At 33.4% G+C, this 72089-nt stretch overlaps 1 protein-coding gene and 1 pseudogene across 1 annotated transcript; one reads left to right on the forward strand and one right to left on the reverse strand.

Moving 5' to 3' along the window:
* Positions 1 to 12325: 12325 nt before the first annotated feature.
* On the reverse strand, positions 12326 to 14121 carry LOC120187998 (annotated as a pseudogene).
* A 28790-nt stretch (positions 14122 to 42911) lies between these two features.
* On the forward strand, positions 42912 to 45427 carry LOC120187986 (protein Daple-like). Its single transcript, XM_039191558.1, has 4 exons — positions 42912 to 43050; positions 43524 to 43772; positions 44303 to 44521; positions 44756 to 45427. The coding sequence occupies exons 1-4, from the start codon at positions 42997 to 42999 to the stop codon at positions 44966 to 44968; spliced, it is 735 nt and encodes a 244-aa protein (XP_039047489.1). The 5' UTR covers positions 42912 to 42996; the 3' UTR covers positions 44969 to 45427.
* Positions 45428 to 72089: the final 26662 nt, after the last annotated feature.

Genomic DNA, 72089 nt, shown 5'->3' on the forward strand with positions numbered 1-72089 from the left:
TATCGGAGTATTTGACAAATATCTCTTTACTGCCTCAAAAGCCTCTTGAATCCTCACTCCACTCTCGTGTTATTCTTCCGTAAAAGGCGAAATATGGGATCACACTTCTCAGTCAACTGTGAGATAAATCGGGCTATATAATTAATCTCCCCAAAAATCCTCGAACCTCTTTCTGTGTTCTTGGGGCAGGCAATCTTGAATGTTTTTACTTTATCGGGATCTATTTCAATTCCTTTTTGGCTCACTACGAATCCCAGCAGCTTTCCGATGTCACCCCAATATACATTTATTCGGGTTTAGCTTTAGTTGGCACTTCTTTAATCTTTGAAATAACTTCCTCAAATTCTTGAGATATTCCTCCTCTGTTTTGGCTTTGATAATCATATCATCTATATAGACTTCAATTTCTTTATGCATCATACCATGAAATAACATCACCATGGCCCTCTGATATGTTGCTCCTGCATTCTTCAATCCAAACGGCATGACTTTATAACAGAATGTTCCCCACATAGTGAAAAATGTTGTTTTCTCCATATCTTCGGGGTGCATTGTAATTTGATTGTAGCCAGAGAATCCATCCATAAATGAGAATAAGGAATTTCCGGTAGTGTTGTCCACCAACGTATCTATATGCGGTAAAGGAAAGTTATCCTTCGGACTAGCTCTATTAAGATCTCTATAGTCGACACACATTCGCACTTTTCCATAGTTCTTCAGCACTGGGAAAATATTTGCTACCCACTCTGGATATTTGGCCACTGTAAGAAAACCGGCATCAAATTGTTTCTTCACTTCTTCTTAATTTTGAGTAGCATCTCCGGTCTCATTCTTCTCAATCTTTGTTGAACGGGCTTACAATCAGGCTTTATCGGCAGTTTATGGACAACCAACTCTGTATCCAAACCTGGCATATCTTCGTACGACCAAGCAAATACATCCTTGAAATCTTGAAGTAATTCTATCAAACTGTCTTCCCTCAACAGATAAAGATACCAATCTTTACTTCTTTTCTATCCTCATCCGTACCCAAATCAAATCTCTGTATACTCTTCGTGAGGCAGAATCAGTTTATCCTCCTGTTCCACCATCTTTAGCAATTCAGAAGGTAGTTCACATCCCTCATCATCACACTTCGATTTCCCTGACATATGGGCATCTCGAAATCAATCTCCGGGTCAGGGTCATCAGCATTTGCATCATTGATATCTGAGTTCCTGAAAGAATAACGAAAGAGAGGATATATATACATATATGCATATGAGAGAATCTTTTCCCATATAAATGGATAGAAAGAAATAATATATACATATACGACCAAGAATGATATGCATGAAAAATGTTTGCCATTTGGGAATTAACAGAACACATCTTTTATTGAAAGCATGTAAAACACACAGCTTAACCCTTTACATCAGATAACTTATTATCCCAGGGTATGAACAATAGGGAAAGGTTTTTAGCATATTACTCTGCAAAAGATTTGTAAACCACAAGCAATTCCTCCGAAGTCCAGTTGTTCAACACAAAGCCCGGTGGCGCAGGGTAAATGCCCGTAGTCCTCATTTCTTCGAACTCTTCATCGATAATGACATTAATGCTTAAATCCTTCAAGGTATTCTCAACTATCACTTTACTGCTTCCCAAAGTCCCTTGAAACATATGCCCTCCTGATACGAAAGTGCTGCTTAATGGTGGAAAGGTCATGGGTTTCCAGCTTGGGTCTCACCAGTCAACCTTGCCTCCTCAATTCTGACTGACTCTTGATGCCCCCCCAGTTTTTCTTTCAAGGTTGGCTGATACCCTAAACCAAACCTATCTATTTTAGCTATAAGGTAAATCAGACCCACAGGTCCTTTAAAATTATTATAAATATTAATTATATTATTATTATTATTATTATTAATACAAATTACATTATTTATATAGGCCTAAAGTTCAAGCCCTCTACAACAAAAGAAATTCTCGGAGCCCAATGCAAGCCCAATAAAAATCCAACAGCCCGAAAATAAAATAGTTTAAGCACAAGAGGTGTTCCCATCCATGTGTATGAGCAGCAACCAATCACGCCAATATCTCAAGCCATCACCACTGTTGGAGCTAATCTACACAAAGTCAACAATGCACCGAATCAAGAAAAATTAATTAGCCACCAAAAATTGCATCAAAGTCAATACTTGCTCAACCAAGTATCACCAAACGCAGAGAAAATCAACATGCAGACAAAGTATTCGATGAAGAAAATATTGATAAAAAAAAGGAGGAACAAGGAGGTTTTTTCTTTACCCTTCGAAAAACTTAAATTTCGGGTTTCCATCCCCAATTTGGTATTCATAAGCAATGTAACCAACTGTAATTCCAAGATATAAAAGAAATCAATTTTTTTACGAGACCATTCGAAGTAAATTATTAATCATCCACAAGAGTAATAACAGTTTTTTTCGAGATACATATTCATTTGGAATGCATTATCGATTTCCAGTGTATGCATTTTTTTAATAAGCGTAATAAATGAATTTTTTTTAAAACATAAAAATAGAGTTAAAAGAACTTAATATAGGTTGGTTTCTCTTTGTCTGGGTAGTTCGCGTCTCGGTAATAGGTCGACTCCTTTTGTCGTTGGAACCTGCATGTCGTTTATTGGGTTTAACTCTCATCGGTTGGGATTTAAAATAAAAACGGAAATAGACAAGGTTTAAGTTCTTACCTTAGTATTATGAGCTCTCATGGTCGGGGTGGAGGTCCTCGTGGTTGAGAGGTTAAGTGGATGGATAGTTAAGTCCCAAACAATGTCTTGAGTAGATTTAAGAGTCCTCGGTCTGGAAGGATGAAAGACGAGGGTATTAGGTTTTGGCCCCTTACCGGAGCCCTTATCTGGTCGTGGTTGATCTGGCGGCGTTGAATCGAGCCTTTGTGGCTCTCGGTCGAAGCAAGAGAGAAGTGGAGAGGAAGAGAACAACGCAGAAAAGGGGAAATTGTTAGGTTGGCAGAGTGTGGTTGTGTTAAATATTAGGTTTCAGTTAACATCAAAACGGCGGCGTTTTGTGTTAAGTGATTTGTCTCTAGCAGAATTGAGGGTAAACTGTGAGACCACTCCAAGTAGTTTTGATTTGATGATTTTAGTCCTCAAACTATATATATATATTTATATGCCTTTACATTTAACACATCTTTCATTCTGGTCCTTCATTAAATTGTTCTGAATTTATGTTACTTTTTTTTATTTATTATTTAGCCTGAATTTTGTTAATTGCCTTTTAGTCATGTTTTACATATGTTATATTTTGTCAATTTAATTTTGGTTATGACATTTGTAAATTAATTATTTTAGTAATATTCTTTCATTATTTACTTCTTCATGCATTATATATATTATATATATATATATTACATTCACATGTTTGCCCTTTAATTATTTGTATTTTTGGATTTATTTTACAGTTCACAACGCATTTAATTTGAATTTAAATTTGATTGATTGAATGTAAATTACTTGATTGTTTCCTGCTTTGTTTAGCGGTAATTATTGATGTTGATTAATAGTATCGGGTTTTTACCTTAATTTTAAGACGATAATGCATTGGAATAGCATGTTACTGTTTGTTTACCTTAACCTTTCTTTATTCCATTTATTTACGCATGATGTATGTTAATTAATGCTATAGGGATAAAGATTAGTAATAAATATATATAATATATATTACATTCACTGTTTGCCCTTTAATTTATTTGTATTTTTGGATTTATTTTACAGTTCACAACGCATTTAATTTGAATTTAAATTTGATTGATTTGAATGTAAATTACTTGATTGTTTCCTGCTTTTGTTTAGCGGTAAATGATGTTGATTAATAGTCTCGGGTTTTTACCTTAATTTTAAGACGATAATGCATTGGAATAGCATGTTACTGTTTGTTTACCTTAACCTTTTCTTTATCCATTTATTTCGCATGATGTATGTTAATTAATGCTATAGGGATAAAGATTAGTAATAAATAATTTTAGTTGTGTTAGGTATAGTGCTTTATATTTATATTATATTTAATTTATTTGACACCTACGTTGGACTTTATGTTTATGATATTTTATCTATAATAATGCAAGCATATATATATATATATATATATTATATATATATATATATATATATATATATATATATATTAATTGAATGTTAGTTATTAGTATTTGACTTTTATTACATTGTTGTTTGTTTATAAAATTGGATTATTTGGCATTATACAAGTGTGTAGTCGGTGCATATAGGTTTATGATTAAATTTGAATTAATTTGCATGTTAACTTCGTATGTGTAACTTAACTTAATTATATAATTAGATTAAGGGTAATATTTTTTTAATTTAAAATGGTTTTAAGTGGGTTGTCTTAACTGATTAGATATCCGCTTTTGACAATTTTAAATTAAAAGTGTATCTCATTAGTGACACCTAAAAATTGATTCATCACTTTAAAATTCGGAAACGAAAGAAAATGAAATATTCGGTTATTCAAATTTTTCTAGAAAAGGTAGTTAGAACTTATCTAAGATCTTGTCTCGATATTTTTAAATATCGATATTCTTTATTTCTAAACGTAGGTAATTTTAATTTAATCTATTTTGGTGCTTTAAATATTGTAAAACTCGTATGTGTTATTTTGTTGGGGATCATAAATCAAATTAAAATTGAATTTGTAAATTTCATTGCAAAGACGTTAATTAATCAATTAGGTACCGATTTAAGGCGCTGTGGGGGTGCTAATCCTTCCCCACGCGTAATCGACTCTCGAACTCATTTTCTGGTAACGCAGACCTCAATTTGTTATTTTAATTAAAATAATTTTTTTATTTAAAATGACAACATTTGTGGGTGCCCAATCACACTCTAATCAAGTAGTGGTGGCGACTCCTCGAATCGTATTTATTTAAAAAATCTCAAATTTTTTGAAACAAGAGATTTTTTAAAATCGCATTATTTTTTTTAAAAAAAATCGCAAAGAAAAATTAAAAATGACGTTGTTTTAAAAATCTCGCTATTAAGAAAAAGATTTTTAATTTGATCTTAACAAAAATCAAGTATGATTCCAAAGAGTCACCAAGCTGTCGAAACGGTTTTTTTATAGAGGGAAAGATTTTGAAAACCACACCAATTTAAAAAAAATATGTGATTTGAAATCTCTCTCGTTTCGAAAATTTGGAAATTCTTTTAACGAAAAAAACAAATATAGTTCGAGGAGTCGCCACCAATATTTGATTAGGTGTGATTGGACACCCAAAACGTTGTCATTTTAAACAAAATTAATTTAATTATACAAAACCAATAGTGGTCTCATTACCAGAAATTTGATTATTTAAAAATATTGAGACTAATCTTTACGTAAGTTCTAACGATCTTTTCTCAACAAATTTAAATAGTCAAATATTTCTTTTCTTTCATTCCCAAATTTTAAGGTGATGAATCAATTTTTAGGTGTCACTAATGATATACCTCTTAATTTAAAATCGACAAAGCGGATATCTAATCAGTTAAGACAATCCACTTAAAACAATTTTAAATTAAAAGGGTATTACCCTTACTCCAATTATATAATTTCGTTAAGTCATGTACATGAGGAATCATACAAACTCAGCGCTACTAATTAATAAAATGATACAAACATTTCAAAGCAAACTGTAAATAATGAAAAAATTAACGAGGTTAAAACCAATAAAGCTTAGGGTTTAATGAGAAATATATATTCTAATAATGTTCATGATGTTAATTTGTTTTAATAAAAGCAAAATCATATCTATTACTTAGTATAAATATCCTTGGACTACGTCCACGTGAATGCTAATGATACACCGAACTGAACTTTCATCATTTTTTTCTTTCATTTCAAAAGCCACATAATATTTAGTCATGATGCTAACGATATCCACATAATATTTACGTGTTAATATTAAAACAACGAACATAAAACTGCAATACATTTCCATATATATAGATTTATATGGTAAGATTATGTCCAATATGGTAATAAATATCCACTACAAATATAAATGTGCATGAAGAAGATGACAATATAATAATTGAAACAAAATATAAGAAGTTAAAATTATGAACACAACAATATCAAATTCAGGACTGAAATACAAGACTAAAAACAAATTAAAGGACTTGAATGGAATACTACAAAGGTCAAAGGATTAGTCATAGAATTTACCCATCCCTTTGCAAAACACGGGTTGACTTGCAGGATGAAACACTGCCATTTTGTTATCAGCTGAAACGATGACGCATGGTTCATTGCAGATATACAAATTTAGGGTAAAATTCTTAACTTTCACTCTTAACATCCCTCAGCGCCGTTTCTCACTTATCCCTCTCTACTCCTCTTCGGCCAAAACGAGGGCCAACGTTCTTTCTCTCCTTTTACCTTATTTGAAGAGAAGATGGAGACCATGGCCACCAACAACCAAGGCCTTGCTTTGGGTTGTCCGATGAAGACTAAACGCGCGAAGGAAAAAGTTCGAAGCTCTCTTGGTGTCAGGACCTCCACGAACCAGGTTATACTGGTGACTCGCTGCCTTCCCTTTCAATCGAGACCCGAAGTAACCCTCACACCATTTGTTGGATATATACCCCTTCGATCGACACCACAAAAAATCCTTTCCGACAAGGACTCAAACGACAAAGCACCAACGAAACCCGACCCCCTTAGGTAAATAAATCTTCACTTAGACCCTTACTCTCTGTGATGTTTCTTTTGCATGGAATAAAAAGATTGAAAATGGAATATTTTTCTTCAATTAAGACGAAGAACCACTAAGCTTTTCCATTCCGATTGGCTTCGATGAAGATACACGCTTCGGCCAAGAGATAAACTGCTCTCTCTTTTTATTTTCTTGGTTCCAAATGCTTGCTTAGCTTAGTGTGAGTTTTTATGAAATAAATAAAATGGAAATATTTCTGTTACCGAAGAAAAAAAACATAAACTTCTTTGTATTGCTTGGGAAAAATGGGGGGAAGATCCCGATTACATTATTTCTTCAGCTATTGGGAGCAGAACCTCCTTTCTTTTCATGTCATTTTTTTGCTCTCCCTTTTTTTTTCTTGTTTGCCAATGGTCCTCCGATTTTATCTCTATTTTCTTCACCAAATTCCTTGTCATTTGCCTGTTAATTTCTTCTGTTGATAGTATAATGACATGTATAGGTGAAATCATTCCCTGATTTTCGGGATTAGGTGCATTCAGTTTCGATTTTCAGTAGCTTTTCGGTGGGTTATTAATTCTTTGTTGACTTTGTTTGTAGGTTTGGTGATGAAAAAAAGATGGCTTGGCGTGAGCTGGTGTGCGGCGCTGGCAGCTTGCTTCACTGGGTCGGGTCACTAGATCGGGTCGGATCCTGAGTTTTGTAATGGACTCTGGGACTTGTTGTATTTGGCCTGCATGTAAATTAATAATAATTAATAATATAATAATAATATTTATAATATTTTTTAAGTCTGGTTAAAACCGAGTGTCTACAATCTAGTTGGGATCACATCAGGAAGTTTTTCAGACTTGGTTATGGCCGGAGAAATATCGGTCTCATAAAGCAAAGTAAAATTAAAGATGAAGAGGCCAGTAGGAAACATCCTATGGGAGAAAATAGAGAGATTAACAATATCAACCATGTTAGTAAAGTTACAATCTCCAAACCAAAATCAATTGCAGTTGTACCGTCAGGTATTTCTAAACAATATTCTAAAAGGGAATATTTCGATCCTATTCCTATGACATACAAAGAGCTTTACAGCACTTCTTGACACCTTGTAGTATCACCATATCCGATCACCATATCCGTTGGAACCCATAAGCCTCCATCACCCAAGTTTTATGATGAGAATACTCATTGTGAATATCATGGCGGTGTCCCAGGAATACTATTGAGAACTATTACGCATCAAGAGAGTCGTGCAGAGATGTGTAACCAGACTGGATCGACTTCAACAACTTGGGGGCATCCAAGTGAAAAAAATCATTCATCATTTGAGGCATTTTGTTGAATTTGTTTTTTTTTTTTCATTTTTTCCAAGTTTTCTGTAAAGAAATTTGAATAGATTTATGTTACTGTAAAGATGAGCAAACGAATCAAATTTGCAAACTTGCAATTCTTTTTAATATCAGCTATAATAAAAAACTCTGTAAATGATTCAGAGTTACAGATCTTGACAAAGTAACAAAACAAAGACTTACTCCGAAAGGCTCGAGCACCACATATTTCCCCTACAAAACTGATATAGCCTTCTTCTCGTAAAAGAATGAAAAGAGGCTTGGTATTTAGATGTGCATAGTGCGAAAACAGGGGGCATCTTTTGCATATGACATTTATATATTTTTTGTTTAAGACGTTCAGTGATGATAATAATCTTCACAGATAGAATAGTCAAGTAGGTGAATCTAGTTTAGGTTAGTTGTTTGGAAATTAAAGTTTGGAAATTAAACTCTAAAGATGAGATTCCTTGACTTTCAAAACACCTAGACTATAACAGGTTCTTCTTGACAAACTTAAGAAATTGGATCCGTATACCCAAATTATAATTTATATATATACAATAAAGCTTGAGCTGTCCTCTAGAGCAATTGGTTATCTGCCAACAAAGACCTTTGAGTTCAATTACACTCAGTTCAACGGCACAACATTTGCGGTATAGCTCAAGGCTAAAAGGGTTATCTGCCAAAGACCTTCGAGTTCGAGTACAGTCAGCTTTGAGGGCACATCATTTGCAGCATAACTCAAGGTTGGAAGGGTTATCTGTCAACAAAGACCTTTGAGTTCGACGCTCAGCTCAATGGAATCATTTACAGCATAGCTTAAGGCAAGAAGAGCTATATGCCAAAGACCTTCGTTCGATTACATTTAGCTCAAAAGCACATAATTTGCAGCATAACTCAAGGCAAGAAGGGTTATCTGCCAACAAAAGACCTTCGAGTTCGACTACACTCAGCTCAAAAGCGCCATCATTTACAGCATAACTCAAGGCGAGAAGGTTTATCTGTCATCAAAATTGTAGAGTTCGTTTCCATTCAGCTCGATGACACATCAATCACACTATTTTCCAGTTGAGGTCGAGGTTTTCAAGTCGAGAAGAAGACCTGAGTTAGCCGTGAATTAGTGACAAGAAACCGTTTTTCGACAGTATAGCTTAAGTCGAGAAAAGCTATCTGTCAACGAAGACTTTTTGAGTTCGATTTCATTCAGCTCGAAGGCCTACCAACCACATGGTGGAGTCAAGGAACTACTTTCCAGTCGAATTTTTAACCGAAGTCTTTAAACCGAGAAGAAGACCAAAGTTGACTATAATTTGGCAGCGAGAATCCACATTTCAATTCAAATTCTGAATTACGACTTCAGCTCCATTTCAAGATAGACTCGACTTCGCGACGGAGGAGTCATCTACAACTCAATTCGACAGGGAGTTATTCTTTCAGAGTCAATTTCTCAACTCCACCAAGCAAAAATTTGTGTCCTTTTGTCTTTGTCCTATTTTTCGTTCCACGAAAAAGGACAAAGAGGGGCAGCTGTAGACACCTAATTTTCATCTTTTTATGAGTACCACAAATTATATATAATTTTAATTATATTATATATAATTTATTTACTTTCATATGTTTATCTTACATTTGCAGGTCCATTACATTCGGCCCGAACTTACAAACATTTGTATATGTCCCCCAAGACCCAAACAGTGGGTGACCTAGCAATTGCACGTGACCCGCTTAACACCCGAACCAGATCCAGTGGGGGGTCCGAACCCGAATCGGTCCAGCTAGAGTTTGAACCCTAGCATTCTTTTCCCATTCCAGTGTCATTTTTGAAGACCTCTCGGCCAGCCGCGTTTCTCGGTCAGTCCTGAACCATCCGGTGAACGTGACTCCAACAAACGTGCAAACAACAAACAAACATGATTTTAGTGTTCTACTCGGGATTAAACTCTAAAAATAGCCAAATTCGAGGCTAAAATTACTTGTAAACTAGAATACAAATAGAGAATATACCACAAATTTACACGATATTACTACGGGATTACTAGCAAATATAGAGGAGCAATAGAAAAGCTTTGTATCTTTTTCGAAAAGCAGAGAAATAAAAGTTAGTTTCATTTTAGCTTTGTTATGGTAACTTTTTGCTTTGCATGCGTCGACTTTGCTCTCTGTTTTCTTTAATTAAAATCGAACGTCGATGACCAAAATGGGGGTGTTCGAATCTCTTTTTAGATCTACACCCCTATGAGGCATATTTTAAAAAACTATGATGATTTTCGTGACGAGGGTGTTATGGGCTTTCGAAAAAGCAATTTTTTAAGGTTTCACCACCGATGACCGGCGCCTGGCGCCGATCAAAGGCGGTCACCAAGGCGGTATGTGGTTATTTTTTGGGCTTGAGGGCAAGGCAGCAACACGGTTGAATGTTGTAAATTTGGGAGATGTAAGGGCTTCAATCGATTTTAGGGAAGGGAAAATGAGTTAAGTGTTTAAAAGTTGGTATTTATACCAACCCGTGGAGCATTTTGATCCGATCCGTACCACACAAGGATCCGTGTGTTTTTAAAAATAAATGGGGAAATCCCCATTTGGTCCATCCTTTTTATAAAACGTTTAATTTTAACCCTAAATTCATCTTAATTTAGCCTTTAATTTTGATTCTCTTTTAATTCGGCCACTCAATTCGTTGTCCATTTCAATTTAGCCTTTCAGTTCATATTTTAATTTTTATTTTCATTTTATTTATCTTTATTTTTTATATATTACATTTTATTATTATTATATACGTTTTATTATTATTATTATATATTATATTTTATTATATATATATATATTTTATTAACTGTTATTATTATTTTTTCCTTTTTTTGTCTCGGTTTCCTTTTCTAATATTTTATTTTATCTATTTTTCTTTTTTGGTTTTTTTCATTTGTTTTCATTTCATTTTATTTACATGTATATATATATATATTATTTTTCCTACATATTATTTTTCCCTTTATTTATTTAATTTATTTTAATATTTAAATGTATATTATTTTTTCTTTTGGTTCAACCACCCTTGACCAAAGCATAAAAAGGCAAAGTAATTGAGTTGTAAATAACGTGCATGTGTTGACATTGGTGTCATCTTGTCTTGCTTTATTTTAATTTTTTGTATTTTTTTTATATTTTACTATGTTTTTTTGGTTTCTTGTTATTATTATTTTATTATTATTTAATATTACATTCTATTATATATATAAATATTTTTTTACTATTGTTTTCTTTTTTATTATTTTTTTATACTTATTTTATTTTTTCTTTATTTTTGTTTTTATTTATGTTATTTTTCTTTTATTTTAGGTATTTTACTTATTTTTTTTTATCTTACTTTATCCTTTTTTATTATTTTCTTTATCTTTTTTATTTATTTCATTTTTCTCCTTTATTTTAAATTATTTTCATTACCTTTTTTTGACATGTTTCTCGACTTTTTAAGGGTGCATTTTTAATTTTATCAAAGGTAAGCAATTCAAATCAGTTTTCAAAATTTCAATTTAAATTTTAAATTTTCGCAACTATGACAACCGGAAAATTAATTGGTACCGAAAGGGCGGTTCAAATGTGCTAATCCTTCCTTGACTGTAACCGACTCCTGAACCCGACACGTTTCTAGTACAATGCATATCAGGTAAGATGGTGTCCGATCCACCTAAATGTTTTTAAAGTGATCGGTGGCGACTCCAAATCATTTTCCTAAGTCGAAGCCCAATTCCGGGTCCAACCGAAAGACGGCCGCGACAACCTTAAATCCATTAATATTTTAAAATACATTAATTTTAAACCTAAATAAAAAAAATCTAAATCAATTAAAGTAAATATAAATCCTAAAATTATTTGAAAATAAAAAACTATTCTTAAATATAAACCCAATTAATTTTATATTCGTTCGATTATGTTCGCTTGTGTTCGTTTATGTTCGTTTGTTTGTATCCATTTATCATTTTAACGAAAGAACATTAACAAGTTATATTCCTTAATGAACGAACCTGAACAAGTTATATTCCTTAATGAATGAACACAAATAAGAATTTTTGTTCGTTTAGTTATTCGTGTTCGTTTGTTCAATTAAAGTTAAACGAATGAACATGAACATGTCTCATTCGTATTCGTTCAGTTCGTTTATAGGCCTACATTTATTTAAGGTGCAAAATAAAACTAAATATATAAATAGAGAAGAGACCAATAGGATAAAGGAAAATTATTATACTAGCGTATATAAGAGTTTGTAATATGTACTCTAACAAATGCATTCAAAGGTCATCTTTGAGGATTTATGTGTATCCAAGTCTCAGCCCTTGGCCTTTAAATTATTATCAAAACTGTCATAGTTGAACTTCTGCCAATGAGCTGGATATTTAACACCATCCATGTGTTTAGCCCCCATTTCCATGTCAAATTTATCGTCTTTGATTGGAAGGTTGTCTTCTTCTGTGGCCCATGCCCTCAAGTTGATCTGTGATGGTGGAATCCTTGTCAAGAATACTTCTTTAAAGTTCGTTAGTACATCTTTATTGAAGGGATTTTTCTTCTTCTGGTATCGGTATCGAAAGCTCTCGTAGGTTGTCTGGTCAGATTCAAATTTCATGAAAAAATAAATAAAATAAAAGATTTAGTTAATTATAGTATTATAGAATTAAATAAGGTATAATGACAAAACACATCAAACGTTTGATTAAATAGACATTTTAACACATGTTCTTTTTTTAGCATTTTGCCCTAAATGTTTCATTTTTTGGATAAAAAGATCCCTCCGTGGATAAACTATTAGTCAACAAATTATCAACGCTCTAAAATAGGGATATTTTATCCTAAGTGAAATGTTGGGGGTCAAACTACTCCAGAAAAAAGAATATAGACCAAAGTTGTTATTTAGGCAAACGTTAGGGGTCTTTTTACTCTAAAATGAAATGTTACGGTCAAAATGCTCTCCCAAAAAAAGAAAGAAGATATCAAAATGATTATTTAATCAAACATTAGAATATTTGGTTTAACATCATGACTTGTTTTTTAGCAGTTTGGCCTTTCATTTTGGGACAATAAAATCCTTCCATGTATAGAAACTGTTAGTCAACAATGATCAACGCTCTAAAACAGAGGGACTTTTATTCTAAAATGAAAAGTTGGGGGTTAAACTACTCCAGAAAAGAATAAAGACCAAAGTGATTATTTAGACAAACGTTATGGGCTTTTTACTTTAAAATGAAACATTATATTCAAAATGCTAAAAAAAGAAAGAAAAAAAATAGAGATCAAAATAACTATTTAATTATACGTCAGAGATATTTTAACATCATGCCATTAAATAACCAAAAAAACAATATAGTTTGAGAGGATTCGCATATTAAATTAAGAAAGAAGTTAATCACCTGGTTAGTCCAAATTAGATAGAAATGAAACACTGTTAGGCCGCCAACAACAACCAGACGGCTAGGAAGCAATACGCGATGAGAACAACGGATAGTATATCACCGGACATGGCACTCCACAGGCCCGCGGTTGTCGGAGAATGTTGATCCAAAAACACGAGACACATATATACACAATGTAGTGGACGATGATAAACAAATGAAGAAGGGTAGTTGCGCTGCAAATCATATTGTATGGAGTATCTTATTATTTCACCATACAGCTTGTAGTTTATTAGCTTAGTTTTGGCTTTATCTATGCATGCAATATTTAGGGTATAACTTTTTCTTGGTGATTATAAGGTAGTATGTTCTCAAATACTTTTTAATTATTGACAACTTATACACACCTTGAAGATATAGCTGCTCATACTCGGATATTAATGAGTTCGGGTATACTTGGTTGAAAGGAATGATGGAATGGTGGAAAGAAAGAGTAACTTAACAGAGGAAATTGAAAGTAACTTACTAGTCCAATGCATGACCCACCCATGGACAATGGTGATCAAACTTCTGCACACAGTTGTTGCAGATGGACAATGTGATGCACGAGGGGTACGATACAACAGGCATGTTTCACAGAACTTGACTTTAACCGTTTGACCATTCTTCAATGGCACATCCTTCAGCTTTGGGATTTTGAGGTTTGGTTTGTTGTTGGCCCAGACCCATGGTTAGCCGCATCTGACGATGGTTCGGGTGCTTTTGAATTCCTAGGTATATTCCAGGTCTCCACTACTTGTCATAAACAGGAAACACAAATCCTGCATGCAAAAACATATTCATTCATGTGTGTACAAGGCCTAATCTAAGAATGATAATCTGTACTACAATTAATTTAGTACATAATTTACCAACCAAAACAAGGAGGATGAATCCCCCGATCATTATTGAAAGTGAAAGAATCATTGGCCTTCATAGTCATCACATCTTTATGCAGAATGCTATTGTAGGGCATCCAATTAGAAACGAAGTTAAGAAGAGTGAAGATGCATCGGGGCCCATCAACACTCTAGCACCAAAACAAAATTTCTGTCATTCAAAACATCCACTTTTGTTCATTACTCCAAGAAAGTTTGGTATTAGCTTCTGTACTAGTACATAAATAAAACTCATCACATATCCTGTGTTCATTCGAAATGGGCTCCAAGGGAATTCATACAAAGTCCACACCTGATTAAAAAAAAAAAGTCCAAGAAGTTCTCCTAACGATTTTCCCTTAATTTTCTACAGACCGACTCTCAGCTTGAATCTAAAACATTACAATCAACTCTGTTACAATACATCTTGAATTATCATTAGTGAAAAACCTAAATGGTCCTTTCCTACTTAAAGGGCGACATGCCTAAAAATACCCGACATACAACAAAATACCTTGCATTATGGTACCTATGAAGCATAATTGCATAAGATAATTAAGTTCAACTTTGTTACAATATATCTTGAATTATCAATAGTAAAAAACATGAAAGACCATTCCTTCTTAAAGGGCGACATGTCTTAAAATAACCGACATGCAACAGAAATACTTGCATTATGGTACCTATGAAGCATAATTGCATAAGCTTAGGTTTTAACTTTGTTACAATACATCTTGAATTATCATTAGTGAAAGACATCAGATCCATTCCACTTAAAGGGTGACATATCTAAAATTCCGACATACAACAGAAAAGACCTTGCATTATAGTACCTACGAAGCATAATTGCATAAGCTAATTAGGTTTAACTTTGTTACAACACATTTGAATCATCATTAGTGAAAAACATGAAAGATTCATTCCTACTTAAAGGATGACATGTCTAAAAATACCCATACAACAGAAAATACCTTGCATTACGATGCCTGCATATTGCATAAGCTAATTTAGTTCAACTTTGTTAAAATACATCTTGAATTATCATTAGCGACAAACATGAAAGATCCATTCCTACTTAAAGGGTGACATGTCTAAAATATCCGACATACAACAGAAAATACCTTGCATTATGGTGCCTATGAAGCATAATTGCATAAGGTAATTAGGTTGAACTTTGTTACAATCCATCTTGAATTATCATTAGTGAAAAACATGAAAGATCCATTCCAACTTAAAGGGTGGCATGTCTAAAATTACTCGACATACAACATAAATACCTTGCATTAGGGTACCTATGACGCATAATTGCATAAGCTAATTAGGTTCAACTTTGTTACAATACATCTTGAAATATCATTAATGAAAAACATGAAAGATCCATTCCTACTTAAAGGATGACATGCCTAAAAATACCCGACATTCAAAAGAAAATACCTTGCATTATGGTACCTATGAAACATAATTGCATAAGCTAAATAGGTTTCTTTGTTACAACACATTTTGAATTATCATTAGTGCAAACATGAAAGACTCATTACTACTTAAAGGATGACATGTCTAAAAATACCCGACATACAACAAAAAATACCTTGCATTACTGTACCTGCATAATTGCATAAGCTAATTAGGTTCAACTTTGTTACAATACATCTTCAATTATCATTAGCGAAAAACATGATAGATACATTCCTACTTAAAGGGTGACATGTCTAAAAAATCCGACATACAATAGAAAATACCTTGCATTATGTTACCTATGAAGATAATTTCATTAGCTAATTAGGTTGAACTTTGTTACAATCCATCTTGAATTATCCTTAGTAAAAAAACATGAAAGATCCATTCCTACTTAAAGGGAGGCAGGTCTAATTACCCTACATACAACAGAAAATACCTTACATTATGGCACCTATGAAGCATAATTGCATAAGCTAATTAGGTTTAACTTTGTTACAATACATCTTGAATTATTATTAGTGAAAAAATATGAAAGATCCATTCCCACCTAAAGGGTGACATGTCTAAAAATTCCTGACATACAACAGAAAAGACCTTGCATTATGGTACCTATGAAGCATAATTGCATAAGCTAATTAAGTTTAACTTTGTTACAACACATTATGAATTATCGTTAGTGAAAAACATAAAAGATGCATTCCTACTTAAAGGATTACATGTCTAAAAATACCCGACATACAACAGAAAATACCTTGCATTACGGTACCTGCATAATTGCATAAGCTAATTAGGTTCAACTTTGTTACAATACATCTTGAATTATCATTAGAGACAACATGAAGATCCATTCCTACTCAAAGGGTGACGTGTCTAAAAATATCCAACATACAACAGAAAATACCTTGCATTATGGTACCTATGAAGCATAATCGCATAAGCTAATTATGTTGAACTTTGTTACAATCCATCTTGAATTATCATTAGTCAAAAACATGAAAGATCCATTCCTACTTAAAGGGTGGATGTCTAAAATTACCCAACATACAATAGAAAATACCTTCCATTAGTGTACCTATTGTAGACACCCGTTTTTGACCGGGTTTTATATTTATATTATTATTATTATAATTTATTTATTATTATTAATAATTTCTTTATTTTATTTTTTGTAGGAACCTATGTTCAAACCCACTACTCCACCACTACCCACTACCCAAAAATAAGGGAACCTCTATTGTTATCTCCACCATTTCAATACCCCCACAACGTCCATAATCTCACCACCCATCTCTCCATAATTATTGGCCCCATGTTCACCACTTTCATCACTTTTAAAAGGCCTACTCCTAAATAAAAAAAGGGGGTGATTTAGCAGGAAAAGGGGGGTTCTTTACGGGGAGGAAGGTTATAGCTCAAAGATGCAGAAATCCCGACGCCTCCAAAGATTCTAAATAATCGTACTAAAAAGTGGCGGCCGTTTTGCGTTTGACATTCTCTTGCAGTATAGTTGCAAGTACATTTCCAGAGGCGGTTCAACGTTCAAGGTGTCGACCCACCCATTTAGCATCCAACTCCACAATTATTCTTGTACCCGCATCATTTAGATTCTCCGCATCTCGTTTGTGATGAACATTTATCATTGGAGAAGTTGAGATGAAAGCGGTGAAGCCATCGGCTATTACTTCAACAAAGACTAAATGGGTTTGAACGTTATCGAAAGTTCTTCGCCTTCATGTGCTACTGCGAGATTGTCCTGATGATTGAGTTCAGAAAGTTAAGCCAAAAGAAACCAGGGAACGACCAGTAGGTTTCGACATCCAAATGGACTGTGCGTTGTTGGCTTGGCTTCGACTCACTCGACATTAAGGATAAAGCCCAAGGAAAGAGAAAGAAGTTGGAGCTGAGGACATTGTCGCTTCGACAAGAGATAGATAGCAACATGGTCGCTCTAGAGACTCTTTCAAGGGAAGGTTATGGCAGTAACAACAAATGAAACTCTTTGAGGCGTAAAATCAAACATGTAGAGAGCACCGTTGTTAGCTCAGATAATGCAACATTTCCATGAACATTCCAAAAGGATGTGGACAAAGGTGTCATTTGTCAACTGGAACTTGATAAAGCAATGATCAAACAATTCAAGGATGCAATTGAGAACATCTATTGGTTTGAATGCTTCGTAGGTATGTTTTGCTTCTTACTATTTTACATGCATGGTAGGTCTAAAATGATATTAATACTTGATAGAACAATTGAGTACTTAAAATTGCTGGATCTTAAAGCATCTGACGCGTGGATCTCTCGGTAGAAGAATAGGTGTTTTCTGTGTTTGGCAATTTGGACATGTGGTGACCAACAAGAAATCCACTGGATAAAATGTTATACACATTTTTGGGATTACAAGGAAATTCATGGACTTAATAGATGTTTAGTGGATGAGTTACTGCTACATTACATTCTCCTTCTTTGATTTATTTGTTTTATTATTAATTAATTTTCATTTGATATTTCTTTTATTATACCATCTAACATATTTTTAACCTTTTTTAGTAGTACTTTCAACCCATCAACAGTAAGTAATTTGAATCGAATATTTTAAATTATAATTATAATTTTAATTTTCACTATTAAAACAACCGGCGAATTAATTGGTACCGAAAGGGCGGTGCAAGGGTGCTAATCCTTCCTTGACCGTAACCGACTCCCGAACCCGACACGTTTCTGGTACAACGCAGATCAGGAAAGATGGTGTCCGACCCACCTCAATTTGTTTTTAAGTGGTCGGTGGCGACTCTAACCCTATTATTTCAAGTCGAAGCCCAATTCGGGGCCCAAACCGAAAGACAGTTCCGACAGCTTGGCGACTCCGCTGGGGACAGGTAAGTGAGTCAGGCCTGAATTAATTTTTCGGTTGTCTTTTTAGCGAAAATTACAAATTTTAATTTTAATTTATTTATTCGATTCCAATTATTTACCTTTGATTATTTTTCAAATAAATAGTTGTACTAACATTTTTTTTTTCAATGATTTCAATTTTGAAAAGTTTCTATCTCACGCTCTATGCCCGAGCTCCAAACCCTATTTAAGTGGGGGTGAAAGCGACGCCTTTGTGTGAATTTATTCACCGTACGGGCCTAGCAATTAGCCTTCGGGATTCATATACCTTATGTCTTCGTGTGAATTTATTCTCCGTATGGGCATAAGGGAATGTTTTCTCTCGAGTTTAACTTAGTCCACACAAGCTTGTAATGGGCTTAGAACTAAGGGTCTGGCAAGTCCAAGGGGGCACCGGCAAGGATAACTCGAGTACCGTTTTTTAGAACCTAAACCGGGAGACTATGGAGAATTTGAGCCCACCCCAAAACCTTATTTCAAACCCTATGATGCCTGAGTTATTTCCTACTTTACTTTCTGTTCAAAGCATGCGAACTAGACAAATATGCGGTTAGGATTTGTTTGAAATTAGCATGCGGGATAGAGATCATGTCCGGGTATGAATAATAAGCATGTGGGGTAGATATCATGTGGGGTAGGACTTTTTATTTTTATCATTTTTATTATTATCCTTATCTCACTAACTTTTTTCCTCCCTTTCATTTTATTCTTTGGCATTTTTTATCATTCGCATCATTAAAACGAGGTGTTGATCCACTAAAATTGTGTTTGTTACATAATAATCTGCATTAACGGACAAAGGGGTTATAATACAAAGAGATAAAAAACTCAGAAGTCCAACCGTGGTCAAAGAATACTCAAAGGCAAAGTTGCAGGGGCAATACGAGGAAAAGGTCACTGACCCGGTCGCTCCTTTCGAAAACTACAAGAACGAGATGGTGAAACCCTAGCTGAGCTGGATGCCATTGCTGACGAATTCAAGAAGCAAGCTTCGGATAGTTTCTCTCGATGGAGGGCTCCAATGACACTTTCGTTAGAAACAAGCTCGGTATAGAGTGAAAGTCGGAGATGCAGTCATTCGAGACCTTTTTTGGGGCAAGCAGCTCATTATTTGCACATTTTAGCCAAAGGAGCCGGAACAGTTTGACAGGGTATTCAACCGGTGACAGACGAAGGCAGAAGACTGATCAACTTATCAGAAGTTGTTCGGGTCTATGCCTTTAATATTTTTGTCTCTTAAGACATAACACTTTGTCCCAATAAGGATTATTTATAATAACTGGTACATTTTGGATCATGCCTCGAACATTTCATGCATCATGCATTCACATATTGTGCATTTGTTATTTTTCTTTACATTCGTATTATTTTTCCCTTTTACATTCATTCACATGTCTCATAAAAAATGAGAACATTTCGATCCTATGACATATAAGGAGCTTTACAACAATTGTTTGACGCACACGTGATGTCACCATATCCAGAGAAATCCATGAAGCCCCGTACCCCAGGTAGTATGATGACATACAGAAAATACGTAACAAGAATCAGATCGACTTCAACAACTTGGGGGCATTCAAGTGAGGGAAGATCATTTCATCATTTGAGGCATTCTGTTGAATCTGTTTTTTCATTACTTCTCAAATTTTGTAAGGAATTTTGAATGAATTTTGACCTTACCCAGAATATCCTCAACATCGTACCTTGCTCTTAGAATTAACCAATACAACCTTTTCCTTTCATAAGGTACGGACAACATGGGGCATCATTTGCATATGACAATTACTATGTTTTTTATTTAGATGTTCAATGCGATGATGATCTTTACAAATGAAAGAGTCGAGTAGGTGAATCCAGTTTAGGTCAATTGCTTGAAAATTGAACTCTAAAGATGAAATTTTTGACTTTCAACAACACCTAGGCTATAACAGGTTCTTCTTGACAATCTTAAGAAATTAAATCCCTAAAGCTGAGCTATTCCACTAAGGCAATTGGTTATAGAGGAAACTTGAAAGCCCTGGTCTTATGAGTAGATTACGTTCAAACCATGACATTGCTCGGACACTTGGCAATTCGGTGTTTGCTCCACTGCTCTTGTCAGGCCGAAGACTCTGTGATGAGATGAACCCTTCAGTTAACTTGATAAGAGTGATTATAATATTAAGCTGTCCCTCTAAAGCAATTGGTTAAATGCCCCGGCTTTATGGATTCAGCTAGCCAGACAATGGAAAATTAAATCAAATTTATCTGAGCAAGAAATTTTCGGTAATGTTGGACTAAGGGAGTTAAGGAACACCTGTTATAGTCGACTACACACGAGCACTCAAGAATTTCATTTTTAGACCGATATTTTTCGCACTGCCTTTGTTGGAGGAGCCTACAAAGCTTGAACAAATGGAAGATTTCAGAGGACTGAAATAAAAGGTCTAGTAATTGATCATGCTAGTTCCATCATTTTGTCCGCACCCAATTAAAATGGCAAACCAAAGAAAAAGCATGTTGCGATATTTTAAAAAATGACATTTTGGGTTACCAAAACCTTAGAAATGAAGTCAACCTAAATCCAACTCATCCATTTGAACATTTGTCAAAGAGCTGTAACTATGAAAGCATTAAAAGAGCTCTTGATTCCTTTGATATTCTTTGAACTCACGTTTACAATTTGCGAACAATATTTTACAACATTTTTATTATTTTCCGTCCTAAAACAAGAAAAATGAGAAAAACATTTTCAAACAGAACAATCTCAGATATGAAAGGTCTGTAAAGCCCAAGCTTGAAAAGATGATGGGGCACGATCTATTCCATGGACCAGATTGGCAGACAAAACACGGGACTCGATCCAAGAGATAAAACATAACTCATTCATGTCTCATGCATCTTAGACATACTTAAGATAATCACATTTATCATTTTTAGCACACATATTTTTTACAGCTTTTAGAGTAAAATTTCAACTTCAAAACGAAATATACTCAATTCAAAAGCGCATTCGAAAATTGATGGTGGTAGCTCAACTTCACAGCGAAGGGGCGACTGACTGCAACAAACAACTTCTCAATTTCAGAGCCAATTTCAACTTCACAGCGAAGGATATTGGACTCCAGACAACGCAAGTTCAACTTCATGACGAAGGGACCGCTGGTTGTCAACAACAACTTCCCAAATTCAGAGTCAATTTCAACTTCACAGCGAAGGATATTGGACTCAAGACAACGCAAGTTCAACTTCACGACGAAGGGACCGCTGGTTGTCAACAACAACTTCCCAAATTCAGAGTCAATTTCAACTTCACAGCGAAGGATATTGGACTCAAGACAACGCAAGTTCACTTCACGACGAAGGGACCGCTGGTTGTCAACAACAACTTCCCAATTTCAGAGCCAATTTCAACTTCACAGCGAAGGATATTGGACTCCGGACAACGCAAGTTCAACTTCACGACGAAGGGACCGCTGGTTGTCAACAACAACTTCCCAATTTCAGAGCCAATTTTAACTTCACAGCGAAGGATATTGGACTCCAGACAACGCAAGTTCAACTTCACGACGAAGGGACCGCTGGTTGTCAACAACAACTTCCCAATTTCAGAGCCAATTTCAACTTCACAGCGAAGGATATTGGACTCCAGACAACGCAAGTTCAACTTCACGACGAAGGGACCGCTGGTTGTCAACAACAACTTCCCAATTTCAGAGCCAATTTCAACTTCACAGCGAAGGATATTAGACTCAAGACAACGCAAGTTCAACTTCACGACGAAGGGACCGCTGGTTGTCACAACAACTTCCCAATTTCAGAGCCAATTTCAACTTCACAGCGAAGGATATTGGACTCAAGACAACGCAAGTTCAACTCCAGACAACGCAAGTCAACTTCACGACGAAGGGACCACTGGTTGTCAACAACAACTTCCCAATTTCAGAACCAATTTCAACTTCACAGCGAAGGATATTGGACTCAAGACAACGCAAGTTCAACTTCACGAAGAAGGGACAGCTGGTTGTCAACAAACAATTTCCCAATTTCAGAGCCAATTTCAACTTCACAACGAAGGATATTGGACTCGAGACAACACAAGTTCAACTTCACAACGAAGGGACGACTGGTTGTCAACAAACAATTTCCCAATTTCAGAGCCAATTTTAACTTAACAGCGAAGGATATTGGACTCGAGACAACACAATTTCAACTTCACGACGAAGGATATCCAATTCAAGGCTCAACTCCACACGGAGGGGCCATCCACGGTTTCAATTCACGATGAAGGTAAAGTACACAAGCAAGCACATCTTTAGATTGGATTTCAACTTCACGACGAATGATATCCAATTCAAGGCTCAACTTCACAACGAAGGGACCATCCATAGTTTCAACTTCACGACGAAGGGAATCGTACCCACCAGCAATATTCATCTTCAGGAACAAGTAGATTATCGATCGCCTTTTAGATCGTTTCTCTCGAAACAAGGGGTCGTCTCGTTTAAGACTAATGTACTCAAAACTAAGTTTTGTCTCTCTTGAGACGGTTTCTCTTGAAACAAATTTTGTCTCTCTTGAGACGGTTTCTCTTGAAACAAATTTTGTCCCTCTTGAGACAGTTTCCCTTGAAATAAATTTTGTCTCTCTTGAGACAGTTTCCCTTGAAACGCCAATCTTTGAATAGGTTTCTCTTGAAACAAAATTTTGCCCCCCTTGAGACAGTTTCTCTTGAAACGAAAAAAAAAAACCTTTGAAAATGTTTCTCTTGAAACACCAAACCTTCGAGTTCGATTACACTCAGCTCCAAGGCACATCATTTGCAACATAGCTCAAGGCAAGAAGGGCTATTTGTCAACCAAAGACCTGACGAGTTCAATTTCATTCAGCTCGATAACAGCGATGAATTACTTTTTGGAAGAATTTTCAAGCCGAAATCTTTAAACTGAGAAAAAGACAAAGGCCCAATTCCAGGAAGCTCAATCACATTTTAGAAGACCGGACAAAAACTGGTTGTCTTTTTCGTCTTTGCCCTATTCTTGTTAACACAAGAATGTGCAAAGAGGGGCAGCTGTAGACACCCATTTTTGACCGGGTTTTATATTTATATTATTATTATTATAATTTATTTATTATTATTAATAATTTCTTTATTTTATTTTTTGTAGGAACCTATGTTCAAACCCACTACTCCACCACTATCCACTACCCAAAAATAAGGGAACCTCTATTGTTATCTCCACAATTTCAATACCCCCACAACGTCCATAATCTCACCACCCACCTCTCCATAATTATTGGCCCCATGTTCACCACTTTCATCACTTTTAAAAGGCCTACTCCTAAATAAAAAAAGGGGGTGATTTAGCAGGGAAAGGGGGGTTCTTTACGGGGAGGAAGGTTATAGCTCAAAGATGCAGAAATCCCGAGCCTCCAAAGATTCTAAATAATCGTACTAAAAAGTGGCGGCCGTTTTGCGTTTGACATTCTCTTGCAGTATAGTTGCAAGTACATTTCCAGAGGCGGTTCAACGTTCAAGGTGTCGACCCACCCATTTAGCATCCAACTCCACAATTATTCTTGTACCCGCATCGTTTAGATTCTCCGCATCTCGTTTGTGATGAACATTTATCATTGGAGAAGTTGAGATGAAAGCGGTGAAGCCATCGGCTATTACTTCAACAAAGACTAAATGGGTTTGAACGTTATCGAAAGTTCTTCGCCTTCATGTTGCTACTGCCGAGATTGTCCCTGACGATTGAGTTCAGAAAGTTAAGCCAAAAGAAACCAGGGAACGACCAGTAGGTTTATCGGTATCCGAATGGACTGTGCGTTGTTGGCTTGGCTTCGACTCACTCGACATTTAAGGATAAAGCCAAGGAAAAGAGAAAGAAGTTGGAGCTGAGGACATTGTCGCTTCGACAAGAGATAGATAGCAACATGGTCGCTCTAGAGACTCTTTCAAGGGAAGGTTATGGCAGTAACAACAAATGAAACTCTTTGAGGCGTAAAATCAAACATGTAGAGAGCACCGTTGTTAGCTCAGATAATGCAACATTTCCATGAACATTCCAAAAGGATGTGGACAAAGGTGTCATTTGTCAACTGGAACTTGATGAAGCAATGATCAAACAATTCAAGGATGCAATTGAGAACATCTATTGGTTTGAATGCTTCGTAGGTATGTTTTGCTTCTTACTATTTTACATGCATGGTAGGTCTAAAATGATATTAATACTTGATAGAACAATTGAGTACTTAAAATTGCTGGATCTTAAAGCATCTGACGCGTGGATCTCTCGGTAGAAGAATAGGTGTTTTCTCTGTTTGGCAATTTGGACATGTGGTGACCAACAAGAAATCCACTGGATAAAATGTTATACACATTTTTGGGATTACAAGGAAATTCATGGACTTAATAGATGTTTAGTGGATGAGTTACTGCTACATTACATTCTTCTTCTTTGATTTATTTGTTTTATTTATTTAATTAATTTTCATTTGATATTTCTTTTATTATACCATCTAACATATTTTTAACCTTTTTTAGTAGTACTTTCAACCCATCAACAGTAAGTAATTTGAATCGAATATTTTAAATTATAATTATAATTTTAATTTTCACTATTAAAACAACCGGCGAATTAATTGGTACCGAAAGGGCAGTGCAAGGGTGCTAATCCTTCCTTGACCGTAACCGACTCCCGAACCCGACACGTTTCTGGTACAACGCAGATCAGGAAAGATGGTGTCCGACCCACCTCAATTTGTTTTTAAGTGGTCGGTGGCGACTCTAACCCTATTATTTCAAGTCGAAGCCCAATTCGGGGCCCAAACCGAAAGACAGTTCCGACACCTATGAAGCATAATTGCATAAGCTAATTTTGTTCAACTTTGTTACAATTCATCTTGAATTCTCATTAGTGAAAAACATGAAAGATCCATTCCTACTTAAAGGATGACATGCCTAAAAATACCCGACATACAACCCAAAATACCTTGCAGTATGGTACCTATGAAGCATAATTGCATAAGCTAATTAAGTTTAACTTTTTTGCAACACCTTTTGAATTATCATTAGTGAAAAACATGAAAGATTCATTCCTACTTAAAGGATGACATGTCTAAAATTACCCGATATGCAACAGAAATACCTTGCATTACAGTACCTGCATAATTGCATAAGCTAATTAGGTTCAACTTTGTTACAATTCATCGTGAATTATCATTAGTGACAAACATGATAGATCCATTCGTACTTAAAGGGTGGCATGTCTAAAAATATCCGACATACAACAGAAAATACCTTGTATTATGGTAACTATGAAGAATAACTGCATTAGCTAATTAGGTTGAACTTTGTTACAATCCATCTTGAATTATCATTAGTGAAAAACATGAAAGAACCATTCCTTCTTAAAGGGTGGCATGTCTAAAATTACCCGACATACAACAGAAAATACCTTGCATTATGGTACCTAGGAAGCATAATTGCATAAGCTAATTAGATTTAACTTTGTTACAATACATCTTGAATTATCATTAGTGAAAAACATGAAAGATTCATTCCCACTTAAAGGGTGACATGTCTAAAAATACCTGACATACAACAGAAAATACCTTGCATTATGGTACCTATGAAGCATAATTGCATAAGCTAATTATGTTTAACTTTGTTACAACACATTTTTAATTATCATTTGTGAAAAAAACATGAAAGAATCATTCCTACTTAAAGGATGACATGTCTAAAAATACCCGACATACAATAGAAAATACCTTGCATTACGGTACCTGCATAATTGCATAAGCTAATTAGTTTCAACTTTGTTACAATACAACTTGAATTATCATTAGCGACATACATGAAAGATCCATTCCTACTTAAAGGGTGACATGTCTAAAAATATCCGACATACAACAGAAAGTACTTTGCATTATTGTACCTATGAAGCATAATTGCATAAGCTAATTAGGTTGAACTTTGTTACAATCCATCTTGAATTATCATTAGTGAAAAACATTAAAGATCCATTCCTACTTAAAGGGTGGCATGTCTAAAATTACCCGACATACAACATAAAATACCTTGCATTAGGGTACCTATGAAACATAATTTCATAAGCTAATTAGGTTCAACTTTGTTATAATACATCTTGAATTATCATTAGTGAAAAACATGATAGATACATTCCTATTTAAAGGATGACATGCCTAAAAATACCCGACATACAACAGAAAATACCTTGCTTTGTGTACCTATGAAGCAAAAAAGCAGTAGAATTAAAGAAGAAAAATACATTATTCCCTTGCCAAGCTTGATAAATCATCTTGGGCGTGGGTTTAGGAGGGGAGCTTTCCATGTCAACGGAGGAAGAGTCATAAATCTGGTTCTTCATAACCCCATTTTTGTGGGTATCTTATTCGAAAACAAGATCGAAACTAAGGGAGATAAACACCCAGAAGGGAGAAAACCTGAAAGCCAAAACTAGGAAAGAAGAATCAACAAAACACAACGAAAACCCAAAAGAAAAGATTAGAAGAATGAAAAAAGGGGTCAAAAAAGGGCTCTCTTCATTGCTTAGGCACCGTTAGAAAGCGAATGACGTTGATATCAAACTCTTGCTTTAATGGGTGTTTGTTGTTCTTCTCTCACATTTCTCTCTGCAATTTTCCTTATTAAATGATTGTTGGCCTTGGCTTGCAACATCATCTCCTTACACTTTTCTTTTAACTAACTTTTGATATGCGACTTTCTAAATTGGAGCGGGCTTTCCGCACCCCAAACTAATTCCGATTTTATATTTTAGCACACATACTCAAATCACAACACACATATTCATTCTTTTAAGGGTAAAATACATTGTTCCTTATTGAACTATACTTTCTCTCCTATTTTACTCATCAAATTTTAATTTTTCTAATTACTCACTGAACTTTCCAATTGGTCATGTTTTGATCACTCTGAATGAATTTGCATTTTTTATTTTTATTTAATTTAAAATAATTAAAAATATAAAATAAAAGCAAAAGATGGTGTTCGATCACCTTCTATTTTATTTTATTTATAATTTTTTAAATTAAATAGTAATAAAAATATGCCACATCATATAGAAATAATAATAAAATAATTTAGAGTGATCAAAACAAAAGCAATTTGAAACTTCAGTGAGTAAATTAGAAAAATTGAAAATACGGTGAGCAAAATAGGAGAGAGAGTACAATTTAGTGAGGAACTATGTAATATACCCTTCTTTTAAATAGTTTATTTTTTTAATCTTTCAAATTAATTAACTTTATTAAAAATTTGCTATATTGTAAAATTAATTTAAATATTAATAATGTCGAATAATAATAATTTATTATTATAAATAAAAGGGTAAAGTACACAAATGATCTCCCGATTATAGGGCATTACTTTATTAAGTCCACTAACTATTGAAAGTTACAAAATGCTCCATCGATTATATGATGATGTTTTGTTAGCTAAACAATGGTCACCCGACTATTCGTACATTCCAAACTCATGAATTTATGTTAAAAAAAAACTTAATGTTCGTCAGAGCTGAAAATTAACATTATGACTAGAATATGATAAAATCATATTTTAATGATGTCTATTGACACCTTCGTTGCTTTTAAGCATTGACTCGATGACATAATATAAACAGAGAATGGATCCAAAAAATACAGCTTAAATGATTTTGGGATTAGATTTTATCATACCCGGCCAACATGATTACATCTTGTTTAGACGACTGTAAACTTTTTTACGAAAAAGGATGAGTTTTGAGCATATAAATAGTCGAGTGATCATTTTATAATTTTTAATAGTCGGTGACTCAACAAAACAATGGCATTTAGTCGAGGACCCAATAAAACATTGTCATATAGTCGAAGGACCATTTGTGTACTTTACCCTAAATAAAATTGAGTTGCTATTATAACTTTATAAATAAATAAAAATTATTGCATTATTTGATTTAAGCGTACGTTTTTTAGTTGAGAATATATAATAAGTTGAGACGGTCTTAATGCCATTCTTGTAAAATAAAACAAGAACTAATTCACCTCTCAATCCCTTGTATAATTTATGATTTATAATGTGGAATCTAATTTTGATGACTTCCTACCAAATTCAAAGCTAATTTTTGAACATTCACACTCAATACCAAAAGAAGCTCAAGTTAATGGAAGAAAGGAAAAATATATTAATAAATATGAAGTAAATTTCGATGGTAACCAAATTTAATTAGGGTAAAGTACACAAATGGTCCTCTGACTATAGGGTGTTACTTTGTTGAGTCCATCGACTATAAAAAATTAGAAAATGGTCATCTGACGATTCATATGTTTCACACACGTCATTTTTCAATAAAAAATGACAATCATCTAAGCTAGATGCTAATTAGGTACCTGAGATATGATAGTCCTTTAAGATTTTGGAATCAGATTTTAGCATATGTAAGTCATTATGTTAACATCTAACTCATATTGTCATCAATTGTTTAACGAAAAAATGAAGAGCTTAAAACATATGAATAGTTAGGTTACCATTTTATAATTTTTAATAGTCGGGGACTCAACAAAGCAACTTCCAATAGTCGAAGAACCATTTTATAACTTTTAATAGTCAAGGGACCATTTGTGTACTTTACACGTTTAATTAGCAACCTTAATCATTAAATGTACGATTTAGATCAACAAAGTTCATTGTGACCTGAAAAAAATATTCTTCTCTATTAAACTCCACTCTTAGAATTATATCACTATTTATACAATTCAATTATTAACAACCAATTCCCATATAAACTAATAAAGTACTTCATCAAGGGATCTCGGTAGTAAAAGGGAATGTTGTTCTCTCTAGAGGTTATGGTTTCGAGCAGTTGCGTTTGGATTCAATTATTAACAGATACTACCTTATAATCACCCTAGGTTAAAAAAATAGACAAGTCTAAGCTTTTATTAAGATATAAACAACTATGAAACATTAAATTATCTCACAAAAAATTCAAATTGAAAGTAAATTTGATAAGCCTAAGCTTAGTTCGACCTTTTGATTATATTTGCTTCATCATCAAGCTTGTGCAACTAAACCCTTAATTTTGATTCAATTGGGGTTTGGATAATTATGGTTCATATGTTATTTTACAATTGATGATGATTATTTCTCAAATTTATGTTTTAAATTTTTATATTTAAAGAAGAATTGGTGGAAATCCCTAAAATTAAAGGAAAAGCTACAGTTACATATTCAATCCATTAAATCAGAACCAGGTGAGTGTAAACATAATCGAGTCTCCATGTGTATGTTTATGTATATCGATTTGAATGGGTAGGAAAAATATGTGAAATCATGGAATCTATATGTATTGGCTCAGTTAGAGTGTCACACCCTAAATTAGGGCCTAAAATTTTCTTAAATTTTTTGCCGATGAATAAATTGAAATTTTAATTAAATTCAGTGATCAAAGTAAAATTTTGATTAAATTCATATCCAAATTCATAAATTATCAAAAAATGGAGGACCTATGAGATGATTTTGCCATATTTTTAGGGTTTATACAACCCCTGTAACCTAATAAAGTAAGTAATAGAGTGAGCTTTGGAAAGATCAGTAATACAAAACTACCAGATGATGCTGAAGGACATTCACATCAATGGAAAGCCATAAAATTTTATTGTTGATTCAGATGTATACAAGTTTTTATGCTAAGCTAAGGTCCCACTGATATCTTAGGTAGTAAAAGACAAGAAGCTTCCAGTTTAGAGTAAACGTTTGGAGGACTAGGTTCAAGATATTAGAAAAGGGTATATAGTTTGTTCCCACAGAACCAGTGAAAATGTACGGATCATTTTAAATCATTTTAAAACAATAGCAGTTTAAAACGTATTTTTCAAAAGTCATAGTAAAACCCTCCAACTGAACGCTAATATGCAGTTCCCTAGAACTGCATCCATAAGGACCTACCCTTGGCCCAAAAGAGCATAGGAGCCAATCTAAGGGAGCACCTAGGTACATAAGGTCTTACCCTAGCCGAAGCATAGGTACCCAGCTGAGTGGAGTGCCCTCAGGTCCATGAGGTCTTACCCAAAAAGCACATAGCAATGGTGTTATCCCTAAGGGAGTGTCTTAGGGTCTATAAGGTTTTACCACTAGGCCCACTAGGCCCAAGAGCCCACCCAAGAGTCACCTTAGGTCCATAAGAAATTATCATTCAGTGCTCAACCTATACAAGGAATTACCAATAGCGATTGAACCTGTCAGTGTCTTCAGTTATACCAGAGCCCAAAGTACCCCGTATAAAAATAATGTCAGACTGTAAATAGAGATAAAAATCAGAGCAGAGATCATAGATCATATCGAAAATCATATATCATAACATATATCAAAGTTCAGAATAGAAATCAGAGGTCAGCTTGTATTTCAGATAACAGAGACATGCTTTTAAAATCAGAGAAAACATTCGTATGACCAGGGAACACACCTTAGTTCCATAAGAAATTTTCAGTTGGTGTTGAACCTATACAAGTAATTACCAGCAGCGACTAAACATGCCAGTGTCTTCAGTCATACCAAAGTCTCAGAATACCAATATAAAAATAATTCTAGTCTATAAATAGAGATAAAAAATCAGAGCAGAGGTCATAGATCATATAAGAAATCAGAGATTAGAACAAATATCTATGTTTAAAATAGAAATCAGAGGTCAGCCTGTATTTCATATAACAGAGGCGTGCTTTTAAAATCATAGAAAACATACGTATGATCAAGGAACATACTCGAGGTTCCATATATTATTCAGAGGTACTTGATAATCTTATCAGGAAGGGAAACATGGATCTTCAGTATACTGCTAGAATATCAAAATTTTAGAATCACTATCAAAAGAGTTTATTAGCTGATAGAATCATCAGTTATTTAGAACGTGGTTTATCATGATCGTATAGTATTCATATATTTTTCGGAGACACTATGCAATCAGAAATGTATTCAAAATCCTTTGCATCAGAGCTACTCCAGTTTTCATATATGAAATGAGTAATTTCATTATCCAAGAAATCATATGCATTTTGGACATTAGGTTCTTGGAGAATTCTTAGTGTTTTGAGCTAATAAGGGAGAAACGAAGATTTAGGGCATTTACGATTTATGTTGATCTATCGAAATATCCAATTTACTTGAACTGTACAAATCCAAACAATGATACCTGACAACTGGTCAAATCATTGCAATTCAAGAGCCTTCACTCTTTAATACCAACAACATTTTTTAAATTGATCATTTTCAGAGTCATCGTTGAATGGATCTTAGTGAGACAAGCAACTATTCCAATGGTCTTTATTTCATATCTACATTACAATGACATTAGGAAATGTCAACATACTTGACTCATGGTTCAAAACCCTTAGGGACAACACATCATGTAAGTTTATCAGCGTTTCCAGACTTATCCAAGTCGCCCACTTAATCATAAGTCATTGAGATTACTTAGGTCATTTAGTAGTCAAGCATATCCAGTCACTTCAGAGTTTCTAGAGTAATTTGGTCATCTATGAAATTTGGATACATACAGTTCTTCCATTCAATTGAACTAGGTCATATAATTTAGTCATTCCATGGCTTAGAGATATTTTAGATTATTTTACTCTTTAGGGGTATTTTAGTTATTTTGTGATTTAAGGGTATTTTAGTGCTTTTCTTCATTAAGATCTTTCCAACTAAATCAAGATTTAATCGATGATTCCTAGATTCAAGTGGATCATAATTTAAGTTCTCAATATGTCTCCATTATCATATTCATCCATAGTATTTTTTTACTCATGAAGGGTATTATTGTCATTTCATTCAATTCTATCAGTGGTATTACTTCTGTTAACTTAGGCTTGAAAGTATTATACTTCTTTTAGAATTCATAGTATATTATTCATTTGATCACTGGAGGTTATTTTCACCATTAGGGGATATCTGGGTATTTTTTCAGTATAATGGTATTTTTGTAATTTTACCCTATAGTGTTATTTTTGGTAATTTCTTAACCAAATATTTCGATCATTTAATCTTTAATTAGATTAATCAGAATTTCCGCGTTCTGAGATTGATTGATTTACTAATTTATTCAATAAACTGAGTTTTGTTTCCGATCAGTCTATCAATTTTTTTTTTCGAGTCGTTAGAGTCTTATATAGTGTTTCATCCTTAATCCAATTTCTCTTTGAGTCCAAAGATAGTTAACTACCCTAATGAACCAATTATTTCCATTCATGCATTTACCATTTATCAATGAGTTCCGAAAACCATACAAAAGGAAGTAAAGTATTACCCCGATTTTCATGCCATATTGATCGACCATTTAAACTCCATTCGATCGTCCTTGAACATTAATTCAATGTCAATAGTTCCTCGGATACATAGCAAACAAATTTACGTTAGAAACTAAACTTAACCGAGAAACCATAATGAATTCGAAGGTAAATCACTGAAAAACGACTTACTGGGTGTGAATTTGGTAAAACGGACTTCATATTCAGACTAAGTAAGTGAAAAGCATAAAATAGGGCTTTTCAAAAAATTTGACTTTTTCAGTCAAAGTCAACGGTTAGATCGGCCAATGAGTTAACTCGGTCAAAGTCAATGAGTTGACTAAGTGACTGGATCAGACCAAGTGGGGTGGGTCGGACAGGCGGGTCGAGTTTTGATCACTGTTCGACGGTGAGTCTATTGGTGGTGGTGGCTAGAGCTGGGGTGGCTGGACGGTGGCGGTCTAAGGCGGTAAAGGGGTTGACAAGGATATGAACTTTGGGGGTTCAGGATTAGGGTTTGATTTGGGGAAATTTTAGGGTTTAACAGATCAGGTAAATTTATTTTTCATTATGTATAAAAATTGTAAAATTTAAGTTTAAGACCCTAAACTTTCCAAAGGTTTCTAAACTGAGCTATAATTTTTAGAAATTTACATTTTGGTCCCTAACTTTTCCCTTGTTACGACTTTAATTCGATACTTTAATTTATTAAAATATAACCCCTAAATTGGGGTATGACAACCCCTATATCTAGAAAATTTCCATTTGGAAACTAAAAATTTTCTTTCTCTTAATATTTTCCTCTTTTAAAAAGAAATATTTAATCGTCGTTTCATCACCGATCGTTGCTTCGTTTTCGATACCTCCTACACCATCTTGTTCCTTGTATCGTCTCGAGTCCACCGGTGTCTTTCTTGTCTCTGTTGTCACCAGTGTACGAGGGGGTGAGGAAGATAAAGTTTCCAACATTTCGAAATCGAACTCTTCAGCGTTCACTGTTGTGAACCAAGCTTGGTAAGTGCTCAAAACCCCTTAAAATAGCTATATGAATTTAAAAAAAAAAAATCGACCCTATACGATGCCATGTGGACGTCCCATCACTTGGTGGTTTCTAGATCCTACGCGAACCTGACCCGTCTTCCTAAACCCGACCCACCTGCCTGGCCCGATCCGACCTGATCTGACCTAGTCCAACATGAAACGTTGATCATTAACTTTGACCCATAAAGTCAAAATTTTTGAAATGACATATCTTATATTTTTCGACTTCCTGAGTTTGATTCTGATATTCGTTTTGCCAAATTCTGACCCAAAAGCCCCAAATTGATCCCATTAATCCGAAAATTCTTAGTGTTTTTGGTATTTTTACTTAATTTTTTTGGATTTGATTATGGAATTGATTTTTATGAAGATACTCGTGTTTTACCCGATCGAGGGTTGATTAGATCCGGTGTTTATCATTTTTTAGATCTGCTCGATCCGCGTTCTACGAAAGTTATCCGTAGGTTTTTGTAAATTGTTTAAATAAAGGTTAATATTATTCATATCATGATTCCAATATGGATTTTCTGATTCGTAGGACTAGCGCTGCCGCTGATCAAGATCGACAGACTCAGTAGTAGGCTTCCTTATCATACTACTCAGACTGATACAAGTGTGTTTCCTGATATGATCTCTATGACTTGTAAGACCTTACCACTTTTCATAGGCTCCTCTGCTTTGGGTAAAGGATAATACCTTATCGCAGGCTCTTCTACTTTGTGCACAAGGTAAGCCCTTACCGGGTGTACAGGTGCATGTACGGTTCTAGAGAACCTACACATTTTGGTGATCGAATTTGGGTAATGTTCATATTTTTTAAAAACATGTTTGATAAACTGATTTATACTTAAGTATTTTTATCTTAATGTTTTTTATACACCGCGAGGAGCACACTGATCTTTTTAGCTCATTCCGTAAATTTTAACCATTTCAGATAATAGCAGACTTGACATCATGAACATCAACTACTCCTACTTTTGTACTAATATATATCTCTATATGCCTTTGTTATACTTTGGTGGCACATGTTTTGCTACCGTCTTGAGATATATGTATTACCGTTATTTTGTTTCGTAAATGTTTTATACCATTTTCTGGTATATGTATATATATGTTTATCATATGAATCCTTATTATGGATAAATTTCATATTAGACTGTTATATGCATTTTAACATTATTTTAAATATAAAAAGAATCTTTGAATAATATATGTAACTGTTTAGATTTTGGCATAACGTCTAGGTCGGGTCTAGGGGGTTACGTAGAGCATTTCGGATGACATTTTTGAGGTTTTGGTAAGCCTCAATAAGTTTTTCTCATGTATCATAAAGTTAATTATATATAAACTCGTTTCAATGGTAAAATTGACATATGTGTTCGTTTTATCGATCAACAGAAGATCACCAATAAAAGGAGTGAATTGGATTTAAAAAATCTTTGATGTGGAAGTTACAAAGATAGAAACTTTGCACAATAATTCATAGTGGTTCTACTTCTGATACAAAATTAATTATATGCAAATTAAGGAAATCTATTTATAAGCTTTAGTATGACTATCTTTAATGGTATAACAAATTTTATTAAGTGATTATCTCGTTTGGTTTTGAGATAAATTTGGTTGACGATTGTGTATATCGCAAGTTCAATGGGAGTAAACCAACTTATATCTCTTATTAAAAAAGAAAACAAGTTTAGTTTTAATTAGTGCCCTAAGAATGATTTTGAAACTAATGAAATGTAAAAGATTCATTATACTTCATAAATATATAAAGAGCTTAATGTATACTTAGATATGTATGCATTCGGACATATCGTATAATTTTAGGATATTAAACAGATATTTAAACAATTTGGGTATGGATCATTGGATAACAACCAAATTGATTCATATGATACATTTAAGAACAAAAAAATATTACAAGCTCACATATCGGAGGTCTAGTAAGTAAGTGATCATAAGATTTATGGACTCTGTCTTATTGGAATATGGATGTGAATTTTTTTTCACATGAACTGCTAATAATGGATTGATGAGAAAGGCCAGTTAAGCTATTTGTGACAACAAAGTTACAATCCTTTATTCCATATACAATAGAAACTCCTTAAAGTCTGAGAACATAGACATTATGTTTTTTGATTGTTAAAGAAAATTCAGAGTGGTCATATATCTATAGAGCATATTAATATAAACTTGTAATTGTGTGCTTACTAAGGAACTGTCACTCAAGGTCTTTCATGAGCACGCTACTCATGTGAGTGTAATATCATTTAAAGATATTCAGTTATAGTGGAAGTTCGTAACTTTAAAAATACTTGTTTGTTATAAACAAAATTTCAATTACTTTAGTTTAAAGATATTTATTTTAAGGTTATTTTCTATAGAAATAAAGTTTTTTTTTGGTTTATCCACACTCTAGTTTTAGTAAATTTTGATCTAGTTAGAAATAGACATTTTGTAGTTCACATTGCATGTAATTATCATGCTACACTCTATGATTGATCTATGTCATTTGAATGTGTTTGTATACATGATCGTTAATGGGTCTAGTCATGATTGATATGATAAAGGCCACTTTGATCCTGAAGCCTATCTTGATTGGGTAATCAAGATCGAACACATTTTTTAATGCCAAAATTATACGGAGCAAAAGAAGGTCAGATTTACTGCTATAGAATTCATAGACTACGCCTTAGTTTGGTGGGACCAATTGGTGAGTTCAAGAGATGAAATGGTGAATGCCCCATCAATATGTGGGAAGAAATGAAGACCATTATGAAGAAAAAGTTCATGCCTACTCACTACCACCGAGATCTTTACCATAAATTACAAAATTTGAAACAAAGAAGCAAGAGCGTTGAAGATTATTTCAAAGAAATTGAGATAGCCATGATCCGAGCCAATGTTGATGAAGACAGAGAAGCAACCATGGCAAGGTTTTTATCTGGCTTAAATCCTAATATTGCTAACCTTGTTGAACTTCAGTATTATGTAGAGATTGAAGAGATGGTACATGTGGCCATGAAAATTGAACGACAACTCAAAAGGAAAACCTACCATCAGAGTAGTCCAAGTTCAGCCACCAAATGGAAGCAAGAGCCTATCACCTTCAGGAAACCAATTCCAGCACAAGCAAAGGATCATATACAAGTTTCCAAAACTAAACAAGTGGGCGAATCTAGTAAGGGAAAAGAAAAGCAAACCGGTACTTTCGAGAGATCCAGAGACATCAAATGTTTCAAATGTTTTGGGAAAGAACATGTTGCTAGTCAATGTCCCAATTGAAATGCCATGATGGTACTTGACAATGGAGATATTGTATCGGATTCTGATGAGCCTATTTTTGACGATGAACCTGAAACAATACAAGATGAAGAAACTGAAGAAAATGCAGACCATGGTGAGATGCTTGTTTCGAAAAGGTGCATACAATCACAAACATCCCAAGAGGATATTCAAATAAACAATATATTCCATACAAGATGCCATGTCAAGGACAAGGTTTGCACAATGATCATCAATGGAAGAAGTTGCACAAACGTAGCCAACACTCTTATGGTTGAAAAACTTGGATTGGCAACATTAAAGCATCCCACTCCATATAAACTCCAATGGCTCAATGAGGGAGGTGAGTTAAACGTTACCAAACAGGTTCTAATTCCTTTTTCAGTTGGTAGATATAAGGACGAGGTGCTTTGTGACATTGTTCCTATGCATGCTAGCCATATCTTACTTGGAAGACCATGGCAGTATGAAAAAAGGGCCATTCATGATTGTTATCACAATCAATATATTTTTAAGCATGATGGACTCAAGGTAACCTTGATGCCTTTGACTCCAAAAGAGGTACAGCAAAGACAAAACCCCAATGACGAGTGAAGAAGAATGAAACATTACACCAAACTTCTTCATAGAGAAACACGATGGTTCAAGGCTGGAAAATGAAGGGTCTCATACAAAAATTGGTGATGGGTGGAATTTAAAGACACAACTCTTCACCAAGGGTTTTAATCACCAAAAGGTAAGTAACCCTTCATTTGAAACCTCTTCTCTCCTCACATTTCAGGACCAACCATGTGAAAGGTCACTTCCAAAAGGGATATCCTTAAAAGAATATCATTCTCAAAAGGTACATGTTGGTAAATCATATTCCAAAGAAATACCTAAAGGGAAATCTTATGAAAGGATACCTAATGGAAGAACACAAACGTTCAAAGGATGCTTTCTTTTAGCAAGGAGACGTGAAGCTATGCAAGGACAGAATGAACTCGATTTGAGGACAAATCGCCCTAAAGAAGGGGGGATGATGCAAGCACATTTTATATACAAAGGGAGTACTCTTGAACATCTTTATACTGAATATACTTTATATTGTTTATATACTATATGCTTATATAATACATTTCATGATAAGAATACTTGTTATGTAGTTAAAGAATAATTATTATGAACACAACATGCACATTGATATTTAAGCATGTTAGGATAGCCTTATAATCATATTAAGCATGATTATCATATATACATCAAGGCAGTATCATTATAAATCATTTCATTAGTTCATATGCATTCATATTAGCTCTTAAGCTTCATGCATTATCTTACACATATTTTGAGATGATATAATTAGCTCATGATCTTCAAACATAGCTCACATTACCATAATCATACATGGCAGCAAGGTATTTAGCTCATATCAGCTCAATATCATGGACTTACCTTGTTTCCTTGCACATGTAGGTACATTGGAGTGTGATGCATGTTGAGGTAGCTTGGTGGATAATTTGGATGTCATTTGTAGCTCACAGACAGCTCACAAAGTACATGGCAGCTCATGGAACACTAAGGAAAGCTCGATTCAGCTCGAGGAGCTTAAGGCTAGCTAAACTCAGCTAGTTGGACTATTTCGAGCTGAGTTGCCAAAAAGTGATATCAATGGTAGCTAAATGTAGCTGAACATGTTATTATGGAGTTCACAAGGACTCGGCTAGGAAGCTTGTTCATAAACAGGCCCCATGCTTGCTAGCTAGCTCCACACTCAACCTAGCTTGGAAGGAGACACATACACGTCCAAGATGGAGCACATGACCAGCCATCATTCCATGCACAAGGCTGCACCACAAGGTTCCCTAGAACACCCATGTGCTGCCATATGACCAGCCCCTATGTGCCTTGCATGTGGTCTCATTTAGGCGCCAAGATGAAGAGCCTCTCCCTATTCGGCCAAGCATCATCTCCCATCCAATTCGGCGCCAACATGAAGGGACACATCAGCTATTAGGCCAAGGGTTATTACCCTCCATTTAAACTGAACCATCATCTCTATTTTGTAATTAAATTATAACTCTATAGGAAGGCACAAGGCTGGCCGAATCCCCTTGTAATCATTCGGCCATGCCTCTCCATTTCCTATAAATAGGAAAGCATATATCATTTGTATTAAGACCTTTTTGATTAATACAAGTAAGATTATTCTCTTTCTTAAGTCCCGGCGACTTTTATCGACTTATCAAGTATTTTTATACTTGTGGCGTCAATCCCCTTCCCCTTGATACTTCTGGTTCATAGTTCTTATAACTAGTGGGTCAAAGTCCTTTATACCACCCCTTAAAGAAGCAATATAAAGTCTGGGTCTTTGCTCTCTATAGCATCGGTTCTTCTTTGAGTCTTCTTTAAGATATTATCCTCACAACCATCCCATTGTTTCATTAACCAAACTCATAGCCATATCAATCATCTTGCGCTTCCATCTCTCATTTATTAAATAACCTACCTATTCACCTATACGTTTACCACCCTTAAACATCTGTTTTGAGCCATTCACTTATGTAGGTTGTTTTGTTTCCTTACTAGATCCACAATCAATTGAGAAGGTACAAGTGCCTTACATCATCTCTACTCTTTCAATTGGTGTTAAGAATGGATCAAAATGTTCCTTTAATTACAGAGACGCAAAGGTGTCTCAACACTCTCAACTGATAAAAGAAGAAACTCAACCTCGATGACGTTGCAGGATGTGAACACCCCTATGTATACACCTATGCTTCTCAATCACCTATGATATTTATATTATCACCTAGTCACTGGTAAGTGATTGTTTAACATCTCAGTGATGTTTTCTACTTTGATTTTGTGAATGTCTAAGGAACGACAACCTAATTTAAGTTAAAGAAAGGCACAACCGAAAATGTAAAAAAAAACTAAACATTTTTGGTTGAGTGCAACCTACAATGTTAATTTTTTAACATTTGTGCAACCTAAAATATTAATTTTTTTAACATTTTCGATTAACAACTGGAAATGTTAAATGTTACATTCTTCATAACATTTTCGATTGAAAACGAAAATGTTAAAACTTAACATTTTAGGTTGTATAAATAATATTTTAGGTTGTGCTCAACCGAAAATGTTAAAATATTTTTTAACATTTTCGGTTGCTCCATTTCATAGCCTTAAATAAGGCCGCCATACTACATAACTACTCCTTAATTTTCCATTAGAGGAGGACTTAATAAACAATGAAAGTTTATAATGACATTTTAATGATGCACAAGGTTGGGCGGAACCTCGCGAGACCAAGGCAATTAATATTAAAAAATATATTTTTTTAAAAATAAATAAAGAAAATTTTATCAAGCAACCTCAATTTAAAAAATGTATTTATGAAAAATAAAAAATACTTTAACCCTATATAATAAATTATTAGTTCTGCTCTTGAGGGTGATAATATTGTCATAAAATTAAATTACACGACTAAATACCCTTTAACTTACAGTATTTGAAATACCAATCAAGCTTCATTTCTTGTAACAAATTACTCCTCCCATTAATTTTATTTTATGTAGATGATGCGCATAATTTTAGAAGATAAATTTAATCTTATGTCAAGTTATATAAAATGAATGAAATGATAAAATTATCTCCAAAATATAATAGATACAAAATCTAAAAGAGACAAATTTAATGGAAAAAAGGAAATATTTAGAAATGTCACACTTCCACTTCTATTTATGTAATTTCAATACAAGAGAAGTAAATACATATGGTGATCTTGTAAAATGAAAATAGAATTACGAGTGAGTTAAACTCGACTCAATGTTAAAATATTCTACTTAACTTAATTTGACTCGTAATTTCATAAATTCGACTTCATTTAAAAAAATAAATAAAGTTTGAGTAATTAAATATGACTCGAATAACTCAAATTTTTTAGTAATTGGTGGATTGATTTTTAAGTTCGAGTCGAGTCTCTTTACTCTGCATGATATATGTATATCATATACAATTATAAAAATTCGTTTAAATTTAAATTAATTAGTACAATAACATTATAAACATTTACAATTAAGTTTGAACAGAAAATCGAACTACTTAATTAGAATTTCATAAAATTGACTCGACTCTAAAAAATTAAAAATAAAATTTAAGTTGTAGAATAGAACTCGTAAACTCGACTCAACAAATACTCAACCCTAAATAGAATAATTTAACTAAACAAGCACTTAACTTATTATGGGTAAATTACAAATTTCATCACTGAACTCTGCTCTCTCTCTAATTTACTCACTGAACTTTAAAAAATTTCAATTTCCTCACTAAACTTAATACATTAGGGTATTTTGGGCATTGAACTTTACTCTATCTCATATTTTGGCCACTCAGTCGTTAAATAGTTAATGACATTAAAAACGACGTCGTTTTAAAAAAACAAAATTTTTACCAAAACGATATCGTTTTGCATCTATATACAGCTCAATTTAACGTCGTTAACTATTTAATGAGTATGTCACCAAAAAAAATAAATGTATTACGTTCAATGAGAAAATTGAAAAGATTTAAAGTATAATGAGCAAAATAGGAAAGAGAGTAAAGTTCAATTATCAAATTTGTGATTTACCCATTTATTATTTCTTCATGGTATAAAATTTCTTAAGACATGGATTGAACGGGAAAGTATTAAAATATAGAATATTATTAGAATTAAAATTAGGATGAAATAAAATGAAAATTTTAAAGATTAAATTTATTATTATATAATAATTTTTGGATAAAGTAAACAAATGATTCCCTATTTATAAGATATTATTTTATTGAGTCTCTCGATTATTAAAATTTATAAAATGGTCCCCAACTATTGGAAGTTCCTTTGTTGAGTTCCTCGACTATTAAAAGTTACAAAATAATCATTGACTATTTATTATGTTTCAAACTAGTATTTTTCCATTAAAAATTTAACGGTAGTCTGAGTTAGACGTTAACTTGCTGACTGAGATATGATAAAATTTGATCTCATAATCTCAAATGAATATCCTATCTTATTCAACATTTTAGTGTATAGCGTAGACAACTGTTAATTTTTTAATGAAAAAGAACGAGTTTGAAATATTATAAACAATCAGAATACAATTTTATAACTTTTAATAGTCGAGAACTCAACAAAATAGTATCTATAGTGACAATACCATTTGTGAACTTTACCCTAATTTCTATTAGGGTAAACTACGCCAGATACCACCGTACTTTAGGCATTGTATCATTTATACTATTGGACTTTAAATTTTTCCAATTATATCACTGAACTTTGATTTTTTATTTCAATTATACCATTGAGTCGTTAAATCGTTAACATTCGGACCAAAACGACGTCGTTTTAGTGAGGTGTCCACATAAAAATCCGTCAATGTCATCATCGTGCCATTAATTATTTAACTGTTCAGTGGTATAATTGAAACGAAAATCAAAGTTTAATGTTATGATTGATAAAATTAAAAGTTCAGTGGTATAAACAATATACTGCCTACAATTTGGTGGTATTGGGTGTAGTTTACGCTTTTTATTATTTTACCAAAACAAATACATTTTGCAAGAACAAAAAGTTAACGGGATCACGCGATTGCGTGCGAGTCATCCATACTGAAATATCGAGTCTTCACTTTTCTCGTCTGTATATATACAATACACAGCGAAGAAAAATGCTCTCTTTACTGCTAAAGCAAATCCATGGAAGACCTAGACTTCTTTAAGAATGTTTTACTCTCTGATGATGATGAAAATGTAAGCACCTCTTATCATAATCAATATATTTTATATTTTTTGTTGACTAGACTTCCTAAAACCAGATCATATTGTCTTGTTCTTTTTGTTTATCTTGCGTATTTACTTTGTGCAGTTCCTCAAATTATCTTGAACTCACTCTTTTTTGTTATAGATCGATGTGAAAACTTAATAATCTACATATTTTAGGATAACCCAGGTATGATTTTCAAGATGTCTTAGGGTTTGTGAATAGAAATTGAAGCTCTACTTGAATTTGGTAGCATTGGTGTACTGTTCAGGTTTGAATTAAAATTATCTTGTACCTACTCTTTCTTGTTATAGATCGATGTGAAAACTTAATAATCTTCATATTTTAGGATAATCAGATATGATTTCAAGATGTCTTAGGCTTTGTGAATAGGAATTGAAGCTATACTTGAATTTGGTAGCATTGTTGTTCAGGCTTGAATTAAAATTTGTTGCCTTTCTAGGATTGGGGATCAAAGTCTCAGGGGCCACAGTGGGAACTTTCACAGCTCTCACGCTGGCCTCAAAGCAATATTAAACCTGGAACAAGCAATGAGGTAGTCCCAAACCAGACTAATGCAAGCACAACTCAAGCATCCCATTCTCTAACCATTTCCAACCCATGTCTTTCGAAAAGAAACTTATCGAGTTCATTGGAATCTGAAAGAGCTGTGAAAAAGAATAAGGATAAGGCATATCGGGAAAGATGTAAGGTGACTGCCCTAATCCTTTTCATCTCATTTCTCTTGCAAGAATTCAGGTGCAGTTTAATATGCATTAGGAAAAAGGGTCTGAATTTCATTCAATATTTGTTCTGATTTTTTTTTCTTCATACCTAAATTAGAATGTAAACAAGGCTAAATTTGAACTTTAATTTTTTCAGCTTGTATGAAATTTAACTTTTGATTTTCTTAATCTAAATATGCCTATACACAGATCTAAAGAGTTGTATTCAAAGTGTTGTTTAATGAAAGTAGAAATTACAAAATGAATCAAATCAGACCATAAATATTCTAGTTGATTTTGTTCAGTACGATATTTTCATTCAAAATTTATTTCTATCAAGACTTCTCTGCCAATATTTATTCCTTTTTCCTTTTTGAGTAGGTCAAGAAAGAGGCATCAGAGTCTAGAGGTTAAGTGTGAGATTAAGAAGGGAGTTCTAAGAGTTGAATCGCAATGTACATGACGATTTCATTAGTTTCAATAATACGTCATTTTCCCATTTGTTCTTTCTACACAGAATCAGAAGGTGGAAATGCAATTTCATTTGGAGATGCTCACTGGAGAAAATGAATCTTTAAAGAAAGAGAATGTATCCTTAAAAGAGAACAATGCTTTGATGAATAAAACTTTGATAGATCAAGCAAAAGAGATTGATCGCTTGAGGACTGATTTTTTCCAGTTGAAGCACAAGAATGATAAGCAAAATGTTCTCGTGCAAACACTTTCGGAACTTTTAGTAAGTCTCCACTTCACTCTCTACTCTCAGTTAGGGTTGTAAATGAATCGAACTTGAATTAACTTAGAAAATATTTATTAAAGTAGTACTAGAAGTGTATTTTTTTTTCCTTTTTTCAAATTAGAATCAAGTACAAACTACTACTCTCATAACATTTGTTACTCTCTTACATGTTAGAGCTTAAATATGAATCTATGTTGGTATAGATTTTTAACACAGTTCTTTTTATTGGAGGCTGATCCAGTGCGGCTTGAAAATGAGAAGCTAAAAGACGAAAATGCTGCATTGAGGAAGAATGTCGATCTTAACAGTCATCTAACACAGCTTGTGGAGGAGAATGCAGAACTAAGAACTGAAAATAAGGTACTCAAGGTGCAGAATGATGCTTTATGTGGGAAGATTATTAGTGACAACGAGAAGAAGCAAGAACAGATAACCCTAAACTAAAATACTAATTCAAGATATTCACTTTTTTGTTCTTTCTCGATCAACAATATGTGCTATATTTATTTCTTAGCACATCTCATTTCTTTGCCACACTTTCTGCTCATCTTGGGGCCATATGTTTGGCTTTCTTGTACTTGTTCTTGACCTGTCTTCTTCTTTCCATAATTTCGAGCTAGATCTTCTATCAATATTCTCCTTGATCTCCTCTCTCTTGCTCTTTTTCAGCCATATATGTCTTCTGAACATCCCCCTTACCATTCTCACTTGTCTGCAACTGTTGTCTTGTATTCCTTTTAATGTCAGCCAATCTTCAAGATTACAACGGTGAGTCTCAGTTGTGTTAATAGTGTGGAGGTGGTTGGCTAGGATTTTGTAATTAATATGCCATCTCTTGTTGTTTTATGTATTATCATGTTATACGTAGGTACATGGATGGTCCAAGGGGAACAAATAGGGGCGGTCGCTCCTTGAAAATTTCAAATTCTATTTTCTTTATATTTTTATTGATAGTATGTTTTCGTCTCCTAAAATATTATAGGTTCACCCGTTTAACATAAAATTTTGTGTTTGTTCCTGCATAACTAGTGGAATTTACAAACTGTATCATGCTCCTGTGGAATATTTTATTTTTCTCACAAAATGTTTGCAGTTCGAAAATAGAAAGAGATCTCAAGGATTTGGATTCCAAATTGGAACTTGTTGAATGTCATTTTCAAGGGTTATTGAGTCTTTGGTCGTTCAATGTACTAGAATCTCTTAATATCAAGAAAGCAGTGTACCAACAAATATTATGCCTGATAATGTATGTTCGAACTGTGAAGATGATATAGTCAGTGACACAGCTAGGGACGGCTAGAATCAAATATTGGGAGGGACAAGGTACTTAAGTTTAAAATAATAAGGATTTATTATGTATTTAATCTAAAAGTTGGAAGTGCAAAAGTTTAATTTTACTTAAATTTAAACTGATAAGGATCTATGCTCCTCTCACTCTCTACATAGATTGGTCCCTGGATGTAGTTATAAATTTTGAATATAAATCATAAAAATAATTATCATAAAACGAATTAAATTGAACTAAATAAAAAATAAATTATATAAAATTCGTTCAACCGTGTAAATTTATATCCATGAAACTTTATATTATAAATTCATATGCGATTTTGAAATGTATAGGATTTAAATTGCGATTGCTTATGTTTATTGTGGTTACGGACATAATAAATATTATTGTGGTCATTGTGGGTATTATAGTCGTGATTATTTTTAAATGAGTTGATTTTTTTTAAATGAGCTGATTTTTTTAAAAAAAAATTAGAATTTTGTAACAATAGTGGGAATCACGGCTTGCAAAAATATAATATTTTTTAAATAAATTGAATTATTTAATTATGAAATGATATATGTTTAATTATGTGAGATAAGTAAAATTTCATTTGACTCGAAAAAAAATATAATATTTTTTAAATCAATTGAATTATTTTATTTTTCAAATCAAATTATTTGACTTTTCAAGTTGAAATTAAATAATATTTGAATGAATCGAATTACAAATTTATATAGATACTATTTGAGTTGAACAATCCTAAACACATGTAAATTGGTTTCTGTTAACAAAAACTACAAAAAAAGTCTTTAATATATATATATTTCAAATATTTTATAAAATTTATAAAAGATTAATATATAATTCTTAAAACCCTTTAAAATTCTAAGATATGTTAGAAGGCAAAGTTTTAAAATTGTTATAAAATGATAAATATGAAGTCTAAAAATAAATTATTAAAATTAAAGTATCTTATACTTATTTTACTTAAAAAGAGTTTTCAAATATATACAACTTTAAATTTATATGCACTAACTTGGAGTTTAATCATATTGTTAATTTGAACTACTTTTTTAATATGATTTGAATGGAATTTTATTTTGCTCTACTCTATTTTTAAAAAAATTAAATTGAGTTGTGACAATAAAATGTGACTCGTCAATTAGACTAACTCAATTTTTTTAATTTTTTATACAAAAAAAGTACACTTGATTTGTTCAAATACTCACCGTATTACTATTTTTAAGGGTACACTACATTGGTGGTCCCTTTTGTTTCAGTATGTCTTATTTTGGTAAGTGGTTTTGAAAAAAATTATATTATTGTCGCTTTTGTTTTTGATCTATGTTATTTTGATCATTGATCTATTAAGACTCGCTAGTTTGATGACATGATATGTTAGTAAAAATATTTAAATTTTAACTTGACCCCAAAATTTTAGATAGAATACTAATTTGACCTTTAACTTTAGATAAAATACTATTTTTGACCTTACAACTTTAGATAAAATGTCAATTTGACCCCTGAATCTGATCAAAATCCCCAATCATTGGCCACTGCTATGATTGGCCACCGCTAACCACCATTATCGGTCACCATCGAATTTCGTCGCTAACGACCATTGATCCCAAAATTTCAATTTCATTCCTTTGTGACATCCTAAATGAGTATCTCGTGTCCGCTTTGTAAGAAAATGCCCAAACTCCACAAACATAATGTAGAACCCTTCTATTTAAAAAAAATAAACTCATTATATTCTTTTAAAATTAAGGACAATATAAATATAAATATATATCATTATACGTTCATATTAATGTAATAGTTTAATTTATATATATATATATATATATATATATATATATATATATATATATATATATAATAAGTTGTATATTACATGTAGTTTCTATTTTTATTTTTTCAGTATTTCATGTATTGTATAAGGTACTTTATGTGTAAGTTTTGTCTCCATTAAATTAAAATATAAAAATGAAAAAATAAATGTTATAAGATAACGATGTGCATAATGATCGTCCAACAAAATATACATTAAGATTTTAATTGAAAACCCTTTCGTGAAAAATCATGGGCAGAAGAGGAGAAAATTCACAAATGTCGTGAGAAGAAAAAATACAAGATGAGTCCTCATGGACAACCTAATCTTTACTCTAATCCTTAGAATCTATTTATAGGGATAAACACTTGATTACAAAGGAAACTTATAAAGTAGAAATTTACTCAAAGTAAGTTTTCTACATAAAAGAAAAAAAATCGACTTATAATCAAACTAGGTTTATTACTTTCCAAAATTTATATATTAATTAATTTGTGTCACTTTGAATTTGAGTCAAACTTTAATAAATCTCTACATTGACACGAATTCTGAAGTGTGAAGGTTTTGAGACAAAATACTCAAATTCAATGAAAACCCAAACTCAACAAAAACAATTATTCACTTTAACGAACAAGTTCTCCACCTTGAGAACATGTTATCCACTTCTTCCACAAAACTCCTTAGAGGGGTATTTATAAACAATGATTGCCAATTGAATCTAAAGTCTGTCCAAAATTGAATTTATTCTTCACATTGGTAAGAAAATTATAAGGGCTAACTTTGCGCACAACTTGTTCACTACAACCAATATGCACAACGTCATCCCAATCATCAATGTCAACTCTATCTTTTTCGTTATGCTCACAAAACTGAATTTTCTTCTTTTTGAATCTATTATGCCCACAGAACCAAACTCTCTTTTTATTTTCAAATCCTTTATGCCCACGGAATAGACTCCTTTTCTGCTCTCAAAAATTGTTATGCACACTATCATTTTGTCCAAACCAAAATCCTCATTTGCCACAAAGAAGAAAATAATATATTTTCTATTATTGTTAAAACCTTCATAATATAAAACTTAACAATCTTTTTCCGTCTTTTCATCAGAATAAGAGAACTCTTACAAATTTACGTACCTCTACCTTTCACAACGTTAATCTGGTATTGTGATCCAACTGTGAAATTACATACTTCAAAGATGTCATTATCGTGATCGAGTCAAACAATCTGGACGCTCTGATACTAATTGTTAGAAGGTAACAACATGAATAATAATCGTCAAATAAAATAGACACCAAGATTTTGCGTGAAAAACGCTTTCGGGAAAAACCACAGACAAAAGAGGAGAAAATTCACTAATGTCGAGAGAAGAAAAAAAATACAAGAGGAATCCTCATGAACAACTTAATCTCTAAATCTAATCCTTAGTATATATTTATAAGGATAGATACTTGATTACAAAGAAAAATTAAAAAGTCAAAATCTACTCAATGTAGGTTTTATACATAAAGGAAAAATAAAAATTTGTACTTCTAATTAAACTAGATTCTTACTTTTTCAAATTTATATATTAATTAATTTGTATCACTTTGAATTCAAGTCAAACTCTAAAAAATTCTTATTAGGAATTTAAGAGCGAAAAAATAACCAAAGTGATATCAGCATAAAATAAGACATGCACAAGAGACAAGATTTAACGTGGTTCGGCCTTGTCTACCTCCACTGATGAGATGAACGATAATCCACGATAAACATAGAGAACACGAAGAGTAAAAGTTCATGATATCACATATATCCCAAAACCTAGTATAGATACCAAAACCCAATATATCTAAAAAACTCTTAATATTCCTACAAAACTAGCTCTGCAACATAAATCTCAAAAGTTGTGGAAATCACAAAAAATGATTACATATCTCCAACTCTCTCACATATTCTAAAGGCTAAGACATTATCTCTATTTATAGAGTCAAGTACTTGGCCACCAAAAATTCTTATTCATAAAAATTATTGTCAAAAATAAATATTTAATTTATTAAATAAATCTAATTATCAAGTAATCTTCGACCATTAGAATTACAATAAAATTCAATATAATTATCAATTATAATTTGGGTCAAAATATAAAATAAATTTATATAAATTAAATTATATATTATAATTTGTATTAACCAATAAATATGATATTATTTTCAATCAATGAATTTAAAGATAAACGTCAATGGTGTGAATTTTTAATGAAGTTATATTATAAATTTAAGGGTACAAATTTTTAATATAGTGATCCTATGCTGTAAATGATTAAATGAATGAAAAATAATTTTCGATATCACATATGTTTGCATATTCACCGATAGAAAAAAAATCAATGCCAACGCACTGTAGATTGTCTATTTTGCCTACATTGATCAAGCAAAAAATATATATTCTTTTATTTTATTTATCTGAAAAGAAAATCAGGAACCCTTTAAAGAATACTAGAAAAAATTTACATGTAATCGTATCAATCTTACAGGTAGATTTTGATAAATTATATATTATAATTTTATCAAACTTATAACAAATTATAATATATAATTTCTCAAAAATTATATAAATTAAATTATTTTCATTATAATATAAACATATTATGATATAGATATAGATTATGATATATATATATATATATATATATATATATGTCCTTATTTTGAAAGTAACGTAATGATAAATTAATTATTATGGTTTATTTTAAAAGGAATTTGAATGATTCTAGACTAGGTTTATGAAGTTCAGGGCATTTCCCAGTGAAACATACATTATTCTTTTAGAAGGTCAGTGAAACAAACATTTGATTTGTGTTCAGGAGATAAAAAATGAGTGAATCAGAAATTTTAGAGTCTAACAGTCGACAGTGACTGCTTACGAACGACAAAGAGTTTGATTGTATTTAGAGGTCAAATTAATACTTTATCTAAAATCTAGGGTCAAATTAGTATTTTGTTTAAAATTAAGTAGTCAAATTAAGATTTAAACATTTTACTAATGTATCATATCATCAAACTAACGAGAGTTAAAGTCTTAGTTGTCACACCCCATATTTTAACTTTTTTATAATATTGAATTAATTATTGGGGACCAAATTGTGAGATTCTAAAAGATTTTAGAAGTTTTCAAATTTGTAGGTAGTTTAGGGACCTAAACTCGAGTTTGCCCAACTCTTATCAGCAAAGAAAAGAAAAAGGTATGACTAATGAGGATTAAAATTGTGACCTAAGGAAAGGTGTGCCATGTGCTAGCTATTAGGTTAGGCTATTGTTTGTGATATTTATATTAAAAATAATATTTTAATAGATTTTAATCCCCAAATAAAACTCCAATCTAAAAAGAGCTAAACCATGAAACCAAATTATTTTTCAACCAACCTTCATCGCCTCTCACCGTCGTTTATTTTCTGGCCAGCGGTGACGTCCACCACCACCACCACAGTGACCACTATCTAACCGCACGATCAAAACCCAACCGATCACACTCCAAGAAGCCTCGTCGTTAGTTGTGGAGATCCTCGTGAAACCTCATCGAAAAACCAAGCTTTTTCTCCATGATTTTTTATCTATTCGTCATCGACCGACCGCCTGTTGCCCTAACCGCCATTGCCATCGAGTCCAGCTCGTCATCCCGCATCGATCGGAGTAGACACCTTCTTCATCATTGTCGTCGTCGAGAGGGGTAAGAGAGAGTAAGTTCGATCATTCATGAAATAGTATTTCCACCGCTCTCCGCTATGAAACAATGCTTGCACGAGACTCTCGAGGTGCTGATCTTCGAATCTGGAAAATTTCACGCAAATATGATGATCGAAGTCGCCGCATGCGCTGTCCTTACGAATGGACGTCGTATGCCAGCCAAGGGATTCTACTAAACCGATATGAATCACTTGGATCGGTATGGACCAAGCTGAGCCTTTTGAACCGAGCTGAGTTGAGTCGCGTTGATCGTTGACCAACCGTTGACTATTAACAGTTGTTGACCACCGTTGACTTTTTTGAGCACCTATCCTGAAGTTTTTCGATGTCTTAAGTCCGTTTTGAGGTCCATTTCACCAAATTCAAAACCGGTAAGTTGTTTTTCAACATTTTACCTTTCGATTCAATCCGATTTTCACAATTAAGTTCTGTTTCTAATGAAATTCATTTTTCCTTGTGTTCGAGATATTATGGGACGTCAAATTCAAGTTCAGGAGAGATCAAGTGGAGTTTAAATGGTCGACCTGTGTAGCTCAAAAATTGAGGTAATAAATTACTACCTTTACATGCTTTATGGAACATGTTGGTATTGGTTAATGCATGGATGAATATTTTTTGTCACATGTGTATAGTTAATTATTTCTAAACTCGATTCGAATGTGGTAAAAAGTAAGTAAATTGAATAAGTCTCGTTTTACTCGTATAAGAAACTAGAAGACTGATAAGAAATAATTCAAGTAGAGTGATTAAATAGAAAATCAATTAACCTTAGAATCTTTAAATTCTAATTATTCTCGTTAAAAGTTTTAATGCCAAAAATAATTGGATAAGAAATAACAAAATTTCCTTTGAGAGGTAAAAATGGGCACAGACTGATCTTGATAGTGAATGTATCATCAGAATTCGTATTTAACCCAAAAAATTATTGATTCACCTGTAAATTCCTTATATGTTCAAAAAAATTCCTGATAATCAATTCCTAACCTTTGAGAAGGAACTAGACCTAGAATTTCTGATTTCTAAGCAAACACCTAAAGATTAATTTAACGAAAGTACTCTTCATGTCTGAATTGTTCGGAATGACTAAAATGTCACTGAACTTCGAAATGACCAAAATACTCCAAGCCCCAAATAACCAAAATACCCTTGAGCATCGGAATGATTAAATTAACCTCAAGTACCGAAATAACATAAATACCTTCATGGTCTAGAATAAGTGAATGCCTTTAGATAAATCCTGAAAATATTGATAAACCTAGATATTGTATCGCCCTTAAAGGTTATGGATCACGGCCCTTATATGTCAGAAAATTCCTGATACGAATATAATACCATAATAAAATAAATACTACATGTATCCCTGTTCGTCTCCCCGAGGTACGTTCAGGGATGATTGTAAAGGTGATATGTTCAACCATATAAGATGGTCGAAACTAAGGAACGCGTATCATATATTTTCCCCATCTGAACACTTGTCAAGTACTGAATCGCTAGGATCTACTCAGTTCCATCAGACTTGGCAGCCTTATAAGTAGTTAAAAAACTTTAATACAACAAATCACTATATTTCCTTTATTGGATTGATTTATCATAATTTCTTCAGGAATCAAAATGTTTAAAACACCCCTTGTAACCTGAAGAATGAAATCACTCATGTTATATCCGAATTTTAAAGAATTTTGATGTAAAAGTACCTAAATACATTCCTAGTGTATCCGAAACTTAAATGTTCCTGAAGTATCAACTTCTGGATGTATGATTAGATTTGTTAGTTATATAACCCCTTTTAATAGGAATCTCATTTCTTAAATCAATTCAAATTAGCAAAAGTTTCGTGTTTCCCTTCCTAATAATTACCAAGCACCTCCGAAAATTAATTGGGTCCTCTAGTGTGTTCCATATGCGTTTGAATATTTTCTATGATTTCAAGAGTATGATTGTAATTTAAATGAAAGTATGATCTCTGATTTCTGTTTCTGGTACAAAAATATATTTTGTTCGTAATTTCTGATATTAATATTTACTGTCTGAAAATTTCTTTTTACTAGGGTTTATCTAGGATCCGTCATGGAGTCTCTGCATGTGCAGCTCTGATCAAGCTGGTAAATCCTTATAGACCTACGACGACCCTTGGGTGGGCTCTTAGGCCCGTTGGGCCTAGGGTAAGACCTTATGGATCCTAAGACACTTCTTAGGGTGACTCATCGGCTTTGTGCATTGGATAAGTCCTTATAGGCCTAGGGGCACTCCCCTCATGTGGGCTCCTACGCTTCGACTAGGGTAAGTCCTTATGGACCCAAGGTGCTCCCTTAGGTTAGCTCATACACCTAATGGGTCTAGGGTAAGTCGTTATGGATGCAGTTTTGGGGAACTACATATCGGTATTCGGTTGGAGGGTATTACTGTGATTTTAAAATCGTTTTTTAAACTACTACTGTTTTTAAACGATATGAACATTTTCTCTGGTTTTGTTGGAACACATTAGACTCATCAACTCAATCTCTTGAACCTGTCTCTCTAAATGTTTCCTTTGGCCTGTAAGTTTGCTGACTGTTACTTGAAGAATTAATTAATAAGATCTGAACTCACCGCTAGAACCTGATGATTCCTATATCGCTAAGAAAATTTATGCTTTACCGTATACCTAACGACCGATTGCATTCATATGGTAGTTCCGTATTATTAAGCTTTTTCCCAAAGCTCCCTCTGTTACTTACCTTTTTCAAGTTAAAGAATTGATTTTGTGCATCATCGACATCAGTTATGGGAGTTCCTTCAGTGTTGCATGCGGAGTATGGTGCACGAGTAATTCGGGGCATGTAGGTCAAATTTGTTTTTATATTGGAGTCTGAAATCTGTTTTGATACTGTTTATACTTGAAATTCTATTTTATAATACATGAATGATTTTTTGAATTTGTATTTTTATTTATAAATTATTTTATGATTTTAAATGGTTTAACAAAAATGTTACTTTCTTGGATTTTTATTGTGGGTCAATCTGATGCCCTTAATGTGACACCTCGGATCAGATCGGGTTACTTGTATCGATCTGAGGACGTTACATTAGTGACCAAAGTAAGATTATCAAAAACAAAAGTGACAAGAATATAATTTTTTCAAAATGAATTACCAAAATAAACCATACCAAAAATAAAAGAGCTCATTGTTGTAGTTTACCCTTTTTAAATAGGTAATGTGGATATTTTAAATTTTTTCTTTAAAATTGATGTTTATACTCATGGACGGAGCCAGAATTAAATATTGACAATGACCGAAATATTAAACTTTTTGAGAAAAATACAATGACTTATTAGGTATTTAAACTCAAAATTCAGAAGACGATGTCTAATTTGTTTAATATTTAAACTTGATTAGACCAAAAAATTTAAGAACATGAGATTATTCTTCTTTAGCTTGGCCCCTATTTCATTAAATATTTAATAAATTGTTGTAATTTTTTAAATTTGAATACTTATTTTTACATTAACCAAAATAGTATCAAACTAAAATCTGCCTAATATATAAACTTTTTACAGGGGCTGAGGCCCCTTTAGGTCCTAACAGAGCTCTGTCTCTGTTTATACTTATTTAGGTATCCACTAATTCAGGGACAATCAAACTTAAAGTATGAGGGAGCAACAAGTCCTAAAAAGTAATTAAAACATAAAAATTAAGGGAGTTAGAGTTTTATATCACTAATTTCAAAGTAGTAGATCTTAAAAAAATAATTAAACCAAAAAAAGGGATCAATGTTTAATTTCATTAATTAAAAAACAAGGTCCAAAATAATAATTAAATCAAAAGTTTAATTGCAATGATTTCAAACAGTGACCTAAAATGAAATTAATCCACAGAACTTTATAACCATGTAAATTTGGCTTAGTGGTAAGACAATAAGTTATCCTGCCACTAAACCTCTAGAAAGAATCCAGTGTGACCTTATGCCAAGGCGAACTCAGACGACATTCGCATTCCCGATCTTAGCCGATCTATGGTTATCCGGCCCTTCGGCCCCATTTCGGGGCACCAAAGAAGGGCTCATTGGTCCAGCCGGTTTCTCAATCATAAAGATGCTATGCCAGAATTAGCCGTCAGCGAGTAACTTCTGTAACTCTTTCTTATATATGATATTGATTATCAGACAAAGTGCACTTCACACCAACCAAATCCAAGCGATTGTCGACTAAATATCCATTGATTCCTTATTGTAACACTTTAATTATTCTCAATCTATTCCTTTTAAATCATAAGCAAATAAGATGTCATTTGGTATGATTTGATTGGTTATTATTAATTTAATAAAAATAAATATTTATACTTAATTAATTTAAAAATATTTTTTTACTGACGTGATTTTTAGTCTGAGTTGATCGTTAGTCAACTAACGTTTTTCATCCAACTAGAGATCTTTTTACCATAAAATAAAATATTTGGGGCCAAACTGCTTCAAAAAAACAATATGAGCCAAAATGATAATTTTATCAAATGTAGGGGTTAATTTTGTCATTATACCTTTTTACATTTAATTGCCTAAAGTTTTTTTTATTCAAAATAGGTATCTAATGTCTAGTGACCTGAATTTTTGAATCAATATATGAGAGTTGACCCGAGATGCACACGGATCAATTTGAGAGTATAATTAAACTTGTTTGGCAAGTTTGGGCCTAATTAGGAGAGAATTTGACTTACTTACACCTTAAAAAAAGGAATTTTGAGTAGTGAACAAATGAAGAGAGACCAAAAATGTTAAATAACTCATTGAGGAAAATAATGGTCAATTTCTCATGATTTCTCTCGTCCTACATGGAGAGAGTGGAGTAAAAAGGATGATGGATCACCTACTCCCCTCCCATTTTTCAAAGCTTTAGGACTCAATAGCAAGCGAAGTAAGATTGGTAATCCTCATTTTCTAAGCTTTGATAAATTTTCCACATCTTCCATGATAGATGATGTAGAGCAAGTTTAGGGTTTAAAGAGGGTTTTAACTTTTGGAAGAGTACCTGCTCCATTTGTGGCATTCTTATGACTATAAATTCATTTTAATGTCCTAATCTTGTGTTTGTTGTGAAATAACTTTTGGTGATTGTTTTAGCTTTAGGAAAGACGATATTGCAATGACTAATTGAGACAATAATTATAACTTCATAGTCTTAACTTGATTATCAAATTATGACTTTAGGGGCTAATTTACAAATAAGTTATCAATTGAGGTCAACATTATTATTCTTAAGTAATTTAAGCAACTTAGATAGTTAAATTATAAACAATACAAAATTTTAAGACTAATGTCATAATTTAAACATTATAAGCGGTTGGTGTCAATATTGTGTTCATAAACTATTGATAATATGAAATTTAGTATCGATACTGTTAATTTAAAGGGAATATTGAATCTCAATATAGTATTGATACTCTTTCTAGGTATCAGTACTCTTCAATAAACTTTAACAATGAATCTCATAATGGTATTGATACCCTTGCTTAAATAGTAATTTCGAACCTTATTTGGATACTGAAAACAATCACTAGTATCGATACTATATATATTGGTATTGATACTTGTGGATGTTAATTGATACTTATCTAGGGTTTAAGTACATTGATCCCTCTAATAAGTACCAATAATAGGTAATCGGCACCTATATTGTTAATAAAACATCGATACTTAATGCCCAGTACCAATATTAAATTGGTTCATTGTGATCTGACTATGCCCTAAGATATCAATATTGATAGCTCCCAAAAGGAGTTATGTTAGTCATCCTTTCTCAGTTAATCTCCATTAACATCAACTCTTATTTCTAACGGTTCAGTTAATCGAAACTGTTAAACATTAATAGATAGGTTAATTAACCTATTAAATATAACGATTATATTGATTAACAGTTACGGTTAACGTTTACGGGTTAGGTACACTCCGCATCCATTTTGGATTACTTGTTCACTAAGGATTTTTTTACATCAATACAGGGACTGTCAGTTCCGATACTATCCCCTTAACTTCGGAACTCATTCTCTGGAAATTAAAACACAGTGTACTAGTTCAATATCAAGAATCCTTACAGATTCTTATACTGAAATCGAACTATTGAGTTTCAAAGTCTAGTACCCTCGATTCTAATTTTTTACCTCCTATTAGGCATTTATACTCTAACAAAGTGCTACCCACTAAATATTTAGCTGATAGTTTCTCACTTACCACATCTGACTCGAAGAAATACTTTGTGTCGTAACCGGTTTTCGCCTGGAACGAATTTTTTACTTGGCGGGAAAAGTGATATGAATAAATGGTTTTAAAATGTTTTGGGAGTCACCATTGACCTTTTTGACTTAGGTAGGTCAAATACCTAAAAATAATCTTTTAAAATAGTTTTTAAGAAAACATAATTTAAAAGATAAATCTGATATGCGTATAACCAAAAATTTTAATAAAAAAGGATTCGTGGTCGATTACATTTAGGGAAAGATTAGTATCCCTACAATGCCCAAAATTGGTACTCATTAATTATAAATTGTCTCTATTATGGGAAATTTAAGAATTCAAAAATATATTTAATTCATAATCTTGTTATTTCAAATTTATAATTTTAAGAAAATATATTATATTTTTACTAAATAAGATATTTATTTATTTAGAAATATCAGAAAAGGGCTTCTAGGTGTTTTAAGACAGCTCCTTTCTTAATATTAAAAAAAATATTAATAAAACATTTATCTAAAAATAATATATATAAAAGAAATAGATTTATTTATAAAAGTAAAATTTTTATTTTTATTTAAAAATATCAGAAAATAGACATCCAGTTGCTTTAAGACTGCCTTTTCTTAATATTGATAAATATATATTAAAATATGATTTTAAAATAATTTAAAAGTAATATATTAAATAGGATTTTAATAGAAATAAAATAAATAAATATTATTTATTAAAAGTATATATGTATTTATGATTAAATACTAATAATAATATATTAAAATAAACATGTAAAAAATATTATTTATTAAAATTATATATATATATTTATGATTAAATACTAATAATAAAACATATAAAATTGAAATACAACTAAATAATGACAAAAATAAATAAAATTATAACTATATAGTATAAAATAATAAAGCTTGTAATTGAAAATATTAATGACTAAATTATAATGTATTAAAATTAAATATCTAATTAGTAATTAATTATTTAAAATTATAGTGGCTAAACATGCTATTTTACCCATTTATTAGTTTAGTGACTAAAATAAAATTATATTAAATTCAAATCTCAAATTACAATTAACGAATACATGCATCTCGAGGTTAATATATTAATGAATAAAATTATAATGACTAGATCGGTTATTTTACCTAATATATATATAATTATGTAAAGGACTAATTTATAATAAAATAAACTTACGATACCAAATTAAAAAGTTCAGAATTCTCTTTCAGTGACTAAAATGCAGAGTTACAAAACTGCAATGGCTAGGGTCATGGTTATTCCATGCGTAAAATTCCGAACACACCCCTCCCCAAAACGACGTCGTTCGGGGGAGGGGTATAAATACCCATTTAAACCGGCCCTTAGGCCATTTTCCTTTATTTTCTGGTTTAAGCTCTCGTCTTCCTTTACCAGAGAGAAAACTGGCCACCGGCCAGTGGCTATTTTTCGGCACCGACACTCCCGCACGGTGGCCGGATTTTACAAATTACCCCCAAATCATCCATTTTTAAACCCTAAGGCCAAATCCAATACTATCTTCTCCTAAAACCCCCTAATATTTCCTAGATCTAAGGAAAATACCTTTGGTATTTTCACTGTTTGACGGCGGTTTGGAGGGCTCCGATGGTCGTGGTGAGTTTCTCTCCTTTCTCTTTTTATTTATTCTCGAATGGATGTTTGTTGGTGTGGTATTTTTGTCTGCTGGGTTGCTCTCCCTCTGTTTTTTTTGTTTGTTCTTTGTCTTTGGGTTCCTCTCTTGTTGGTTACTTTCTTTCTCTCTGTTGTTGTTGTTGTTTTTTGGTTTCACAAGTGTGGTGTCTTTTATAGCCACCACCGAGGATGCTCTTGGATCGATCCCAGAGATGAGCTGTGGTGACTCACCGAAGAATGGGACGCGTGGACGGTTGGAATGATTCTTCTGGGAGCTTCGACGGGCATTGTGGCATCAACGTTGGAGGCGGCGGCTGCTTGGTAGCAGAGGAATCGACGACGTGGCCCTAGGGTGATGATACCCTAGGGTTTCCTGCTGGACTCGTCTGGGCCGTTGGATCACTCCAAATCCAACGGCTGATATAGGCTGGCGGCTGGGATGAGATAGAAACCTTAATCTAGTTTTAGGGTTTAGATGGGCCATCTGGGTCGGTTCTGATTAGGCCTGGGCATGTAAGTGGGCTTCGAGTTTTGGGTCTGCTTTTTTATTTAATAATATATATATATTAATAATAATTATAATAATAATAATAATAATAATAATAATTTTAATAATTTTAATAATAATAAGTAAACTAAAAAATTATTGTCTACAGCTACCCCTCTTTGCTCATTCTTGTGTTAACAAGAATAGAGCAAAGACGAATAAAGACAATAATTTTTAGACGAAAAAGACAATAATTTTTTCATTTGGCATCTTTTGAGTAGGATGAAAATGTTGAACACATCATGCACTGAAGGGCTTACAGATGACCCGAAGGTTTTGAAAACATCATGCACTTAAGGGCTTACAAATGACCCGAAGGTTTTGAAAACATCATGCACTGAAGGGTTTATAGATGACCCGGAGGTTTTGAAAACATCAAGCACTGAAGGACTTACAGATGACTCGAAGGTTTTGAAAACATCAAGCACTGAAGGACTTACAGATGACCCGAAGGTTTTTGAAAACATCAAGCACTGAAGGACTTACAGATGACCCGAAGGTTTTTGAAAACATCAAGCACTGAAGGACTTACAGATGACCCGAAGGTTTTTGAAAACATCATGCACTGAAGGACTTACAGATGACTCGAAGGTTTTTTAAAACATCAAGCACTGAAGGTCTTACAGATGTGGGAAACAGTTTACTAAGTAAGAAACTATGAAAATCATTTTCTTACTATTCAACAATTTCATTTTTAGAAAAGATTAAATGAGAAATTTTGGAAATCGTTTTCTCATTGAAATAACTTGTTGATTGGGTAACATGACCCAAAATAAAGATAATGCTCATTCTTGTGGATTGCGTCCATCTATTCTTCGGATGTTTGCGTGATTCCTGCATTTGCGGTTTTGAATACCTTTTTCTTGTAAGGTATTTTCCATCATGAATCTTCTTGTTCATACGAAGATCTGTAAAGTTTCATATTTGAAGGCACTCAGATGTATCAATATAATGCATTGCCTATTGTGTAAATGATGTTCTTATGAATGCATGAATGTTTATGCAATCTTCATTTGACTTCAAAGTGGTGAACTTGGTCTTCCTTCACTTCATCATTCATTTCCAGGGTTACCTTTGAATATCAGTGTAGCAACCTATTGTCGCAACCGTCTTTCGGTTAGGCCCCGGAATTGGGCTTCGACTTGAAAATTGTGGATTGGAGTCGCCACCGATCATTTATTTAAAACAAATGGGTTGATCGGATACCCTATTTCTTACCTGATCTGCGTATTTCCAAAGATGTGTCGGGTTCGGGAGTCGGTTACGGTCAAGGAAGGATTAGCACCCTTGAACCGCCCTTTCGGTACTACGTAATTTCCAGTTTTCTTTGATTAAGAAAATTGAAAGTTAAATTAAAAGGTAAAATTTGATCTGAATTACTTACCCTTAATGAGTTTACGAAAATACCCTTAAAAATAAGATGTTAAAAGAAAATAATAATAATAAAAGAAAGTAACAAAACTAAAGAGTAAACAAGGAAATAAATGAAACAAATAATAATAAACATAAAATAATTGGATGAAACAAAAAAATAAAATGAAATTGAATAAAATAAAATAAATGAAGATAAAATATATATACAAAAAGAATAAAAAAGGTAAAGTGTTTTTTTAAAAAAGAAAAATAATAATAAGAGCAAAGAAACTAAAAATATAATGAAAATAAATAAATAGTATAAATAAAATAATATATATATATATATATAATATATAAATGTATGTATAATATAATAAAATACTAAATAGTAATAATAATAATAAATAAATGAAAATAAATATACATAATATTAACTAAAAAATAGTAATCATAGAAATATAAAATAAAATGAAATAAGAATATATATATATAACGTTAGGAAAATATAGTAAAAAATATTAAATAAGTAAACATAGATAAAAATAATAATATAATATATATATAATAGGAAAATAATAATATAACACAAAAAAATGAAAAAAAGAGAACTATAATAAATAAATAAAATATAATTAAATATATATACATAAAATAAGGGTTAAATTAAAACAAAAATGAATTAGGGGTCGAAATTAAAAGCCAATTGAAGAAAAAAATGAATCTTCGTGTATTTAAAATCAGGGGGACCGAAATGGGCATACTGTAGAGGCAAAACACACGGATCCACACGACCCGTTTATAAAAATCCGAATAGTTTTTCAAAAAAACACAAGCCTCGGGGGCTAGATATACAAAAATAGATCTCGAAAACGCCCCCGTTCATTGGCCAAAAACACTTCTCTTGGTTTTCTTTCGAATCAAAAAACAACAAGGGTAAGGAAAAATAACATGAGAAAGTATGAACTTTACCTTTCAAAATATAAATGCTTCGAAAAATTGCTACGAGTTGCTTGTAATTTTTTGCTTGATATTTCGTATATCTCTTCCCTGTTACAATAGTGAGTTACAATGGCTATTTATAGTGCTTGTGGATCATATCTTTAGGAGTTTAAATAATAGTAGAACTCTGTCCTATTTTTAAAAGTTTGAATCCTAGCGAAATTCTATCATATTTTTAGGAGTTTGAATCCTAGTAGGACGAAAATGTGTGTTGACAGCTACCCCTCTTTGCCCATAGTCGTGTAACGGGGATAGGGTAAAGATTAAAAGACACACTTTTCTTTCAGTGGAGTTGAAAATTGACTATGATGTTTCAATAACTCCCTGTCGAATTGAGTTACGGATGACTCCTCCATCGTGAAGTCGAGTTCATCTTGAAATGATATGAAATTGAAGCCGAAGTTCAGAATTTGAATCAGCACGTGGCTTCCTGTTGCCCTTCGGTCTTCTTCTCGGTTTAAAGACCTTGGATCGGAATCGAGCTCAGAAATCTTCATTGACAGATATCTTTTTCTTGACTTAAGCTATGCTTTTTGAAAATGGTTGCTTGTCACTAAGGCACGGCTAACCCAGGTCCTCTTCTCGACTTAAAAACCTCGACTGTAACCGAAACGTAGTGCGATTGATGTGTCATCGAGCTGAATGGAATCTAACTCGACAATTTTGATGGCAGATAACCCTTCTAGCCTTGAGTTATGCTGTAAATGATGTGCCTTGGAGCTGAGCGTAGTCGAACTCAAAGGTCTTTATTGACAGATACTCATTCTTTGAGTTGGATATCCTTCGTCGTGAAGTTGAAATCCAATCTAAAGATGGATGATGCTTGTTTGCACGATTCCCTTCGTCGTGAAGTTGAAACCGCGGGTGGCCCCTTCGTCGTGAAGTTGAGCCTGGAATTGGATATCCTTCATCATGAAGTTGAAATCCAAGTAAGTAGCATTGTTCCGAGTCTAATATCCTCCGTCGTGAAGTTGAAATTGGCTCTGGAATTGGGAAGTTGTTTATTGACAACCAGCGGTCCCTTCGTCGTGAATTTGAACTTGCGTTGTCTTGAGTCCAATATCCTTCGCTGTGAAGTTGAAATTGGCTCTGAAATTGGGAAGTTGTTTATTGACAACCAGCGGTCCCTTCGTCGTGAAGTTGAACTTGCATTGTCTTGAGTCCAATATCCTTCGCTATGAAGTTGAAATTGACTCTGAAATTGGGAAATTGTTTATTGACAACCAGCGGTCCCTTCGTCGTGAAGTTGAACTTGCGTTGTCTGGAGTCCAATATCCTTCGTTGTGAAGTTGGAATTGGCTCTGAAATTGAGAAGTTGTTTGTTGACAACCAGCGGTCCCTTCGTCGTGAAGTTGAACTTGCGTTGTCTGGAGTCCAATATCCTTATCTGTGAAGTTGAAATTGGCTCTGAAATTGGGAAGTTGTTTATTGACAACCAGCGGTCCCTTCGTCGTGAAGTTGAACTTGCGTTGTCTTGAGTCCAATATCCTTCGCTGTGAAGTTGAAATTGGCTCTGAAATTGGGAAATTGTTTATTGACAACCAGCGGTCCCTTCGTCGTGAAGTTGAACTTGCATTGTCTGGAGTCCAATATCCTTCGTTGTGAAGTTGAAATTGGCTCTAAAATTGAGAAGTTGTTTGTTGACAACCAGCGGTCCCTTCGTCGTGAAGTTGAACTTGCGTTGTCTGGAGTCCAATATCCTTCGCTTTGAAGTTGAAATTGGCTCTGAAATTGGGAAGTTGTTTGTTGACAAACAGTCGTCCCTTCTTTGTGAAGTTGAACTTGTGTTGTCTCGAGTGGCACGATATCCTCCGTCGTGGAGTTGAAATCGCGGATGGCCCCTTCGTTGTGAAGTTGAGCCTTGACTTGAATATCCTTCGTCGTGAAGTTGAAATCCAAGTATTGTATGTTGCGGGTGGACACAATTCCCTTCGTCGTGAAGTTGAAACCGTGGAGACCCCTTTATTATGAAGTTTGGCTTCGAGCTAGATATCCTTCATCGTGAAGTTGAAATCCACTCTCGAGCAAATTGTGTTGTTTTGAGAGAAACTTTCAATCTGTCGAGTTGGTCAAAGTGTAGCTTCTTGCTGCTGAGTTAAGCAACCAACATGAATCTTTAAAGGTGCTTTTGAATCAAGTATCCTTCATCTTGAAGTCGAAACTTGACTCTAAAAGCTACAAAAAATTATGTATGTGGAAAATGATAAATATAATGCTCTAAAATGTATGCATAAGATGCATGTAACATGAATTGGTTATATTTTATCTCCTGAAAAAGGTCTGATAATTTGCATTAGGATGTTGAATCCCCAAATGATACCCCAATATCCAAAAATGCCCCAATATTTGATGTTGAATCTTCAAAGATGCCCCAAATGTTCCTCATTTCTTGCTTCTGCATTGATTCTGAGTATGAGTTTTGTGTATAAGAGTCACATGTCATTTACCAAGATCCACTATAGAGAGACTGTCTTGTTTGAAAAAAAATGTTTTTCTTTCTCTTTTATTTTCAAATTTCTGAAAATATCAATAAAGTGTTTCGAAAAATGTTTAATCAAAAGTTTTGAAAATATTTTCTTTTTCACGGTTTTACAATTGAGACGAATCATAAAACTAGAGTTCATTGGATATCAAATGTTTAATTACAATGTTAATCCTTCAATAAATTATAGCTATTTGACACGTGCCAAGATCAAAGCTATCTTTGGGAAATGGTTAAGTAAGGAAAGGATAAAAATGTCTCAGGTTATTATGTTTGGTCAAAGGTTTGGCATTTGATGCTCAAAGGTTTGATGGGGTAGCTTGCATGCTTCTCTACTGGAAGTGTTCACCGACTCCTAGCTTTCATGGTCACATTTGGATTGTGCAATGCCTTATCAAGGAATTTGTGTGATTGCCTCAGTTGCACAATTTTTATATTCGAGCCACCTTTTTAGGTTTTCAACTCAAATCCTCCTTTGGTTTCAAGACGTTATTTAGGATTTACGTCTTGAACCCCCCTTTGTTATTTTTCTTTACCATGCATTAATTACATTATTTTTTACAAACAAAGATTAATCCTGATGGGCGGGATGAAATCTGAAAATAGTCTCTTCTGTTTAGAAATCCATGTATGATTAGAAGGGACTTTTAAGGCACGTAATGTAGGCCATAGTTCATGGTTATGAAAGAAAAGGATAAATAGGCCCAAACAAGTGTTTCAGGGTGTTGAACCAAGGATCAATTCATTCTGATGCCTTCAATCATGTCCTGCTCAAAATGTCTCTCTCTTGATGCTCTATGATCTTCGAGTGAAGTGATTCAGTGATTAGGGAATGTTTATGCTTGATCAATCTCATAATTTGAAACTTGATGCACCATTTGTCTTCAAGGAATCTTTGCATGTGCTTTTTTATCCCTTTTTCTTTTTGATTTTTGTTCTTTCTTTTTTCTTTTGTTTTCTTCTTTTTTGCTTCTTTTCTTTTTTGTTTTTTTCTTTTTGTTCTGATTGAATCTTCGCTCTTGGCATTTGGTTCACTTTTTGGTATCTCATCTGAATCAATGCATTCACTCATGCGAACAGATTTGCTCCACCTTGCCCCCCAGTGTGGAGGGTGATCCTTGGTTAGGGTTGAATCAGAAGAAAAATACTATAGGCTCAAAAGGGGACACAAGGGATATAGTTTTTCCTGTTGTGAAGGGATAAAGAAAAAAAAGTCGTTCATCATCTCATACATGTAAATCTTCACAGAAGAGGTATCCCCAGGGGGATAGATTTTCAGGATTAACTTTATTCACATGAAAACAATGTACTTAATGCATGATAGAATTATTTCGAATGAATTGTTTTTTCTGCTTCTTGCTCCCAACATGTCTCAATGTTCAGGCTCTCGGCGAGATGCCCCAAATTGTGTCTTAGAAGAGTGCTCATGTTCAAATGAACAACTCAATGCCTTGGGTTTTAATGGTAAAAAAGACTATTTTTGAGTCTAAAAAAAGACAGTGGTGTGATCTTATTGACTCAAAGAAAGGTATGGGTGTGTCAAAAAGATAAATGCAATGTTCAAGAATTTCAAAAGGAGGTAATGTCAAAATTTGGTCTTTTTGGTACTGATCAAGGTATTTCATTTTGGGAGTTTGAGACAGGATAAGAAAGGTTTAATCTTGTCGTATGTCAAAAATCTATAATTCTTGAAGAATTAAAAGAATCCTTAATTCATTTAATATTCGAAGAACTAAAGATTAAAATTTGTTCAATTGCTCCACCTTAGAAAGTAGAATAAATTCAATCGTTTAACAGATTAAGCAAACATGAAAGATCATAGACATGTTCAAACAAAACAATCCTCTAAGTGAAAGTAGTATATGCCATGCCCCCTTCTTCGACTGTTTATTCCCCTGAATCCATCAGGTTTTGGATCTTGCGCTTCAGCTCCTTATAGTTCTCAGATGAATGTTTGGAGCATCCTATGTGGCAACTGCAAACAACTTCAACATCGTAGCCCTTAGGATATAGATATTCTTTTCTCAGATCATCATGGCAGGCTTTGTCCTATAATCAGCTGATCAGGCTCCCACTGTATTGATTTCAATTTTTTCTTTAATTGTTAAAATCTTGTTTCAATGTGGTGTAATTTGGTTAAGACCACTTCATCAAATCCTCCATGACTTAATTTCATGTTTATGAAAATGCTTAAAAATGTAGATGAAGATGCAAAAATACAAAATGCATGAATGCATGAAATGTTCGAGGCATTGATTCAGAAAAGTGTCCATTATTATAAATAATCTTTACTTAGACAAAAAAAAAATTATCTTGTAAGAGACGTAAAAATAATCAAAGGTACATTCGAACTAAATATTCTAGACCCAGAACAGCTTCTAGTAGGTTTACAAGTCTTCTTTCTTCATCTGTCACTGGTCGTATGCCTTTTCGGACCATTCTAGCTTCCCTTGTCAGGCCGTGTAGATGACGAGCTGCCCTCTGTACTTGATCCAGGAAGTCTCAGATAACTGCGTCTCTGGCCTTCACCCTTTATTGTGCTTGCTCCCAACGGAAATGCCACGGTAAACCTCAATCGAAGGGCACTATCTGAAGCTCGCTCACTTGCTTCTTGAACCCATCTACAATAGCTTCTAACTCAACTATTGTTTTGCCATCTCTCTCATGTTGTTTCTCCAGATCAGCCATCCGAATTCTCAAGCATTGGTTTTGATGCTGACTGTCTACTAAGCGCCTCTGGGCAGTCTTCATTTGTTCCTTCCAGGCTCTCTCATCAGGCCCCTCGAATTTTCTTTTCAGGCTATGGGCTTCATCTTTCTAGTACTCAAAGGACACTTTCAACTTGTAGTTATCCTTGACAGCATCTTGATACCCCTTTCTCAAATCTTCAAGCTCAAAACGGACTCTTTTCTGCTCTCTTTCCAATTTATCTGCTCGATCTTTCTAAGAGTCGACATCTAGCTTCCACTGATAGCGCTCAGCTTCAAGTTCTCTGACCTTCTGCTTTAACTCATTTTTCAGAGCTTCAAACTCCTCCTTAGCTATCTCAAGTTCAGAAGTGACATGCCTAAGATGCTCATCCATGGTCCGTGTGTCCTCACAGTCTGGCACCGGGATGTTATCATTCTTTCTTAATCTTCGCCATTCCACATAATCTGGAGTGAGAATGTCTCTAGCAGCCACAACATCCATCCGAGATACTTTCTTCCATGACTAGGCTATCTCTTTGATCTTCTTCTTATAACTGTCACCGTGATACACAAACTCTGATGTAGATAATCCGTATATTGCTGGGACAAACTGACATGCCCCATACTGTCTAAGTGTCAACAACGGAGCATACCCAACTGTACCCCAAAGTCCAAGTAAGGTCATAGTGTCAGAATCCCCAAATAAAAAAAACGTCATTGAGGAACAACCAGGGGGCTCTCCAAGTAATATCCCGGTCCTGAAGATGTGTGAAGACCTTCATCCATTTTTCCTTCGAAGCGGCTTCAAGCCATTTCATTGTGATGAAAAAGTGAATACGTAGTGCTAAATCAGTGGTAGGCAACCCCATTAGTCTTCCAGAAGTGGCTGTGAATCCAGATTTGAAGGAGCTGAACACATCCAATGAATCTACCTCCGCTAGCTCTTCGGCAATGGTTGAGAGACCGAAAGGTCTCGACTAAGATGGTTGGTGCTGGGTTGACTCGTTTCGGAAGTTGCTCAATCAGTTCCACCACGGCTGCGTCAATGCATCCCAAAATCTTCAGAAAGATGATCAAGCCATACAGACCTAGTGCAAAAAAGGTCTATAGTCTTCCATTCATTAGGGTGGTCATTCATTAGTTTCCTTATGTGGATCCACTCAATTCCTTGCCCGTTACCTTTGTTTTGGAGTCGGTCAGTCACCCACTTTTCATCAACCCCTGCAATCTTGGCCAGTCTGTTCTTGAAAGGCTGACTCTTGATGTGTTTGATGTAGGCTCGCTCCAATTTAATGCTTTCACAGTGCAATAGTGTAGTATACTCCTCGATGGTAGGTACCATGTCCTCTTGGTTAAAAGTGAAGCAACTATATCCCGGGTTCTAGAATTGAACCAAGGCTTTGATTAAGGGCTCACCGGTCTTAACATGAAACAAAAGTGTAATGTCACCATACCGCTGACTGAACTTCTGTTTTTGATCATTCTTCCAACTGTCTCGAAGTTCTTGCACATTGTTCTATTTTAGGCTGATAGAGGCATAGCTAACAAGCTCTGACACATAACTTCCTTGAAGACTGTCTCCCTTTTCTTTCTGAGTCTTCTCGGACCATAGTCGTACCTCGGGCTCCTGTATTACAACACCTTTGTCCATTAATACATATTATTTATGGTTAACGAACACGTTTTTTGGTGGATCAACACCTCTTTTGAATGATGCATATGATGGAAATAAAATAAAATAGAGGAAAAAAAATGAAAAGAGTTAGTAAGGTAAAGATAATAATCAAAGCAATCATGAAAATAAAAGTCCTACCCTACATGATATCTACCCCACATGCTTATTATTCCTACCCGGACATGATCTCTATCCTGCAAGTTGATTTTGAACAAGTCCTAACCGCATAAATTTCTAGTTCATATGTTTTGAACATAAAGTAAAGCATAAAATAATTTCGGCATCTTAGGGTTTAAAACGAGGTTTTGGGGTGGGCCCTAACTTCTTGTAGTCTCCGATTTTAGGTTCTAAAAAAAGGGTACTATAGTTCTCCTTGTCGGTGCCCCTTGGGCTTATCAGACCCTTAGTCCTAAACCCATCACAGGCTTGTGTGGACTAAGTTAAACTCGGGAGGATACATTCCTTTATGCCCATACGAAGAATAAATTCACATGAAGGCATAAGGTATATGAATCCCGAAGGTTACTTGCTATGCCCATACGATGAATAAATTCACACGAAGGCGTCGCTTTCACCCCCACTTCAAACGGGTTCGGAGCTCGGGCATAGAGCCTTTAGATGAAAAAGTTTGGAAGGCTGAAATCATTGAGAAAATGGTTAGTTCAACTATTTACTCGAAAAAATATAATCAAAAGTAAGAAATAAGGATCGAAATGTTACCTTAAAATTTAAACTTACCCTTTTCGTTAAAAAAACAAGTGGAAATTACCTTAGCCTGACTCACTTACCTTTGTCCCCAGCGGAGTCGCCAAGCTATCGCAACCGTCTTTCGGTTGGGCCCCGGAATTGGGCTTCGACTTGAAAAATGTGGATTGGTGTCGCCATCGATCATTTATTTAAAACAAATTGGTTGATCGGATACTCTATTTCTTACCTGATCTGCGTCTTTCCAAAGATGTGTCGGGTTCGGGAGTCAGTTACGGTCAAGGAAGGATTAGCACCCTTGAACCGCCCTTTCGATACTACGTAATTTCCAGTTGTCTTTGATTAAGAAAATTACAAGTTAAATTAAAAGGTAAAATTTGATCCGAATTACTTACCCTTAATGAGTTTACGGAAATACCCTTAAAAAATAAGATGTTAAAAGAAAATAATAATAATAAAGAAAGTAACAAAACTAAAGAGTAAACCAAGGAAATAATGAAACCAATAATATAAACATAAAATAATTGAATGAAACAAAAAAAAAAAATGAAATTGAATAAAATAAATAAATGAAGATAAAATATATACAAAAAGAATAAAAAGGTAAAGTGTTTTTTTAAAAAAGAAAAAAATAATAAGAGCAAAGAAACTAAAAATAATGAAAATAAATAAATAGTATAAATAAAATAATATATATATATAATAAATATAATAAATTATATAATATATAAAATACTAATAGTAATAATAATAAAAATAATGAAAATAAATATACATATATATTAACTAAAAAATAGTATCATAAAATATAAAATAAAATGAAAAGATATATATATAAACGTTAGGAAAATATAGTAAAAAATATTAAATAAGTAAACATAGATAAAAAAATATAATATAATATATATATATAATAGGAAAATATATATAACGCAAAAAAAAAGAGAACTATAATAAATAATAAAATATAATTAAATATATATATAATAAGGGTTAAATTAAAAAAAAATGAATTAGGGGTCGAAATTAAAAGCCAATTGAAGAAAAAATGAATCTCGTGTATTTAAAATCAGGGGGACCGAAATGGGCATACTGTAGAGGCAAACACACGGATCCACGACCGTTTATAAAAATCCGAATAGTTTTTCAAAAAAACACAAGCCTCGGGGGCTACATCTACAAAATAGACCTCGAAAACGCCCCCGTTCATTGGCCAAAAACATTTCTCGGTTTTCTTTCGAATCAAAACACAGCAAGGGTAAGGAAAAATTGCGAAAATATAAAAATATGCTTCGAAAAATGGCTACGAGTTGCTTGTAATTTTTTGCTTGATATTTCGTATATCTCTTCCCTGTTACAATAGTGAGTTACAATGGCTATTTATAGTTCTTGTGGATCCTATCTTTAGGAGTTTAAATAATAGTAGAACTTTATCATATTTTTAGGAGTTTGAATCCTAGCAAAATTCTATCCTATTTTTAGGAGTTTGAATCCTAGTAGGACGAAAAAGTGTATTGACACCTATGCCATAAAGCTGAAGAACCATTTGATCAACTGCTATCTTTGTGCCTTCTTTGCTTCATTTAAGTCTCAGAAGAAATGTTTCATTTAGGGAACTCTTGCCGTAGTCAGAACTATGACCTTGATGCCCCATTTTGTCTTTGATAACATCGGCTTTCTTTACCTGGTCTTGTGTAGAAATCCAATAAATATTTCTTCTTTGAAAAGAGAATCTATCATCTATGAAGAATGTAGATGTAGATATGTCAAATTCAGCAGAGATTAATTAGGAGATCAACGTCTGTTCTGATTTGACTTTTGAAACACATCACAAGAAAGATTTTATCCTAATTCCTTTCATGTCTCCACATCTAATTGGATCTCGAACAAAGCCATTCAGACCCTATTATGTCAAGATATTTAACAACAACTTGTCGTTCAACCTCATTTGGCTCCACTAGTTTCTTGTTTGTTAAAATTTCCGCTTCCCTTCTGTGGAAAGAAATGTTCATCATATCTCACTTTAAAGCTTGGTGTTAAAGAAGGCAAACTTTATCTTGGATCCATAAATTGAAATATCACATGATTGCAACATTGGTTCAGCACCGTAATTACTGGTTCTTAAAACACTTGACAACACATTCATCATTTCTTGTGGCTTCTGCTCAGATGCTCATAAAACTTTTGACAACACATTCAATCTCATGTGGTTTCTACCCAGATGTTCATAAAACTTTTGACAACACATTCCTCTTTTTCTTTGGCTTCTGCTCGGATTTCTGGTCAAGGAAGCTCTTTGCACAGTGTTCAAAGCTTTTGTATGATGTCACAAGACCACTTGAGAAAAAAACTCAGTGGGAATACAAGTGAGATGTTGGCGTGTTTCATGACCAAATATGCTAGTGATGAATTGAAT

This window comes from Hibiscus syriacus, unplaced genomic scaffold (assembly GCF_006381635.1).
Source record: "Hibiscus syriacus cultivar Baekdansim isolate YM2019G1 unplaced genomic scaffold, ASM638163v2 tig00116937_pilon, whole genome shotgun sequence".
NCBI lineage: Eukaryota > Viridiplantae > Streptophyta > Magnoliopsida > Malvales > Malvaceae > Hibiscus > Hibiscus syriacus.

Bases quoted from the DNA above. Each gene is read 5' to 3' on its own strand.
- LOC120187986 (XM_039191558.1), top strand. From the start codon at position 42,997: ATGGAAGACCTAGACTTCTTTAAGAATGTTTTACTCTCTGATGATGAT. The intron at 43,051-43,523 runs GTAAGCACCTCT...TTGCCTTTCTAG, and splicing joins TCTCTGATGATGATGAAAAT to GATTGGGGATCAAAGTCTCA. The intron at 44,522-44,755 runs GTAAGTCTCCAC...TTTTTATTGGAG, and splicing joins AAACACTTTCGGAACTTTTA to GCTGATCCAGTGCGGCTTGA.